General features: G+C 35.3%; 9 protein-coding genes and 1 long non-coding RNA gene across 12 annotated transcripts in view; 5 read left to right on the forward strand and 5 right to left on the reverse strand.

The window, feature by feature from the left end:
• Positions 1 to 3,502, reverse strand: part of LOC103971879 (uncharacterized protein At2g33490) — a 13,651-nt gene extending 10,149 nt beyond the window's left edge. Inside the window, exons 1-2 of the mRNA XM_009386024.3 lie at positions 3,196 to 3,502; positions 950 to 1,022 (exon numbers count right to left, since the gene is read on the reverse strand). Coding sequence (XP_009384299.2) covers positions 950 to 1,022; positions 3,196 to 3,309 — 187 coding nt within the window. The 5' untranslated portion in view covers positions 3,310 to 3,502. The remainder of the gene's footprint in view (positions 1 to 949; positions 1,023 to 3,195) is intronic.
• A 4,115-nt stretch (positions 3,503 to 7,617) lies between these two features.
• LOC103971881 (uncharacterized) lies at positions 7,618 to 10,313 on the forward strand. The gene is made up of 3 exons (XR_010502063.1): positions 7,618 to 7,934; positions 9,350 to 9,431; positions 10,015 to 10,313. It is a non-coding gene; the product is annotated as an uncharacterized LOC103971881 (long non-coding RNA).
• Positions 10,314 to 11,022: 709 nt separating this feature from the next.
• On the forward strand, positions 11,023 to 15,847 carry LOC135584301 (O-fucosyltransferase 13-like). 3 transcript variants are annotated; one of them, XM_065174734.1, is made up of 6 exons: positions 11,023 to 11,279; positions 11,354 to 11,445; positions 11,608 to 11,678; positions 11,794 to 11,882; positions 11,956 to 12,177; positions 14,976 to 15,847. In XM_065174734.1, exons 1-6 carry the CDS (start codon positions 11,137 to 11,139, stop codon positions 15,706 to 15,708), a joined length of 1,350 nt encoding a protein of 449 aa, XP_065030806.1. In that variant the 5' UTR covers positions 11,023 to 11,136; the 3' UTR covers positions 15,709 to 15,847. The 3 variants fall into 3 exon arrangements, with proteins under 3 accessions (XP_065030806.1, XP_065030807.1, XP_065030808.1); XM_065174735.1 differs by having other exon boundaries at positions 11,230 to 11,279; positions 11,572 to 11,678; XM_065174736.1 differs by lacking the exon at positions 11,023 to 11,279 and having other exon boundaries at positions 11,367 to 11,480; positions 11,572 to 11,678.
• Positions 15,840 to 19,656, reverse strand: LOC103971883 (uncharacterized). The gene is made up of 6 exons (XM_009386031.3): positions 19,400 to 19,656; positions 17,843 to 18,101; positions 17,684 to 17,720; positions 17,309 to 17,414; positions 16,528 to 16,638; positions 15,840 to 16,323 (listed from the first exon to the last, which is right to left on the reverse strand). Exons 1-6 carry the CDS (start codon positions 19,502 to 19,504, stop codon positions 16,201 to 16,203), a joined length of 741 nt encoding a protein of 246 aa, XP_009384306.2. The 5' UTR covers positions 19,505 to 19,656; the 3' UTR covers positions 15,840 to 16,200.
• Positions 19,657 to 24,679: 5,023 nt separating this feature from the next.
• On the reverse strand, positions 24,680 to 27,106 carry LOC135653043 (uncharacterized protein At4g14100-like). Its single transcript, XM_065174464.1, has 2 exons — positions 26,620 to 27,106; positions 24,680 to 25,020 (listed from the first exon to the last, which is right to left on the reverse strand). The coding sequence occupies exons 1-2, from the start codon at positions 27,080 to 27,082 to the stop codon at positions 24,836 to 24,838; spliced, it is 648 nt and encodes a 215-aa protein (XP_065030536.1). The 5' UTR covers positions 27,083 to 27,106; the 3' UTR covers positions 24,680 to 24,835.
• Positions 27,107 to 27,375: 269 nt separating this feature from the next.
• On the forward strand, positions 27,376 to 28,286 carry LOC135653044 (small ribosomal subunit protein eS27y). The gene is made up of 4 exons (XM_065174465.1): positions 27,376 to 27,495; positions 27,586 to 27,687; positions 27,787 to 27,815; positions 27,920 to 28,286. The coding sequence occupies exons 1-4, from the start codon at positions 27,493 to 27,495 to the stop codon at positions 28,044 to 28,046; spliced, it is 261 nt and encodes an 86-aa protein (XP_065030537.1). The 5' UTR covers positions 27,376 to 27,492; the 3' UTR covers positions 28,047 to 28,286.
• A 366-nt stretch (positions 28,287 to 28,652) lies between these two features.
• LOC135653042 (protein TONNEAU 1a-like) lies at positions 28,653 to 35,911 on the reverse strand. Its single transcript, XM_065174463.1, has 8 exons — positions 35,744 to 35,911; positions 34,715 to 34,847; positions 32,450 to 32,538; positions 32,219 to 32,341; positions 29,774 to 29,910; positions 29,656 to 29,681; positions 29,425 to 29,581; positions 28,653 to 28,832 (listed from the first exon to the last, which is right to left on the reverse strand). The coding sequence occupies exons 1-8, from the start codon at positions 35,828 to 35,830 to the stop codon at positions 28,781 to 28,783; spliced, it is 804 nt and encodes a 267-aa protein (XP_065030535.1). The 5' UTR covers positions 35,831 to 35,911; the 3' UTR covers positions 28,653 to 28,780.
• A 693-nt stretch (positions 35,912 to 36,604) lies between these two features.
• Positions 36,605 to 40,593, reverse strand: LOC135652744 (mitochondrial import inner membrane translocase subunit TIM14-3-like). The gene is made up of 3 exons (XM_065173948.1): positions 40,415 to 40,593; positions 38,277 to 38,455; positions 36,605 to 37,033 (listed from the first exon to the last, which is right to left on the reverse strand). The coding sequence occupies exons 1-3, from the start codon at positions 40,415 to 40,417 to the stop codon at positions 36,877 to 36,879; spliced, it is 339 nt and encodes a 112-aa protein (XP_065030020.1). The 5' UTR covers positions 40,418 to 40,593; the 3' UTR covers positions 36,605 to 36,876.
• Positions 40,594 to 41,078: 485 nt separating this feature from the next.
• Positions 41,079 to 44,730, forward strand: LOC135652626 (ran-binding protein 1 homolog a-like). Its single transcript, XM_065173711.1, has 4 exons — positions 41,079 to 41,300; positions 41,378 to 41,529; positions 41,611 to 41,736; positions 44,248 to 44,730. The coding sequence occupies exons 1-4, from the start codon at positions 41,146 to 41,148 to the stop codon at positions 44,454 to 44,456; spliced, it is 642 nt and encodes a 213-aa protein (XP_065029783.1). The 5' UTR covers positions 41,079 to 41,145; the 3' UTR covers positions 44,457 to 44,730.
• A 9,363-nt stretch (positions 44,731 to 54,093) lies between these two features.
• LOC103972585 (protein G1-like7) lies at positions 54,094 to 55,601 on the forward strand. The gene has a single exon (XM_009386939.3). It carries the CDS (start codon positions 54,280 to 54,282, stop codon positions 54,865 to 54,867), a length of 588 nt encoding a protein of 195 aa, XP_009385214.1. The 5' UTR covers positions 54,094 to 54,279; the 3' UTR covers positions 54,868 to 55,601.
• Positions 55,602 to 64,650: the final 9,049 nt, after the last annotated feature.

Consider the following 64,650-nt stretch of genomic DNA (forward strand, 5'->3'; position numbering starts at 1 on the left):
CATCAATACCAGTTCCGTGGATTGTTGGGAGCATACAAAACCATCACGTTAGTCTTGAATTGTATCTCTCTCAAGTTCTTGAGAGAACATAATCTTGAATTGTACCTTCTCCCTTTTGCAGAAGACCAAAGAGTAGTGAGTGCATTGTCCCAATAAAGCTTAGAAAGAGGAATCAATTAGTGGAGAGGGTAAGCTCATGCTGCAATTCTTTTTCCTCGAGCGGATGTGATCAGTGATGGATGATCGTGGTAGTATGCTTGCTAATCTTGTTTAGTTTTGCTATTTTTGTTATTGAATATAGATAATGTAATTTGATACCGTACATAAATATAATTTGATGGGTCATTTTTATTTTAATGATCATATTTATCGATCATGATATATATTTTTAAAATTTTAATATTTGGGAATGCCTCGTTTCACTCGGGCAAGTGCCTAGCACCTTTGGCGTTTTGATGCCTTGGCATCTTTTAGCGCCTAGTGCTTTTAACTACACTGCATAAAGATTAGTTTAGAAGTGTAGCAAATGCATTAGGTTAATAGCTCGAAGAAAACCTAATGTATATATAGAAAAAAAGAGAGAGAGAACAATCAATAGTTCTCTCTATCTATACTGAGGCACAATCTGGACTTAAACATGAACCATTGCACCCATTCGGACTGCTGAAGCTGATCAACATTAAGCTAAATGTTTCTACATCACATGAAGTCTTTGCCAAACTCAAAAATTTACTCTAATAACTAGGCAGTATTCATTTGAGAAAAAATAATATGAAGAAACTAAATTCTGTTGACCACTTATGCAATAAGACAGTAAAAAGTTAACATCAAGTAGCTTTTTTGACTGAAACCACTTGTAGGCAATCAAACAAGCTATGAGTGAAAATCCAAGATATTTACTAAACTTTCTCATAGCAAAATGATTAACATATGAAAACATATATACTACCATATGCACTATTTGCGGTAGCAGCAGCTGCAGAAAGTAAGCTGTCATAGAAGTTCCTAATGTCATGGATGTCCTGCAAAAACGTGAAGCAGCACATATTGGTAAGCACACTTCCCATGTACATAACTAGCATAATGCGACTGTAGAAAGTCATTACATTCTGAACAAACAAGCCAGTATTATCATGATATCAGTTGCTTTGAAACAAAAAAAAGGTTATCCAATCTTTGTCTGCCATAGAAAACTATTTCAACCAACTAAACAATGAACACTGCATAATATTTTTAGTGGTCTTCTTTAGCTGATTACAGCATTTGTTGTGTTTAGATTAAATCTTAAATTTGTATATATATCTTCCATAAAAGGAAAGTAAATAGTATGGATATTTATAAATCCTTTCCTCGATAAATTATTTGCCATATTATTTTATTCACTGAAAAATCTGCACCAAGTTGCTTGCTATATGAGGATTAGGTTCAATTTAATGTGATTTTAGCCTCTCTAGCTTTCCATACAAGAGCATTTGGATAATTTATGTTACAACTCCCACAAATGCTTGAAAATAAAAATGATTTCTCCCTCATTGTAGAGCTAGCCATTCAAACTTAATTAAGAAAACTATCCTCTTAAAACTCGTGTGAAGAACAGATAGGAAAAAAATGATTTAAACAATTATTTAATATTTAAATGTAATGGAATAAAAGGAAAAATTGGCCCGACGCATAAGGTTCCCAACAATATTTAATTTGAGGCTCAATATGCACATTCCTACCTCTTCAAGTAGAGAGGTGATTTTCATACTTGAACTAATGGTCACCCAAAACACAAAAGAACAACCACAGCATTTAGGCTTGCCCTCTCTGAACTTTGATGAACATAGTTTTAAATTCCAATGAAAAATTTACTTCAAGGTAATTAAGAATCTCAAATTGCTCAGAGGCAAAGTGATTGTTCCTTCTAAAATCTTAAAGGACATTGTTTAGGCAATAGGCATGGTTTATGTTCATATCCAAATCTGATGATCTGATATGAGTTTCCTTGACAAACCAAACAGTTAAGTAGCATAGCTCATGAATTGTACTGATGAAAAATAAAGAGGCAAGGAGAGTGATGTTTAACTTGACTAGGTAATGCAAGTATATGCACTCTTCCAGCACCTCAGAATGGTCAAGTCTAATGGAAAATGGTCCAACCAAGGCATGGGTCTATGTTTCTAGCCTTTAGGAAATGTTGCAATGCAGTGTATGATAAAGGATACAATACATGTATATCAGTAATTACAAAATGAACTGCCTAACAGATCAATTTAGGTGATACAAATTTCCCAAATCAGAATAGGTTTTTCATTAAGCAGCCAATTTGTACTTACTATGAGTACAACTTGTAAAGAGCAAGTCAAATACACTCTCATGTATCAACACATAATATTACAGTACAGTGGCCAATGGCAATGCAGATTATTCGGTATAGAGCTTTCAGGAGCCCTCATATGAGTAAAAAAAATGGGCAGAGTAGAAAACGATATAGGCCCTACCTGAGATGTAATAGGAAATTTGATAACTCTAGAATACCATAAAGAAATGATTCTTGTTTATCCAACACTGGCTGCCACCAGTCTATCACTTTCTCATTTGGACTTAAGCTGTAAGATTAGCAACTCAACAGGTTCAATTGATCACAAAACCCCTATATAACTTGATAGGCAAGCCCCCACTTGTCAGATAAACAAACGTTAACTAAGGTATCTAATGCAAAAATCACTAGCATTTAGTGAAAGACAAACAAATTCTTTTGTACCACAGAGCAGCACATAAAATCTCTGATTTGCAGCACAGTGAAAACCTAGATCTATCAAATAACACTTCAATATAAACAGGGAAAAATCGGAGCCAAAGGAAGCTGCATTCGTAAGCTCAGCATAACCGTTCATCTATCGTAGTGCCTGAAATTTGGTCAGCAAAGAACTTGATGATCGCAAGCATCTTTAATTATCAAAATAAAACCATCATTCAGGCGCAATTCAATATTTCAAGCCAAAATTTTCACGAAAAAAAATTAAGCAAGTATGTTTGTAATATCATTTCAGAAAAAGAAAAGCGAGAACTTTTCGAGAGCTAAAGGCACGTAATTATGATCACCGTCCCTTCTTTTATCCAGGAACAACGAGATCTTCTCATAAACTCCGCAGAAAACCCCCCAGAGAGCAATTAAAATAGGAGGAACAGAGAGAAGCGTTTGAACGGAACCTGGGTCGCCTGGAGCAGCTCGTCCTGGTACGCCACCAAGCCTTTCTCCCTCCTCTGTTTGTGCTCGTGTTTGTGGAGCGCAAACCCTCGCAATCTCCTCAACGAAGACTTCATCGTTACCCACGATTCCCAACCCTGACGCCAAGATTAATCGCCCCAAGCCCAAATCCCTAGCCGAATTATGCAATAACAGAAGCAAAGAAGAAACAAGACACCAAAAGGGGGAATCCAAGGAAACCCAGCGATATCCGTACGAAGGCCAAATTGGTCGATTTCGCTATCAATATACAATTTTTCCCTCTCCGGTGGGCAGTCAAAGAAATACACCCATATATATATATATATATATATATATATATATATATATATATATATATATATACACACACAACGAAGGTAAAGAAGACGACGTTGCGGCCAAGAGCAGGGAGGAGAAGCGGTCTGGTGGAACCGGTTCACGAAAAGCGAGTGCGAACCGGCCCGAGTGAACCGCCGCAATAATGATCCCGTGTTCGATTCCGGCCCGCGACGAGAAAATCTACCAGGCGTGGCAATTTTATATTGGTGGAAATGACCGGCCGGGTGTCAGCGCAAGAGAGGAGAAGTCTTCTCCAGCCCCGCTCATCTCAGTCTTGCACGCGATCCGGTTTGGGTTGACGAGGGGGATCGGTGAGTCTTGGGACCCACCTGTCAATCCCGGATGACGCGGGAGGACATGTTTTGCGACGGGCCCCTCCTGCGCCAAATAATGCAGGTTGGATACACCAGACACGATGACGTGGTTAGTATACGTTGACCAACCAATCGAAAGTTTCGACCCAGGTAGGGCCCGCATCGGACTTGTGCGTCTCGCTTTACAAACCGTGCTTGGAAATGATGAACATTAAGATCAACTCCGGGGTCTCAGATTAGACCATCCAAGAGTTCCATGTTGCTAATAAAAGTGAGTCTTGACATCATTCTTGAATCATGTCGCCATGGACGAATTAAATATCTGATAGTGTAATTAGATATGAACATGACATTTTATGGAATATATAAAATGTCATATATACTACTAATAAAGTTTTAAATATTATAACTTATTTAAAAAAATATTATAAATAAAAATACTATGACTCTATTTAAGAAATTATATTTTATATAAAAATACTATAATATTGAACCATTTAGCTCAAATTGAATTTTGACAGGGAATCATTTTATGGGTATTTTGATCTTTTTTATATAATAAAGAAGATTTCTTTGGAAAATATAGAATTCCCAACAAATTACGCATTTAATTTTTAATTTATGGAAATAATCTTTAAAACAAAATGAGAAATAATTTTTAAAATACTAAAAAAATAGTGAATTGATGGTATAGTAAAGATGGGTAGATTAATAATTTTAGTAAATAAGAGTCTTAGTTATAAAAGAAGTTTTATGTAATCATCAAGTGTTCCTTATATTAAAAAATTATTAGGGCATGCCCTAAGTCAGTTATATTTTTTGATCTAAGTAAATAAATAATATTTTAAGATGAGAATGTGAAGGTAAATATGTGATATTATTATATAGGATTAAATATATTTTTATTTATAAAAATATTGTGCATAGCTCTGATAGATGATAAAATAATTGAGAATTATTTAAAATGGTATAATTCTGCAGAAGCAGAAGTCATGATTGTCCTTCATTTTACTTTCTGCCCAACCCACTAATCACAAGTCAAGACCAGTACTCACTGCATTGATGAAAGGTAGAAGGTTGCCAACAAGTAAAAATGATAGGATCTATCTAGAAATGCTATATACATTAAAAAAACAAAAAAGGAAAAGCATCCTTGTCTGAGAATAAATGCACTGATTCATTAAATTAGGGGATGACATGAAGGCAGTCATTGACCATATGATCCATTAGAGAGGGGGTTTTCAAGAAAACCTAAAAGGAGTTTTTTTTTTATATGTACTTTGTGTTTTTTGTTTTAGTTAAATAATCTAATGACAAATGGTATTTTTTTAACTTTTATTATTGAATTTTACATATATTCATATTTTAAATCCCACATTGTGGTAATGAGATCAATATACATGGTTTTACCCCTAAACACCCACATCACAATGGCTAACTTGCTAAGTTTTTTAATTGATGATTGTTGGATCATGAGGGAATATGACATACTTAAAATAGTTGTGTCAATGAATGAACAGTATCCATTATTGTAGTAATTTGACTAAGGATTCATGATCATTTGAATTGTTAGTGTTGCATGAATTGTCAAGATATATATGTATAGAATTATATCTGGAACATAGAACTTCAGTTAGTCAGCTCAGCAAATATTTTAATGCATGATTTAAGATAATATAATGCAAAACCTTTTGGTCTGGTATTTTTTATTATTATTATCATTCCATCTAAAGGATCTATTCTATTGGCTTGTAGACTTGCCCCTAAAATATAAAATATCTGAATAGTGTAAGCACTATGAAACTTGTGATGTTATGATAATATATTATCTTAAATCATGAATCCTGAAACATGGTCTAGTGAAAATATGATCTGACATATTTTGAGCTTCATTGCTTCCTCTGATTCATTACAACTATATATGCAACTTTAGTGGCATGCTAACCTTCTTTTTTCCAGTTTAAAGTCTCAAGCTTTTACAGGATGTTCTCTCACTTTTCTTCTCTGACAAGGCATATGTCTGTGGTAGGTCCATTTGTTATCTATATCCAAATTGTACACCAGCAGTAGTTTTCCATTCTGCTTTTAGACTTTGACTTCCAACCGATGCAGAATGCAGATTCTGAGATGTACACGAAAGTTAAATCAGAAACTCAAGTCTCTCACACAAAGGCATCTTATTGGTCTTTTGGAGTAGTAAGCTCAACTATTATGTCACCTTTATATTGATCTCTCTCTTTCTATCTTCTGTTCATCTTAACAGCACCTATAATTAATGAGCTCAACAAGAACGAGCATGAAATGCACATTTGCATCATGTTTTCTTACGCTGATGACTTTCAGTTTTCTTTTATTTTGCAGGTTATCTTATTTGTAACAAAAAAACATCTTTAGGATTCTGAAGAGAATTGTCTCCTTAACACTGGGGTGAAATATGCTACATGTACTATGATGCATATCTCTCCATTTGCCTATGAAGTTGGTGATTACAAATGTCTTATATTAGATAATTATCCATATATTTTACTGTATCATACTCAGGCTGAGACTTCACTCAACTATTTTCAGGAAACCTCTTGTATTCTATCTACAGCAAGGAAAACTGAATTCCAGGCTTGTAATTTTTCTTAACAGAGTTACACAAGTGAAAGTGAGAGAAGAGACCAGACTAGGTTTCTCAGTTCCATTAAAATATATATGAATGCCCACCATGTAGTCTCATGATGGTTTCTGAGCATATATGCATTAGAAATCCCATCTGTAATTAAAGTTGCATAGTAATATAAACTCTTTTTTCTCCCTATGATTGGTTAAGTGGAATGAGGAGGCTATGGTTTGGTCAGTGGCAGTTTAATTCAGAGTTGGTTGGTGGGAAAGCACTTCAAACTTTAATTTTCTTTTCAATAATTAATTCTATTTTCTTCTTGACAGGAATGCACTTAAATGTGATCAGATGAGTTAATTATTTTATCACACTTGTTTTTGACAACTGAAGTAAAACTAATGCTTCTCATACCCATTTTGTTAATCATCTATAAGATCAAAAAATTGATGAATACAGTAGAAATTATTGGAAGAATATTAGGAAGGACATCATTGAGTAAGTGCCTTTTTTTTCCAAACAAAAACCAATGTATTACTTCAAAAAAAAAAGAATACTGTGCCCTGGAGATCAGCATACAAAAAAGATGCAAAATCTGAAAGCCAATCTTGCCTCCAAATAAAACTAGTATAGTTTATCTTAGCAAAATTTGTCAGATTAATTGGCATACACATGATTGAATTTAATATAAGAGAAGGAGTTCAACAAAAATTTTGTCTTTGACGAGGTGAAGGACATTTTATGACATGGATTTTAAAGTATACTTTTCACCAAAAAAGAAATGGTTAATTTAGATCTGCTAGTAGCAGCAGCAGCTGGAAAAAGGAGATTCCAGTAGCTCAATTCTAGGCTAGGTGGGAAGCACCCATCACATCTAATAAACCACACAGATTGTTGGTGAGAAGCGCAAGTTAGAGCATTGACTGTGGTGTAGCACTGAAATCATCGAAATGACATATTATAATCGATCATAACAATATGGAATAATTCTCCTAGAAATCCAAAGGTCCTAATAATGATTTAGAATGTATGAGAGGAGAATCATATGTCAAAAATGAGTGGAATCCAACTGTAAGTAGGATAACATTTACCGCAAGATTGGGTCAAACATGCTATAACAGAGCTAAGTGCACAAGCAAGCAAACAATGCAGGGTCAACTGATGCAGCTCAGGAGCCTTGCAAGACTTCCCAAAGTCTTATTCTGTGTGAGGCAAGGAAAGCTCCAAGGCAGCTTTGCCCGTTTCTGCACCGCTTATACATAAAAGCATCCAACCTGGACTGCTTGTTTCAAGTTTCTGCAACTAAGATCTGGCTGCAGGCAAGAAGCAAGAAGAAGTCCAATGAAGAGGAGCACCAGATGAGGGAAGCTGCAGAAGCTGTGGAGATGAGAGCAACAGGAGGAAGTCTATGGAAGCAGCAACCACACGCTCCTTGATGTCTGCAGAAAATCTAAGTCTTCCCCAGGTACATCAGCTAGCCTCCTCAAACACACTCACATGCTTCTTTTCTAGTTGAGACCTCCTCAACTCTTTGTTTTCCTACTGTTCCATATCATTTTAGCCTTTTCTGAATGATAAGAAGCTACTCAAGGTTTGTGGATTGTATAAGTTTCTGATGTTTGAACCTGAGTTTATGTGTTACAAATTTAGAGATTGGTTTCTTTGGTTTTTAGACATGCAGTGGTGTCAAATTGTCATCTCTTTTGTCTGCTGTGAAGATTTTGGGCCAAATGGCTTTCTTCATGACTCTGCTTTTTCTGAAAAAGAGTGTAAGAAAGATGTAGTGCTCAATTTGGAGATATTTTGCAACTAGTGGTGAATCTCTGACTGGGCTTTGATGATTAAAAGCTTTCCACAACTTTTGAACTTTGGTTTCTTGGTGTTTAGATTTGGCATATATTAATAAGACCAACTGCACAGGTTACTTGATTTTTTATTTCATGTTAACTCATATATTTCTTGGAGCATTGGATTATTATGTCTATGGAGATTGTACTTTTTGCATGGTATTGAAAATTCTGTAAGAAAGATCTGCAACTTGCATCAGTCAAATGATATAATTAACCTTTCAAAGATTCATATGAGGAACTGAGTTTAACTTCCATCATTAGGACAGGGCAGGTGAGTGATTGAGAATAAAGGGGGATTGATTGCGAAAATCCAACCAACTTTTTATAGTATCTTTGCAGAGATGCTCCAAAAAATATATATATATCAAAAGAGAAGATAATGCATGCATCACACAAGCAGCAATGGAGCAAGAAAATATAGTTTGCATTATTGCACCTCATGCTTTGTGCTGCAAGATTGAGATTGGTAGTGTTTAAGATTGTTTTTTGCACTCATTATTGGTGGCTTAACTTTATTAGCAAATTTGCCAACATTTTGGATCACTACGGCTGTTTGGAGGCCATTTCAGATGTGACAAGCTTTTACAACACTGATCTGAATCAGATACTATGGGACCATAATACCAGATTCATCCAAATGTCATAAATATCTTGCAATAATAGAGAAAAAGAAATCTTAATGAAAGAGATTCACATGTATTTGGTTCAAGTCAAGAGGTATGATCTTACAAATTTGCACATGATAAAATGATCCACCTAAATGGTGGGTTAAAATAAGTTTTCTTTATTGATAAAGATAATTAATTGTTTGTCTAGCCAAATTAAAAGAATTTAATTTGCTTGTTTGTACCTTTAATTAAACACACCTAATGGACTACAGGTAAAGAAAATATTCATATGTGATTGTTCTTTTGTGTTTCATTTTGAGTGTGACAATTACAATTGGTTTATACTTTGATATCCAACTGCCCAATGTGCAGTGCAATTAAGCTAATTATGTGATTTTGCTGCAAATATTGTCATTTGTTAGGTGCAGGTGATTGTGATGAGTGCCAATATGGGTTGCAGCCACTGCAGGCAAAGGGTCTCAAAGGTGGTCTCCAAAATGAATAGTAAGAATTAACCTGTGAATTCAGTGAACCAACACTACCTGTATAAAGAGGCATTCTTGTGTTAGTTGCTTGATCATACTGGTAATTGCAACCCTATTTCTTAATTTTATTTCAATAAAAAATAAAATGAAGGTTTCATTGGCATTGCAGTATCCACTAAAATGAACTTAAAACAACGCAAAATGGCTTATTTTTCTTGATATTAATTTAACCATAAGTTGATGTGTGTGTGTGTGTGTGTGTGTTTTATTAAGCTCCTTTGTGTATACTCATCTCCTTAATATCCATATAGAAGACTCAGGTTAACTACTTTTATCTGTGATTAGTCTTTGCCTAATCAATATAACATGTGAAAGGACTGTAAAGGATATTAATTTCAACTGAAGTTTCAATTAGTAATCAAATATTATGCAGCTGAGAGAGTTTAACTAAATTATATATATATATATATATGCATTCCATTTTGTATTGATATATTAAAAAGATTTGAACAAATTAGGTCGGATTAAGATAGAGAATTAATTATAAATTTAGGAAGGTTTTCTATATGAAATTGACAATTATTGTCACTGGTTTATTTTAGCAGGCTTGCTGGATTACATGGTGGACTTGCGGAAGAAGGAGATCACAATGAGAGGGGTTGTGGAAAGCAAGAAGAGAAAAGTAGACGAAGAACGAAGAAGTTACAAGAAGAAATCACCGAGATCGTTGGGATTCCTTAGGATGAATTGTTTCAGCTGTGGTTGATGGTTTCAGATTTCTAGAGACCATATACTTTGTCATTTAATTTGGAGATTGTGTGTGTTCATGGACAAAAAATTTGGAATCAAACTTGAAATCCATTTTAATCGAACTACTCAAATGAACGATCCATTTGGTTTACAGATTCATACTCTGAATATATATATATATATATATATATATATATATATATATATATATATATATATATATTCTCAGCCTCATCAAAATTCAGCACCGACATATGTGAATAAGTTGTGGGTATATTCAATTATGATCGAAAATTGATATAGAGATAAAAACGTGGTCGATACCTTAATGTCATATGATTGACATGTCGTGTGTATGGTACGTGGTCGATATCTCGACGTGAGGTCGAATTGATTGGATGTTATCGTATCTTAGATTCAACAAATGACATAATTGAGTCTGGGATACACGTGTAATCATCCTTTCATAAATAAGCACTGTCAATTACCTCTTATTCACTTAAGTATTCTTATAAAGATTTGATTGATATTTACTAAGAATGCTTTCTACATAATCTTGAAATTGAATGAACATGTTTTCGATAAAGATTGAACTGAGACATAAACAAAATGAGACATCAAATAGTCAAAAAAATATTAAATTTTGACTTAACAAAGTTAATAAGAGAAATTATTGTATGAGTTGGAAAAAAATGAAAAATGGAGTCTTGCGATACATTTAATTAACTAATTAGATCATTTCAATTTTGATCGAAGTGCATATAAATTTTATTTATTAGGAAAAAAAAAGAAAAATTCTATATCATATGTTAATTTTTAATATAATATGATGATCCCATTCTTTAGCAAATAAGAAACTGGCGTTCTTATTTTTTACTACCGAGTAGGATTGATGGAGAGAAGGCGAAGGAGAATAGAGGATTTGAGAGAGGGCAGCAGATCTCGAGTTCCAGTCTGCGGGTGTGGCCGCCTCCATGTCGTTGGGCTCGTGGCACCACCGAATGCGGCGTCCCCTGCTCCGCCGCCTCCTCCCCACCTTCCTCCTCCTCCCACTCCTACTCCTCGCCGCCGTTCTCTTCTCTCCCTCCACCCCTAATCCTTTCATCTCTTTCTTCGGGTGCGGATCACATTTCTCTCTCTCTATATGTATGTATTTCGTGTTCCGTCATGTCTTATCTCGCTTCCCAACAGGTCTTTCTCGCTGGAGGAACCCGACATCTGGAGCGCGCGACGGGTCGTGGAGTGGAAGGCGTGCAATTGGTGGAAGAATTCTTCTTTACCTGGTCTGGCTCACTTCCCGATCTTGATCCATCATTAGGTTGGGGTTAGGGTTAGAATTGATGTTGATGGGATCTGCGGTCTGTTATATTTTCGCCTGAATCCACCTTGAACTGGATTTTTTATTGCAGCTGGTTCCCATTTGGTTTTTTGTTGAAATGCTGCAGCTCTGCCCACGAAGACCAACGGCTACATCCGGGTGGATTGCTATGGTGGCCTTAACCAAATGCGACGAGATGTGGGTTGATCCGATTCTGCTTTACTGTATTTTCTTTGCTCGTCTTTAATGATACGAGGCATGAATCGTGCATTCTTTATGAGTGAAAAGTCGTTCCTTTTTTGGCCAACTGTAGTTCTGTGATGGCATCGGGATAGCTCGGATCCTAAATGCGACTCTGGTCTTGCCCAAATTTGAGGTGGCTGCTTACTGGAATGAATCGAGGTATGGCTGAGTGCTGAAAGAGAAAACGATGCTCGGTGAATTAGTACTGACGGGAAGTTTTGATTTTGATCAGTGGCTTCGCAGATGTGTTTGATGTAGACTACTTTATTCAGCAAACAAAAGGTTTCGTGGAACTTGTGAAAGAGTTGCCAGAGGAAATTGCTTCAAGAGAGCCTTATAGGGTGGACTGCAGCAAACGCAAAGGTCAATTTGATTATGTTGAAGCAGTGCTTCCTGCTCTACTAGAACATCGCTATATATCATTGACACCAGCTATTAGCCAAAGGAGAGATAGGTACTTTCTACCATGATCTCTTAAGATTCTTTGAATATCTGCTTCTGCAGTCGTTTAAGGCAAAAGGTTGTTTTGGTAGCGTGTATTCAATATTTAAAAGCTTCTTTTTGTTATGATGCTTTATTTACGTAAATTGATTCTTATTGAAGTTCATGACAGCAGGTATGTTGGTCTGGCTAATCTTTTTTTGGAAATATTATAGGTTTCTTGTGAAGTTTGGGAAAAAAATGTGTTCTTTTTCTTTTAATCAACTTGGGTATGAGCATATACAAAAAATTTTGGGGTACCCCTTTGCATTCATTTCTATCAAAATTGTTGCTTCCCATCTGTTCAACAATATTTGGAGAATATATTGATTCTAGCATCTAAATAGTTAAGTTGATCTGTTGTTCCTTTGCCAAAGTCCATCATTAACAAAATTTCAGATGTAAAACTGTGTCAGATTTTGCCCTTTTTTTGAAGGGATTTGTACATACACATGACACCCTTTGGCTTAGTAATAGATATAGGCCTTTTACATAGCATGCCAATACTAATTGTAGCCTTTTCCATGTATATAGTCTTGCCTCTTGTTCCAGCTTTGGAATTAATGTCAGACAAACACGTTAAACATTACAAAGGAATTTAGAGACTCCACTCATCTCTATATAACTCCCGCATAGTGAACTCTAACTAAGTTGAGAAACTAATATCTTAAGTGTCAAAATAACTATGGTGACTCCAGGAATTGTGAGAAAACTTCGTAATTCGGATAATTGATTAATTTTTCCCACCATATCTTTTCTTGCATACAAGCCCTCATAATATGGTGTCGTATAGGTATTTGAAACCATGGGTGTTTGTAACCTCAGGATGCTTAAGTTTTTAGAGGCAGAATGAGATCAGATCTGGGCACTCATCTGATTGCTATTCTTATTATTTGCTGTAAACAATTGTATCTATGACAGCATATGAAAGGGATGAGAAGTAAAGACTTACTAGAAGATAATTCAACAAAAATAAAGTTGGTCCTATCTGTTCTAGATATTGTTGGTGTTAAGCATTCATGTTGGATTGGACCACAGATTCAGTTTGTGGTTTGAAAGGACTTTCTTGATTCATACAAAAGAGATTGTACTAATTACATGAAAGTAGAACCATGTCATAGTTTAAAAGAGAAAGATAAATGGAGAATCAAGAAGCATATTTTGACCTTTGGTTTGGAAAGTAAGATGTAGTCACTATAGATTGATTGTGACAAACAAGCATAATGTCAAGGTAAAAAGAACAAAACTGAACTTAGGTTGGAAAGGAAAATAATCACTGTAGGAAGCTTTTCATGCAACATGCTTAAGATAAGAGTATCACTTCCAGTATCATCATCTTAACATTTGACCAAGGATTGTAGACCAGGATGCTGGTTCCATGGTCTCTCACATGGTCAGCATCCCTATACTATTACATGATACAAGTCAGGGTTGGGATGGGGTGGCCCATATACTTTCCTTGGATGCCTTTGGGTGGTTTTTGGGCCTTTAAAGAGGTATATAGAGCTCTAATTCATAATAAAAATATGAAATTGGTTACGTAGTAATGATTCAATACAATAAAGTGGTTTACACAAAAGCTGTTGATAATTACATTTAAATAGAATTATCCTTAATGCAACTTTTGTTAACACCTTTTTTATCAGAATCTACTAAGTCCAATCCCCATGACCTTGTTACCATTTATGTGTCCAAAATAATAGCAATACCTAGTGTGCCTAATGGGCCAAAGGACCTGTCAACACTTAGTGCCTACAAAGGGTGCCATACAAAAATAGCCCTTCTCCACCTGATGATCTCTGATTGCTTTGAAATCTTCTTGTTGAAGACAGAACAAACATTTTATTGGTAAACACCAACTAATATCCTTCCCATAATGTAAAGTGTAATATTATGATATTATGCTTGGTCATGAATTATAAAATTCTAAGGTTTGTTTTTGGTGAAGCTATATAGTTGATCTTTCATGATCTCATTGGAAGGGTTATTGTCTATTTATGATTTACATGGGCAGTCTGGAATGTTTGAGTTACTGCTTAAGGACCCCTTGTAGGTGACTTGAGTGATCAGATCCACCCTCCAAATTATCAGTTTTATTCTGGACAACACTTTATATGTTTCAAACTAATACACCCTCACACAGATCAAGGTTACTGAATATATATGTGTGTGTGTGCAAATGTCTTACCATCTAAATGCTTATTTTATTTTGGAAATATGAACATCAATGGTTGTATTTTTACATGTGAAATTCGCTGGTCTGTATATATGCAGCAATAACTCTTTTAACTCTATGAAAGTAGAAGTTGTAGGTATTTTCATGAAAAACTAAAGTTGTTTTGAATCTGAATTGGCAACAGTTGCAGCTTCCTGCTTAATTTGATTGCAGATATGATCCTATAGTACAACTGACATTACTCCTATAGATAATAGAATCCACTGTAGTAAACAAATATTTAATGTGTTTTAAAAAGTATTCTGTGACTTGCAGTGGAACTTTTGTTTTTGGAATATGTTTTTAATTGGTCTTTGCCCATATCTGACTTGAGGTGTCTGTTAGAAGCAGCCAAATGCTTAAAAAGTGGTTAGCATAGTAATCCTTGAGACACTACAGATGTACAACAATTTGTTCTATTAATTTCCTGTTGAGCCGAAAGATGTCCTGCATCTTGAAAATTGAAATTGCTCCTTTTTCATTATAATTCCCATTGAAAAGGAAGTTATGCACTCAGTAATAATATGTTTCTCTCACTTATATTGTTTTTGCTTCAGGTATCCACTATATGCTAAGGCTGCGCTTTGTCAAGGGTGTTACAATGCACTGCGCCTGAACAAGGCCTTGGAGGCTAAAGGCTCTGAGCTGTTCAAATTGATACCAAAACCCTTCCTCTCACTACACCTAAGATTCGAACCTGACATGGTGGCCTATAGTCAATGTGAATACCAAGGACTCTCTTCCACATCCTTAAATGCTATTGAAGCTTCACGTGGGGATAGAAAACCATGGACTGGTGATGCTGCTCACATTTGGAGGAACCGTGGGAAATGCCCACTCACACCAAAGGAAACAGCATTTGTCCTCCATTCTCTTAAAATCCCCACCGATACAACAATCTATTTGGCAGCCGGGGATGGTCTCATGGAGATGGAAGATTTCACAGCTGTTTACACCAATGTCTATACTAAATCTTCTCTTCTAAATAGTGAAGATATTTTTCGTATGCACGGCAACACAAAAGCTGCTCTGGATTATTTTGTTTCGATCAACAGTGACGCATATATTACAACTTACTTTGGAAATATGGACAAGATGGTGTCAGCAATGAGAGCAGTGAACCGGCATTACAAAACATTGGCTTTGAGCAGGAGGGCTTTTGCAAATTTTACTGCAATTGGGCTGAAAGGGGTGGAGTTGGCTGATGCTTTATGGAAGTCTCATAGAGAAGATTTTGTGATGGGAAGAGGCACTGCTTTGCCTGATTGTTTCTGTGAATTTACTTTATGAATGGTCCTTCAATTTTTCTTCCTCGTACATAGTACAAACGTCGCTATGTTTGGATTATGCTCTCTAAGGTTGTAAAGTAGGAACCTTATCATTGTACAAGGCTTATTCTCAAAAAGCAAAGGCAATGAAGATTAATGAATTGTGATGTGTGGTTGATTGTATTGCCATGAATAATTGGTGAATATTCCAATATACTGATTGTTTGTTTTCATTCAAGCATTTGATTTTGCCAAGTAACACATGAAAAATGAAAACAACGCAAAGCTTTGTGCTCAGAAGCAAATTTGTGTCAACAGAAGCAAACAACACAGCTTTGTGATCAGCAGTTCTCAGTTGTCCTTTAAATTGCCAAAGATATCCTCAGCTTGGTAAGTCAGGCAGCAGCAATGCTTTCTACGTTGATGATAAGCTATGAAAGCATATGAGCTTATGTTTGCACTCGTATATATTTCTATCAACAGCTTTGGTATCTCCAATGCTGGAAACAATGGATTAGACTGTGGATTCTTCAACTGGAACCAATGGCAACTTTCCTCCATATATCTCGGGGAGTTGACTCTCATCAATTTCTTCTAGTAGTGTAGCTTTCAGATCCTTATTCTCGATGAAGATAAACTATACAAGGACAAGGCAAGAACTATAGATCAGTTATGAGAGATGAGAATAAATATGCATGTGCTGCTTAAATTGTCAGTATTGTGTTTGTGGCTGAACACATTGTTTTCCTAAGCGATGACATAAATGATCACAAAAAGAGCAATCTTTGGGACATAACAAAGAGTTCCAGTAAAATTTGAGTAAGAAGGTGAGAGCAATTACCTTTTCCTTGGTATTCTTATCGAGAAATTGATATAAGATCTTCCAAACCTTCATGAAAATATACGGTACATGGATTAGATATGCTTTGCCTAGCCTTTCCGGGTAGCGATTCTGCACTTATGCAATGATGAAATCAGTAACATATAATTGCAAACTTGTGCTTCAAAATAGAAACAAGGACACCTTTCTAGGAAGATCACAATGCACATATCATGAAGAAGTGTCTTCTCTAAAGAACAATAGAGTACAACAGCCACAGAACTGGAATCTATAGGCATTTTAGTGAATCACTTCTGCTATCACTCTACATATTGGGCTGTCAAAAAGTTGCATTGCTGTTGACATGAATATTATTTATAGAGGAATTCAACATCTATTTCACCAAATAATAGCAACCTTGATCAGTTAAATAACAACCCTTGTATGATATTATTCTAAATATATTTTCCTGTGTTTTAAATATTTAATTGCTTTAAGCCAGTTATATTTACTGTTTGTCTCATCAACATAAAAATGATTTCTCTCTTCCCATTCAGTTGAGAAATTTTGGTGGTTGCTTATAGTGTTTTTCGGTTCAAACACAAATATAACATCACAGTGTAATTTCCTTGGCCATAGACTGAAACGATGTGCGCGTGACAAGGAAAATTATTTTTAGACTGTTTAAACGAGTCTTATAAATGCGCCTGCATTTAACAAAACTGCTAAATAAGGAGTACTGTTTTCAGGAAAATCTACTCATTCTAAGCAATCATATAAAGCAAGACTTCATGAAATAAACCTGTAAGATGTCTAGAGATGCAAGGTAACCCCGGATATCGCAGTTTGAGTAGCCCCAACCATTAAGATCTGCAATACATGTGAACTTCTCCTGACCTGTAGGCATTCTGCAAGTATGGTAAGGGTCAGATGGAAATAAGGTATGGAGATCAAGAGATTATGTTCATATATATGCTGTGCTTGTTCCTACAACACAAACTTCTTTTTCTTTTTTCCCGAATAGGATTCTACAAAATTTTCTGACAATGCATTTGAAATAAAACATCATATCCATCTGATATCAGTACAAATTATTCCAGTCAATTCATTAATTAACTAGATATACACACTGTCTTTGGGGTTTTACGTCTACATTAGAAAACAATAGATGAATCACCTGGCACATAGTTTATCAAGAATATACACAACAAAACCTGAAATTCCAAGGAAAAACACGACGTAAGTGAGAGTATTGTTATATAAAGCAGTAAAATCTAATTCAAGGAGATACACTTTCATTCTTTAGCACTTTATTTGTTGTATACTGACAACTTACGCTTCAACTCATCCATCTCTCGGTTGGAGCAGAAATGTTTAGCAGGATGATAAACAACTATGGGGCGCCCCAACTTATCGAATCCCTGTGTGAATACTTCCTTGTGAGAAAGCTCATTCTTGATTTCAGTCTCAGAGATGAAACCATTTGGTACTGCTGTACATCTCCATTCGAGGTATTTTAGGAATAGGGCCGAGGCTTTCTCGACATCCAGATTACGTGCACGCAGAAACCTTCTTAGCATTAGATCATCTACTTCCTGCATTTGGCATGACAAAGTAATAATCTTCTTATCAGAAACAGCACAAGGATGTAGACTGGTTTTTGGAAAGAAATTTTCGGGAATTATGAGAAAATTGATTGTAGAGATACACGCTCTCTTCAGAAAAGAAAATCTGATTTCCACAAGAACAAAACCATATGCTAACAGAAAATACAAGCAATTATTAGCTTTAAAACTTGTATGTTCACTATGTTTCTACAGTTTAGAACAGACTTAAGACATGTGAAGTACCATAATTCAGAAGGATGAACCATGTGGTTGTGTCAACATAATGAAGTATCAACTTCAGAATTTTTACCCATACCAGATATAAAAATCAAATCATGATCAGTAGTAAATTTATATGACCAAATTTCTAAAGTACCTTCAAGTGAAAAATAAAGGAGTCACTTGTGCAAGAGGATCGGTATACCATCAGTTAAAATTTGAGCATTTGAACATAATCATAAGCACCCCTGACAGAGTCTTCTAATAAATATGGTCAAAATTACATTTAATTGTAATTGAGTAGATTCATAGGTATGGGTACAAAAATCTAGACTCCTGAAGGTGAAAGTAAAAAAAAATTAAAAGGGTTTACATGCCATATTGAAAATTATGGAGGCATATGGTCAGGAACCCAAAATTCTGTATGTTATAAAAGTAAAAAAAATAAAAATAAAAGTTTGGAAAAGAAGTTTCATAATTGAAAAGGCTAAGTTATTGAGATAGCATAATTATGATTCATATTAAGTGACCTATGGAAAACAGGGGCTAAGGTAATGGCACCATAGAAGAACCTGCAGGAAAAGGATTTCAAAAGCTTATAGTGAGGCAAAAACCTGCATATAGGGAAGAAATTACTGGGGAAGAAAGGATCCAAATACAAAAAAATATGCATTTAGCTGATCATGATATTTATCCTATAGGCATAACTTTATGTATCACCATCCATAATAACATAAACCAGTGGATTTTATACAGCAAAAAAGAAGGATAAATATGATCAAATCAAACACCCAATTGGAGCTGAAGACTGATAGGACTAAAAGATGTGAAGAATTCCAAGATGAGAAAACTAATATCCCAAGAAACAACAAAGCCAGTGAGCACACAACAAGCAAGAACATAAGCTTGGCGATCTCCAAGAAGATCAACAAGATATGATGTTCCACAGGGGAGAATCTGATAAAGATGAACGGATTTATATAGCTAAGACAATCGAGTGGATTCAAAATACCACAAAGCAAAAGCTGAGATTGGGATGCAGAAAGATTGGGGGTGGGGGGCGGCACCTTGGCAGCTGGAACTTGGCCCTCCACCAAGGCCCTCAGCGAGGCAACCTTCTTCTTCTCCACATCATCACTGCCCGGCAGCTGCTGGTTGTCTTCGAGCTCCATTGCTGCCTCCGAAACTCTATCTACAGTGATGGTGGAACCTGTGTGGCTGGGCACGCTTCCCAGACTGCCCACCCACCACCACCCATCAAGATATAAGAGGACAGCGAAGAGATGCGAAGAGATGAGTGAGAGAGAGAGAGAGAGAGAGAGAGAGAGAGAGAGAGAGGGATGCAAGGAGGACTCTTTGGCAGTGGCAGATTTGGATCGCCATCTCATTAATAAGTCACTGACACCGACGACTTCCTCATGAAGATTCCAAGTTTGTAGTCAACAATACATTGTTCTACACGTATAAACATCTCAGCATTTGTAATGTGTAGTTGATTGGTCCAAAGTTCTGTATCTCTAAACAAATCTTAAACAGTTCAGCAATTGCATGTGTGGTTGAGTGGTCCAAAGTTTTGGATCTTCTAACAAATCTTACGTACTCAACAATTTGTGATGTGATGATAAGAATAATCAGTCATGAAAAAAATGTATCCGTGTATTGAAAAATATAATCCTATCAAATGTAGTATTGACGAGTGCCTCGTTCATTGTTTATTTTACGTGTGCGAATTCTACTCCGACTCTCTTGATTGAGTCTCAAATACGACACGATTAATTATGATTATTTATTTTTTTATTCGATGATTTTATGAAAGAAAAAATAATTTTTAAGTTTTTTTCGAAAGGTGTCATATTTTTATTTTATTTTAAGATGGTGCTTCTATTTTTATAATCACATAAATGCTCTCATCCTCGTTGACTATCTATTATCTTTGTGCTACCGTGATTACGAGGCTTTTGTCTATCGTCCTGATGCTTTCACTCTTTGTGCATATCTTTCTCTTTCATAAAAAAAAAAGAATATTTCTATAGTAATAATAAAGGTATGACTACTAGTTCAATGGAAAGCTAATGGATAAGTTGAATCAGGAGGAAGTAGAGGGAGAAGAAGCACGGAGGAAACAGAAATCTCATGATATAGAAAATGTGTCATAGAGGTGACATGCAAAAAATGACGATGATGGACATTTACAATATTACAGGAGATAGGAGAGAAAAATAAAAAATAAAAACACATTTCAAAAAAAGTTATATATATATATATATATATATATATATATATATATATATATATATATATATATATATATATATATATAGAGAGAGAGAGAGAGAGAGAGAGATCAATTTGAAAGCTTAAATGTCAAAATACATAATAAAATAATAGATCATTCAAGTCCATTAGAAGAATTTCAAAACTTCAACTATTTGACAATTGACTCTCACCTAGATTTGATATTTCACCTAATATCTATATATCAATATAATCAAGAATTAAAAATACTTCATTAGGAATAGGATCTTATTGATAATATAGCAGTAGAATGAGTTATAACACGTTGATTTCCATGAAAGTACAGCATGAGAAAACCCTTGATACATGTAATGTTCTTTGATAAACTCCCACATTTACCAATAAACATCAAACAAGAGAAGATGATTTGATTAAAACTGCACAACCAGATGGTTTACCAACAATCCATGAATCATTATAACAGTCAAATGGGTTATAAGAACATTGGTTTCTATCAGAGTGCAACATGAAAACCCTTATACATGTAATATTCTTTGATAAGCTCTTAGATTTACAAATAAACTTCTTGAAGATCCTATATTTATTTTATCCTATCAAAATAAGTATTAAATGATCGAACGGCAACAAAGACAGCAATATACTTCAATTATGTTTTGCTATCTTCTTGATTCAAGAAAAAAGAAAGGAGAAGAGAAAGAAAAAGAAAAAGAAAAAAGGGATGAATAAAGGAAAAGTGACAAAGGAGAAGCAAAAGATAAGGTCTTCATCGAGATCACCATCACTACTATGACAATAACTTATCAAATAATGTAGCAGTCAATTTGCCTGTTCCTTGAACAAACAAAATCAACAAGGTCTTACTGAACTAACGATCCAAAAGCCACTATTGGATTTTTAGGACGAAAAGGGTGAAGGAACGAGATTGGATTAGGAGGTTGATTCTCGGAACTCCAATGTACCCTCATAGTCGACCCGAGGTGGAGTTTGATCGGCTTCATCTACGCTACGGCCTTGCATGACATATTGATGTCAGGAGAAGATTTTCAACTTCATCCCTTCGATGTTTAAGTTAATGAGTGGATTTTGTGATGTAAAGAGTTCGGTTTCTTCCTTAAACCAAGAGATCGGTATTTATACATGCGGTGATAACTCGATCGTACGTGGGTCGGTAATGACCACTGATCGATCGGTCCGTAGGCTCCCGATAGTGTGAGTCGGCTCGTTTGGTCTCTCACTGTGCATCGCTGACCCGTACGATTCCAGCCGACGCGGAGGGGGAGGGTTCCTGAAAACTTGGTTGACTTTTCATCGAATCCACCCGAAAACGTGGGGGAGATTATGCAGCAGTCGACACGACACAACTGCAGGCGGCGGTGAAAAAAGTCTTCCCAAGAAGTGACTGCAGCAACCATGAAGGTTCGGTGGGATATCCAACCCTGGCGACGGAGACTGCTGGGAGAGAAGCTGATATCCAACCAAAAGTCTAGTTTTGATCTATTACATTACTGTTGCTGTTGTTTGAAGTTTTTGAAATTTTCTAAAAATATTATTCGAGAGTGAATATAAAGAGTTATTATTATATATAGAGAGAGACGGAGAGAGCAGATAATAACTACTTATTGCATCGTATACGAATTCTCCAAATGATTTGCGCCACCATAGAACACACAGATCAGCGGGCAAACTGCTGGCAGAGAAAGAAGGAGAAGCTGATGACCATCTAAAGGTCTAATTTAGATCTATTATTATTATTATTATTATTATTACTTTTTTTATGTTAATTGCTCTTATATATATATATATATATATATATATATATATATATATATATATATATATATATATATATATATATAACTCATACTTATGATCATGTATCACTATTTTGATAAAAAAAAAAAATAATACTATCAATTTGGACATAAATGGATGCACATGCTACTTTCGAATAGGGCTCACATTGACAAGCTTTCCTCGCATATTTTACCTCTAGTTATAGCCTATTATCGCCTATCGTATGTGGCTCATGATGCACCACCAATTGGTACACTTCCTCATTGTTCTTCTTCCTCGTCGCTTCATCTCATTCTTTCTCTTTTTTCTTTTTCTTCCTCTAATGTCTTCGTTTTCTCTCTTCTCCTCATTTCTTTCCCTATGCTTTTTATAAAGACATTATCCGATACCCGAACCACTCAACTACTCTTCCTTCCTCCACTTCTCTTTGCTTTCGATAAATATCAATCAAAAAGAAGTAATCTTTTTAAATGTTTAACATATGATTGATCCTCCTTTTATTCCAGTCCATAATCAGAAGGATCATCCATCATAAACAGGAGAGAGAATCAGATGGGGACTTAAATCTTTTGTGTATTTTACAGTATGATGCTACTTTGATTCAACTTCATACTCCATAAAATGACAATGCAAGAACAGACTATCTAAAAGAATCATATGATACAAAAGTCACCCCTCATATCAAAGATAAAAAGAGGATCACTCTTCTCTCCAAAAGACAAAGGTGCAATACATGCTTACATCATTTGCTACCCAATTGATAACTTGATTGATTGCCTTCACATCTGCAGCAACCCCTCAATTCGTTACCATATCATTGGCATTTAGCATGTTGGGTTCTAACGAATCTTGTCAGGGAATTGGCTTTCTTTCTTTTCAGCTATATGTGGACAGTCTCTCAAAATGTCATTTATAAGCCAATGCACATCTATTGAAATTTGTTAATAAACAATTTGCTTGAGAGGCAAATTGGACTATTTTTAAATATATTTTACAAGATTATTGGTGAGACCTTTTTTAATTGGATCGTTATTAGTGAAAATTATTTTTAATAATTATAAAAAATATATATCCAATATATGAGGCTCCTATTAATGTAAAATCTGAGAAGGATCAATCTGCCTTTGATATTTTTGTGACTTAGACTTTGATATTTTCTATCGTAAAAGAACAATCTTATCATTGTACCGAGATCCAACCTTAAATATTTTTAATGATTATACAAACCTCAATCATTGAGTCGTTGCTCAGTGAATTCTCTACAAGCAAACACTGCATTCAAGCGACCAAAGAAGTTACCGAATTATCATCAATGTTTAGACCCAGTTCAAAGGATGAGGTGACAGAAAACATATGAAGACAGATAGCTTGGAAACCATTAATAATCTGATGAAAAAAGAGTTGAGATTAGAAGCTTGACAACTATGCTATATTGTCATTGTGGACATTTGGAAGTAGCACTTTGCTTAGGAATTCTCAGTCCTCATTTGTGAGTGATGACATCAAAGAGAAGTCATTAAATTGAACCTTTTTGATCTCATGAGATTTGCCCAACACTAGTTTTGGATTTAGTATTATGTGATGGAAAAACATCAAGTATTATGAGATATGATTCGTTGAACCATAATTTAGAAAACAGAGCATTTTCCTAAATTGTACACTTCATGAAGGATACAGAAAATACATTAAGTGATACATTTCAGCTTCTCTTTATCTATGATGTAAATATAATGGTCATTTTAATGTAGCAATAGCAATAAGTTGAAATCCTTGCCAAATTCATCCATTAATCCACTCACCTCTTTATTAGTTGGAATGGTGTTTGAAAACATGATTGATATTAACAATGGTAAAACATTAAAAGAAAACAAAGATGTGAGATAACAAGTCACAAAACATCTTGCAAATGTAGAAGGGATAGATTGAGTACTGCTGAATATAGAGAATCAATCTGCAGTAGGCAACCTACTCCAAATTAATTTTCAAAGAGAAAAAACTCACTTGTGGAACCACATTTAGATTCCAAATCATCTTCCAGCCAGCCCATCTGACATTTCTCTTAGTATTTTCCTCATTAAGAAATTGACAAGCAATTTGAGCCCTAGCAGTTCTTACTGAATGAGGTGACCAAATCAATTTATCATCATTGGGTTATTTATATATACATTCTACAACATAGAAAGTATATATAAGGATCTCAACATTATGTGTTTAAGGTAAATCTGAATGCAAAAGCTTGATTTACAAATAGTTTGAGCTGAGCAATTGCAACAGAAGACTAAGAAGAAACCACGTCGTGACAACAAAAGCAGGCGCCTAGATAGAGAGATAAGTTTCTCCCTGCATCATCAACATATGACAAGCAAAATCCCTAAATGACAAAATAGTTTTATCTAAATTAATTCAACCCCATGGAACCACACACCGGTAACAGCATCATCATAACATAGAATTCAAAGTCCATGTAGAACTCCCAAAGACATCTTCTGGTCTACAATCTGATGAACGGCATCGTAATTGATATGTTGATGTTCTAGGCTCTCTTCCTTCCCCTTCTGAAAGCAATACACAGGGGCCTGCCATTTAGCATCCTCGAGAACTGCTCCCTCCTCATATATCATTACATGAGCAGCTCTTCCTGAAAACAATATCAAATGTATCAGCCGTCCTATATTATATAAAAGAGAATAAGCACAGAAAGGTGCAGATATGCGTAAACTTTCAGAGGATGAGTAATAGATAACTGAAGGGAACTAGATGAGCGCCGATAGTGGAACAAAAATTTTTAGTCCTCATGATCATTAACCTAGTGCAAGAAAAGGACATTATGAAGGTTAAAGATGAAGCAAAATTCAAGAGTAGGACAACATTTTGCCAAGGACAAAATATATATACATTGATCGGGATAAAAAGGGAAAAAGAAAGAATAAAATAAAATATGATATTTAAAAGTGATGACATTAGGACTTAATAAGATTGATGATGAGGTAAGATTTGAGAAAACCATGAGTAAATTTTGCAATGAAACATAAGCAAATTAAGAAGTAACATGGTATTATTCAAACCTAGTACCAGGCAAAATGTAAAAGAAGAAAATTGGCACATTGATTCTTTCCCTCCATGCATTGACATGAAAACATAGGAGATAATGAAAATACAGAACTTTACTAGGAAAACGAATAAGCAGAGACCTTAGACGCTGAAAGAAGAAGAATTGGAGAAACTATGACTAATACTTTGCTTATAGCAGTTCCGAACAATCCCTCAAAGTACAAAGCAGCAACACAATCTGATAAAGAAGCTTCTGATTATGGATTGTTGATCCATAATCCTGAGATTTTAATCTGCTACAAGAGAAGGGCCAGGCTATGAAATTATAAAACAAGATTGCCAGCAAGAAGCTAAATCCAAAAACAAGAGATAAGAGGGAAAAAAAAGAAATTATAAATGAAGCCCACAGCAAGAACAAGCTTATCATATGTTATATTCTTATTACTCCCAATTTCCATAAGTGGATTTGTCCAAGACAAAAGATAATAACAGAATAAATTTATCTTAAAAAGAATACAAATATTATGCTTCTCACTGTCCAGATTGATCAATCTCTTACACTATAAAGCACAAGTACAGTTTGAAAAAACAACTTCTAGTAAATGATTTATTCTGCTAAGAATTAATATGCTATCAAAAAAGGGTTTGAGAATTAAATTCATGAAATGTGACCCAAAGCAAGAAGTTTCTGAATCTGAAAGCAAGAAATTAGAGAATTAAACACAGGTATGGACGAACGAAGCCCAGGACAAGAATATATAAGCTTATAGGCAACACTAGGAATTGGAGTGAAGCTAGAATCCCCCCAAAAGGTTTGAGGCTTCAATCTTATATCCCCAAATTAATCATTTAAGCTCAAATAGAAGATCGGTTCTTTTGAAACATGATCTCCAACATTTGCGTGAATGTTAGTTTGATCAAAATCCAAAAAAGAGCAAAATCATTTGAATCGTGGTTATAGGGGTTTTAAACACTGCAGCACATGTTTAATATCTTCGCTTTGGAATCACAATTATTGATTGATTGAAGTCTCAGTCAACTTCATAGGATTCCAGCACAATTATTAGAAAAACACATAATTTTGTATAGACTATTGCAAATCCCAACTTTTCTAGGGCTGAGGTCTATCAAATAGGGATCAATAACAGAATAGATTACGATAGCATCTTCAGGATGAATGTAGCACCTGTGTAGAAGACCCAGTGGACGGGGCGCTTGGTGACGACGTCCTCGTAGTACCAGATGAAGTCAGCCTTGGTCCACACGTTGCAGAGGAAGCCGTCGACGGTCTGTTGACCGAGGTAGGTGGCGCCGTCGAGCCAGTTGGGGCGGAGGATGCCGACCCCGACCTGGACGGAGCGGCAGGAGCGCGGGGAGTCGAGGGTGTAAAAGAACGAGGTGCCATTGTTCCACTCGAGGTCGTAAAAGGGCGGGCCGTCGAGCTGGTCGCGAATGATGTTGAAGTTGCGTCCGCCGGGCCAGTCGTACCAGAGGTCGATCAGAGACAGCGCACCGCTGTAGTTCATGAAGAGGACGGCGTGGAACTGGTGCGGCCATGGCGCGGGCGTCGGGTCGCCGACGGCCGCGGAGGCCGAACAGAGGAATGAGAGGTGGAGGAACAGGAGTACTCGGATGAGATCTTGAGCCATGACAAGGACGTGTGTGCTCTTGGTCCTTGTGGGGGTGGCTTATAGAGTTGGGTTAGGTCGGGTCGAACCAGGACCAAACGGACCGATAAATATGCGAGTCCAAACCCAATCTTGCCCGAGTTAAATGGATATCCGAAAAATATAATTAAATATTAAAAGCAAAATGACATATATGCCCGTCCATCAGATTAACTCTAGTTAACTGTTATTAATCGTACTTACCTGCGGTTTTTACAAGGCATGCGTGATCTACAATTCGATCCAACGGTCGATATTTACCTAACTGTCCTATATAAATTCGTTCGATCTAGGGTTTCCCCTCTCCTTTCGCTGCCGCTGTTACGCCTCCGTCTCTTGCCTGAACCGCCGTTTCTAGGATTTTCTTGAGCTCCCGTCGTGCTTCCACCGAGATGGTAAGCCCTTTTAGAGATCCTTCACGTTGCTTCTCGATCGTTTTTCTTTTTCTTCTTTGGAGCGATCCTTCACGCTTACTGTTTTATCAGGTTCTCCCGAACGACATCGATCTGCTGAACCCCCCGGCCGAGCTCGAGAAGAGGAAGCACAAGCTCAAGCGCCTCGTGCAGTCACCCAATTCCTTTTTCATGGTAGTTCCGCTCTCTCGTATCCATGAAAGCTCTGAACTTTTTGTTTCTTTCGTCCTCTCCGGAAATCTAATCATGTCTCTGCTGGCTTTGAAATCATAGGACGTAAAGTGTCAGGGTTGCTTCAACATGTAAGATCTTGTTCCTCGGATTAGGTTGCTTCAGGCTTCGATCTGTACTTCATCCTGTATGATTTGCGTGCCCTGTAACGTTCTCCCATTGCTGTGTCTTACAGAACTACGGTGTTCAGCCACTCGCAGACCGTCGTGGTGTGCGGCAATTGCCAGACCGTTCTCTGTCAGCCCACCGGGGGGAAGGCCAAGCTCACCGAGGGATGCTCCTTCAGGCGAAAGGGGGATTGATCATGCTGTGATCCTTACCCTGTTCTGCATAGTACATGAGGTTGAACTTAGGGTTTAGGTGGTGCTGAGTTTTTGATTTTATATGATGCTTGTAGATTAGTGATTTTGATTAAGACTCCATGTTCTATAATGACGCGTTGGTAAATCTTCTGCTTGGAAGGGATTTTACCAGAATCATCTTTATTCAACCATTTATAAATGGTTTAAACGAATCAGCTTTGATGATTCATTAATGATTCAGATCATCTTTATCTGACCATTCGTTAATGGTGTCTCATTTTACAAGATATCCAAAAGTAAAATGCTTTTTAACTCGTTTCTGCAAGGATGATTTGATAGAAATTTGCTCGTTTCAAATCCTCACAGTTAAAAAGATTTAGTTTCACCAATATCTATCTGTTGAAAGGCCACATTATATGATCCAACAGATCAATAGAACAAATTTAATACGGCACGTCCCCACGTCTAAAGCAGACTGCTTATACCAAATGAAACCCACACACAATACCGACATTTGAAACACAAGCGTAGCAGGTCCTACATGATACAGCAAAACATAGATGCCACTACAAGGTGCAGGGAAGGGATACCAACGACAACCATTCGAAGATTCCAAGCCAGGAAAAGGAGAACAAAATTAAATCACGGTCTACAACTTCCATACATTTAACGTAAGTGGTGCGCAAATGGGAATGAAACAAGCTACAAAGATACAAATACTTCAGTAGATCATACTAGTGATGATCGACCATGCCATCGTCCTCCATTGTCCCATCACTTGCATGCCTGCATGAACAACAAGGGCATGTCTTAATAATAGCTACTGGAAGATCCAAAAAATGTTCGACCCAAATGTATGACACTGACAAATAAAATCTACAGTTACAAGGAAATCTTGGAGATGGTCTTCGAAATGATAATGATGGGCGTAACCAAGGACTTAAATCTCAGTCCAATACCAGTTTCAGCAATTTACTGCTGCTATTGTAACGTTATACACCATGAGGTCCTTTTCCAATTAGTCGAATCAGAAATGGAATGAAGCTAAACAAGAAAGGCTGTTCTTTCTTTGTTGTCAAACTGACTAGGCATTTCAATTTAACTAATCGAGGAGAAACAAGTGACACCAATATGTTGGAATACTCACTAAGAAGGTTGCAGTGAATGCACAAATATGAACTCAAAGCAACTAAAGAAAATACTTAGCGGGCAGTTGACTGCATACTGCTGCAAAGAGAGTTCCATGCCATGGGACATTAATAATTTTGAAAACAGAATAAATCCAAGAAATTTATGACATCAAGTTGGAAATGTTCAACAAGGCTACAATCTGGATTCTTACAAATGTTATGAGAAAGGAAATGTTAAGAGCACAAACCTCCAAGATGATGTCAAATTTCGTGCTTTTCTGTCAAGCTGAATGTTTTCTAATGCATTCGCAGCTCGAATTACATCCTCTGAGACCTCATCAACATCATATTTCCACATATAATCATCCTTCCTATTCATGGGAACCGAGGAACTTGACTTTCGTTCTGGAAAGGTAAAATGCAAGACAAAAGTAAGCAGCAAAATGACAGCATAAAGATAAGAAAAATATTTTAGCCACCTGATGTCTGGATACGAGGGACCGGCCTAGCATCAACCATGATGAAATATGCATTAGGAAGGTTCCAAAATAGAAATTAACTGAAAATATAAAAAATAAAGCAGATGACAAAAGTAACCTGCCCAATGATGGTAAGCCTCCAGGAGCAGCAGATGATGACGATGGCCTTCTGACATTTCTGGCCTCTACACTAGATACTGAAATTGTATCTGAATCAATTAGTCTCCCTCCGGCCACCCTATTTTGAGTCAAATTCTGTGCAACAACAAGACACAGAGCTAAGCAAGAAAACATTCAGATAAACTCTAAATAAAATACTCATTTCCAGTATTAATGATAAAACCCAGTAGAAAGGAGACTTTATCCACTGAACCAGAGTTTATTCAGAAACCTGTAGTTGCATCTCTATTCTCACACTTTGACATTCAAACACTAAAAACACATTAACAAAAGAGAAGGGCATGGAGAACATGCAATGACCATGATAAGATAATAGCAAGATTGATATTCCAGTAGGGTACCAAATTCAGAAACATGTTGGATTACAGTTGGTATTCACCAAAAAACTAATTGCATGTTATTTATTTGTCCAAATAAATAATGTTGGTACAGCAGTAAGATACTTTATACTATTTGCTAATACAGCATCTCAGGACATACAGAACTGGGCTTGATTCAACTTCAAGATCCTAAAATTTCAAAATTTTCAATTTGCAGCCTTGCAGATGGCCAAATCGGACATTGTTTTTTCCCTCAATAGATTTTTATATTTTGAGGGATGCAGGTTATCAACTCATTATCGGATATCAACCAGCAAGCTGCAGATGGATGGGGAAATTTTTCTTGAAGTATACAACATAAGTTCATGTAGGAAATCTAAGATCTCCATCTTATTCCAATATAGAACTAGATATGAAACTTCAATTCTAGTTCTTGCCTGGATCCAAAGTTACGGCAGGTTAAATTGATTAAGATGCCTGAGCAAAAAATAAACAAAACAAAACAAAACAAAACAAAAAATGAAAAGAAATCAACCTGAACAAGCTAAAAAATTAAACGTGTACTGTTTTTAACACATTATGTTTTGATGGTTACTTTAAGGCTAAAACACAGAGAAGAATAAAAACAATCAGAAGAAAATGTTCATAGTTATGTCAAAATCTCAAGAATTATAAGTTCATGTGTAAAATTAATTTTCTTTTCTGCTTTTGCATATTAATCTTTAGAATACAAATACCAATTCAGTTGTTTTCAGTCAAAGTCTTATATTACAAGGTGTTTTAGTTCGCCAAAATAACTCTGTTCGAGTTCAACAACTAAAATGAAACATGGTAAACAGGAATCAGAAGAGGAACTCAGTGTGAACAGCAGATTGGAAAATGGCTATAAAATCAGTTATAATACAACGGGAGCATATTGCACATCAAAGGTTTAGAGAAGCACTGATCCTATAAAACCAACTGCAAAGAAGCTGCGGGAACCAAAAGGCAAAAAATAAAGATATTTAAATAAATGATCAATAAACATTTGCAAGGACCAAAGACATATTTACTTAAATTTTTAATTGTTGTTTTTTCAAAAACAAAGAACAGTTATAGTGCCTCAGAGAACTGCTTGAGGTAACTAGGTCAAAAGAGCAGCCTCTCCAACTTAAGATTAACCTACGCCAGAAAATGCCACTTAAAACTAAATTCTACCAGTTTGATAATAATGACTCGATGTTGGTAATTATTTGATTTTCAAATGCAAAGGTGAGTCTCCTTTTCATAAAAGTTTGCTGAATCTACTAAGCACAAATTCATGTAGTACAACATTTCTTAAAACAGAACATTGGATGTAAGAAATTTGGTACAAATCAAGATTTTGATCCATCAAGTCTAATGCCACCTCACAACAAGAACAATAATTAGCCTCAACGTCCTGACTATTTGAGGTTGACTACATCGACTTTTTACAACATCTTTAATTAAATTAAGAAAATTTAAAATTTTATTTATAGTTTTAAGTAAAATATCTTCCTTTATCCCTCCTCACACCACTAATACTAACCGTTTTACTTCTGATTATTGCATTTATAGGTCAGTTTAGCATATGTTCATATAGGCTATAACAAAATTAATGTCATTTCAGCTACTACATATTCTCTTTAAAAAATTAAAAATATATTTAACATACAACTCCTATAAGGTTTCCGCAACAATGAAGCCAGAAATAACACTTGATAGATGACCAAAACAACTGAGTTCAATCAAGGCATATTGAAACGTGCTGATCAATTGAATTTATTATATCATGATGAAAGGACAACACAACATAGTACATACAGATATTCCATCTGATAAATGTAACAAAATTTCTCTTTGAGAATAAGCAAAAAATAAAAATAAAAAGAAAGAAAAGAGTCAGAACTTAATAAACATATCATTGTTTTTGAAAAAGAATACGAGTAATATCAAGTACATCATGATTCCAACAGATCTGCAATTACCATCTTTCTATATATCTCATTGAGTATATTCTTCACAGTGAAACAAGAAAAGAAAGCCACGTAAGGGAACCAAACCTCATATTTCAAATATCCTTCAAGAACGTCCAAAAGTAATGGGCCACATTCACCGTTCCTGTTTGAATCATACCGATTTGTGGAACTGAAATCCTTCAATTCATCTCTCCAGAAGTCCTTTGGCTGCAAAACAGGAATATAATAGAAAAACAGTAAATCTACCATTTCAGTATAGGATGTTTCTTGAGACAGAAAAACAGCAACATATGAAAGGAAAGTTCACATGATTACCAAATTACACTCTGGCAAATAAACTTTAAGTGTGTGGCCTAACTGGGCCCATTCCAAGTATTCACCAATTAGTGCTGTCAGTAACCTTCCTGCAAGCAACAAGAATTTCATGATGATATCATCCATCTCATCACCATGTATTCAATTTCTTCATCATGATTATTAACAGGCGATAACAGGATTAAGATACAAGAAAAACCTGTCAGATGAATATATTACAATTAAGGACACCCTCAGGTTTCTGTGAGTTACTATTTCATCCATTAAAGAAATTATCTTTAAATAAGTTATAAGAAACCATAAGGGTTCTTTGAATCATGACATCAGATTGAGGACCAGGTTTTGTGGTGAAAAACAATATAATAATTACAATGTAACAATAAGAGAAAACCACATGTGACCGCATTTCATGTTTATTCGGAGAGCAACAATACATGTGGCTACAGATTCACTTGCATTCTCATACTTGCAATGACTGCAAATGCGACTGACTGCATGTGTAATGGCAGCATAGGCTTATGCAATGTAATATGACACATAAATGCAACCTCACCATATTATTTTTTGAAACACTGCTTAAGATTCTGTTAAGCAAGAAAATGAATGCAACATATGTTATTAAACACATTAATTGGATTAAGAAGAAAATTTTTATAAACATAAATCTTAAATAATTTAATTGTTAGTGAATCCAAATTGTCTTTGTAAGCATTTTTTAAAGGTATTACAAATAAGTCAGATCAATTAAGACAGAAAAGGAGAAATTTAAGTACCTAACCTGCTAAGAAAATTAAACCAATGTAAAAAAAATAAATATGTCGAGACAATGATTGGCTACAGTACGTTCTCATTTTGTAGAAATACTATTCAACAAGGTGCACAAGAACACACTAAAGATACTTCAATATTTATTCCCTCGAGAACAGAATGAGAAGGACAACAACAACAACAACAACAAAAAATAATTCTGAAACACCTCAAGGAAACTGGAAACCAATGGTAGACATTAATCAATGTATAGGGGCAGAAAAAAAGAAAGACAGATACCAGCATAGAAAGTTGACACAGTCCACATACACATCCACACCTCACTAGCGAACATGCAACTACATGCATGTATATACACATGTATATGTGGGTCATGTTATATTTATACATACATAATAAACACATATGCGTGTACCTGAAAATTATTTTTTTTCTGCCCCTATACCTTGATTAATGTCTACTATTGGTTTCCAATTTCCTTGAGGTGTTTCAGAACTATTTGTTTTTGGTTTAGTTGTCCTTCTCATTCTGTTATTATTGTTGTTGTTGCTGTCCTTCTCATTCTGTTCTCAAAGGGGTAAATATTAAAGTATCTCTAGTGTGTTCTTGTGCACCTTGTTGAATAGTGTTTCTACAAAATGAGGGTGTACTGTAGCCAATCATTGTCTCGACATATTTATGTTTTTATATTGAGGTATGGTCTCAACCTTGACAAAAACATTATCTCTGGTACGACTCAAGAACAAAAGCAGGTTCACTTAGCTTTATTTAGTTTTAGCCAAACAAGTTCATCTCATACTGCAAACCTCAACTTAAGCTCCTCTAGGCTCACCTCAGAATTAAGATCATTCATGCTGGTTCAGTTGTGTAACGACCTGAGTTTGATAAAATAGTCTTAATCAGAAACTAACCCCAGAGTTTGAATAGGAGAAGGCTTGATCTAGATTGTGTCAATAATGTACCCGATGGACTGAAATATATGAAAATTAACCAACATTGCACATGAACTTTAGTTTTGCCAATATACTTATGCACCAAAAGTTAATCATATTTATTTAGATATTTATTTAGACCATACAAAAGAAACAATTCCAAATAGACATAGAAACCATTTCCAAACAACAAAGATAATTTAAGACTTTCCGGGTTGCACTTCAGGTCATCAGTCAAACATGACCTGGAGATGGAAAATGAAGTGATTACTGAATAACTAGAGTAGAAGAAAAACTAGAAATAAAATATTTATTCACCCTTAAGAATGACACTTGCTTGCAATTGCATGATACAAAATTAATCTGGATGAATGCTTTTCCATACTCTTTTTCCAATGACCCACATAAGCTGTTACCACTATAGTCTTTTACAAAAAGCTTCAAGAGGCAGTCTAATTCATATTACCAAACACAAAGTGAAAAAAGAATTCAAGAAAATACATGATTAAGAATTTGAAGCACACCAAAAAATTATAGACAGAGTGATTCAGTCAGTAAATGAAACCTGAAGGAGAAGTATGCAGTTGCTTTGCACGGTCATTGCAGCTTCCTAATAATGCAGGAGGAACATTGTCATCATTTTGAATAGCGCGATCCTCTTCTTCTATTGCTTCAAATACACTTGCTCTAAGCTCAGCCTGAAATAAAATTTAACAAGAACCATAAAAACATCAAGCTAGACACACAAAAAAAACTGTATATCTGAACTGACTAACTAACTTGAGAAAATAGACTACAGCAGAGAAATGAGATATCTGTTAAAAAAAACATGACAGGGCCCAAAAAAATTCAATTAGTAATATTAGAAATTTGAAATTGGTAATGCACACATCAGTTTTCCTTTTAACTATCCGAATTCACAATGAAACACTAATTCTAACTATACTAGTAACAGATTTATGTTTGCAGTAGGAAACATCTTTTTTTTTATTCGAAATTTTCATGAGAATATAAAAAAAAATCCTACCGAGTATAAAACAAAAGTAAATGAGCTGTGAAATAAAAAAAAACAATAAACACAAGTAAATGAGCTGAAAACCAAAGTATAAAACACATATCCTAATCTTACCGAACGGCTTGCAAAATTCCTCGACTACACAAAAGAGATCCCACAAGTTCACTGCATGAAAATTCTACAGAAATATATTCCCTTGAAAAAACCCCTAATGCAAGACAGAGGTACCAGCTCAAAATGTCCAACAATGTATCAGATGATAAATGCGCTCTACCGGTACCCACGGATCCGATGCGAATCTGCAACCAGATCTTCTCACAACCGCTGGAGACCTTACCGCCGTGATCTCATTCCGCAAAGGGAAAACGGATGAGTCGATCAAACCCCACAGCCGCACACAAAAAGAACAAAGCAAAGGAAGAAATCCACTCAACGCCGGCCAAATTTAGAAGAAAAACAAAGAAATAAACGCTCATTCTCACGCGAAACAACCGAAATCGGCCTAAACCCTATCATACTGGGAAGATCTGAAACGATCGCAAGAAAAATAGAAGATGGAGATGGAGGGTAACATTTTACCCTAATCTTGGCGAGAACGCCTTTCTTCTCGAGCGTGCGAGTGACGAGAGTCTTGAGGTCCATCATCTCCCTCGCGTAATCGTCCATCTTGTCGCCCTCACCCACCTCCTCCTCCCTCCACAGAGCTGAGAAGTAAACCCTCCTTTGCTCTTCAGAAACACACGACACAGCTTCTCGTCCTATTGAACGGGCTTGAGAGTCTTATTGTGGCCCACGTATACGTGTTCGGTGGTGAAAGCCCGTTTGCAAGGCCGTATCGTCGTTGGAGCCTTGACAGCGCGAATACGATCTTGTTGGCTAATAACGACAATTATAGTTACAGGCGAGTTAGTCCTTAATAGCATCCCAATGTGTGCCTAACTTATCCAGTAAAGATCTTAATATTAATATCAAATTAGCAACCAGTATCTGCCGGTTCGCTTCGACCGCTGAACCCATTCATCACAAGAAACTAAATGAATAAAAGAAGCACCAAACCTAATAAAAAAAAAATACAGAATTGGGATGAACGGATCTTTTCCCTTTTTTTTCTATTTATCACAATTTAATCTATTTTTATATTTTGAAAAATAAAAATGATTGATATAGCAATGTTGATGTCAACTTTGGAAACAATGGATTGCGTCATAAGCAGCAATAATAGAGCATTGAAGAATCCATCAAACATGACAAGCTCAAGAAACAGAGTCCACATGAATGAGCATTGAAGACAAACATACGAACTAAAGTTTTATGAATTCAGCAAAGCAATCTATCACTTAAATCATTGGGTAAGTAATCAAATATAAAATCTAAAGCAGTAGCTGATTCATGAGCAGCCAGAGGTGCATTCATTTAATTGCTGAATATTGCAATGCACTCTAAGCTACTAACACTCGTACGCCATGCCAAGGCATGTATATTTATGTTGCAGAATGTGCAAAAGAATTCCTTAGACATCACGCCACTTACAACCAAAATTTAACAAAAATTTTAAAGATATATTAATGTGAATAGTCATATGTTAGGGGGGCTATTGATATCATTATCCAAAAAATTAGACACGACTTGTCATGATAATTGCCATGTCATTGATAAGTTCCATAAATGAAGGCTTCCTCACCCTAGGTCTTCCACCACCCTTCAGCAGGTAATCAAAATGCAGATCCACCACCCTTGGTCTTCCCGAGTAGCACATCTTTTGCTTCATTAATCTTTGAAGCAAGATAATGGCTTCCTCCTGCATCTGGATGGTTGGCAACCATCACTTTCCTGTGTGCTTCTTTAACTTTGTCTGGTGGAGCACTTTCTCTGTTTCAGAAAGGAAGAAGGAAAAGAAACCTTCAGATATTGGAAGACATAAGAAGAAAACCACAATTAGACCATAAGTTTTCGGTCAAATCAAAAGCACAACAGACAAACAGATAAAGTAACCTGTCTGAGTCAATTATCTCATACTTTGTTTTCACAAATTGAATACCTTAAGCTGAACTTGGACGCAAGTTGAAATAATTTGCTCAATAAAAGTCTAATCACTTGCCTCCAAGTTGAATATTTCAAAATGGAGCCAAACCTTCAAATTGAATATTTAAGTCTAATCACTTGTTGAGCACAAACATCCGAAAAGTTATAAATTTTTTACATCCAAAATTGTAATTGTTCATACTGAAATATTCCATCTCCTGGCATATTAGGCTAACAAAACATTGATTGATCATACACACTTTTCAGAAGAAAGCAAGAAATTCAGGAACAATTTTATATGATTCCACATTCTAGAATTTTATATGATTTTGTTGATTGATCATCCAAACTCAACAATCAGGCCAGATTAAATAAAACTTGCATATCCCATATTCCTACATATTTGGCCTCTTCGGTTCAAACCTGCCTTCCATCAACCAAGACCCAGAAAAATGATCATCACCAAGATTTGCACAGTTTGTGTTACAAGTCCCATGACCACCAACTTATGCTGAAATGATCTCTATCATGACCTCATGCAACATATCATGGTGCTCTAAGGTGTGACCAACAAATATCCTTTAACTCCTAGTAGACTAAATTGTAGCAGGCTCAAGCAACTGAACACATTACCTTCATAATTGCAGGAATGTGCCTGCATAAGATCTTTATAATCGCAATATGTCTAATATTTAAAAATCACCGAAGTTCTTTCCTAGCAATTGCAACAAGTAAAATCTTTCAAGTACATTTACATCTTATTTCAAGTTAAGGCTTTCGATGGTACTTTTTGTTGGATAAAATCACAAGAGAATAGATAGAAACCCAGGAGACATCCAAGACTCTAATAAGATAATAATCCAAAAACTATAAGTGCTCTAGCAACTTAGCAGATCAAAGAAAATTTTATTGTCAGCACTCAACTTTAGCATTATACAAATAACTGCAGCAGTAGATACAGACCATATATAGTGCATGGTATCAATATCATATATCTCTATTCAAAGAGAAAATCTTTGAAGTTCGAACAGAGTAAATAACAGAAAATATGGGGCCGAATCACTATTGATCTCTTAGTAATGATGCATACCTAACCCCCAGAATAAGAGAAGCTTCCCTCCTGGTCATAATACCCTGGAACCCACCTTCATAAAACTTGCGCATCCGAGGAACAACCGGGCGTGCCTTGTATGCATGCCAAGCCTGGATACTGTACCTACCAGCAAGTGCAGCTGCAGCGACTGCAAGTCCTGCTAGCAAAGGTGTAGCCTGCATATAGCCAACAAAAAGAAACACAAATAAAATGAAATTGCAAAACACAGCATTACAATTTGAGTTAAATTAATATTGCATTAGCCTTATCTGGCAAGTCGTCACCATGATTGATTAAAAAAAGCCCACAAAATATTTCATCTGATATTAAAATTTGGGGCATTATTCACAGAACAATGAACAAATTATCCAATTCTCATCCACGGAAGTCTAATCTCATTATTGATAATCCTTCCAATGTCAAACTCCTTAATCAGCATCTTAAATGGACCTCCTACAAAGTTGCTGTTTCAAATCTTCAAAATTGAATCCAAACCTATCTTTTCGGCTAAAAAAAGGTTAGATGAAGATGTTGCTTAAAAAAGATGAATGTCAAGCAAGTACATTTTCAACGTTCATCATGACACTAGCCATACACCTCTGTCTAAGTCAATCACTACACATCATCATGTACAGAATTAGCATGGCTTCAATAATAATCATCATAAAATCCTTAGAAATCCATGCGCCTGTATACTTGGCAATAGCCAGAAATGTTTGAAATAAAGAAAGAGAAACAGTCAGAACCATTATCAACAACATCTCAACTTTCTCCCACAGATTATTTCCTTTAGTCCATCCCAATAGTCAACCGTTATCTGCAAATATGAAGTAATAATGCCCACCATAACCAAGATAGTCTCTCTCTCTTCTTGAGGGCATCAATGACTAATACATTTGCCATAGATGGATAGCTGTAGACTTGAAAAGAGAAACATACTACAAGTCTGATGTGCCCGAAGTCCTTTGCTATGACATTTTTCTCCACATAATCTATAATATGAAAGATTCAAGTAATTGTATAATAGACAACAATTTGACATTTAATTATCGACCAAGCATTATCATCCCTCTAATCTCACGGTGTTCTTAATCAATTAAACCACACAAATAGCTCCCTTTCATATAATTGGCTACCCAAAAGCATGATCAGAAGAACTGTTGAGAAATACCATTTGGAATAAGTTCAGTTGAAAAAAGAACAATATCACAACGTCTCTGTTGTGGGGACAGAACTATCATGACGGAGTTGGATGACTGCACGAGGCGCTTGAGATTGTGCCTCCTCTTCTCGAGCTCGGCCAGCGGGTTTAGCAGATCAATGTAAGTATCAAAGAGGAGATTGGGCATTGAAGAGGAGAAACAATCGCTCCAAGAAGAATAACAACATCGATTGAGAAACAACTCAAGGATCTCTAAAAGGGCTTAGCATTTCCACCCGAGTCATCAAGGAAACCCTAGAAACGGCGGTTCAATCAAGAGATCCAGGACGCAACAGCGGCAGCGGTTGAGAAGCAACAGCGGCTGCAGCTCAAATTTTCCATGAATCCATCAGATGATAAATGCGCTCTACCAGTACCCCGAGATCCGACCAGAATCTACAATCAGATATTCTCACAACCGCTGGAGACCTTGGTATCGTGATCTCATCCCTCAAAAGATAAACGGACGACTCGATCAAACCCCACGCGCACAAAAAGAACAAAGCAAAGAAAGAAATCCATTACGCCATTGATCAAAACCAAAGAGAAATTAGATGAAAAACAAACAAATAAACCCTCATTCTCACACGAAACAACAAAAACCAACCAAAACCCTATCATACTAAGAAGACCCGAAACGATCGGGAGGAAAATAGAAGAGGGAAATGGGGGTTACTCCACGAACATCTTTGTCCACGCGGAATATGGAACATCTTTGTCCGCAAGGCTCCAATAACACAAAGGAGGTTCCTTTCCATGGGTTATTCCGTGAGGTACCTCAAACAAGCATGAACTATTCGATCAAACGAGCAACGATTATTAATGCCATCCACTCTCACAAGCTCCACATATTAGCAGAGAAGAAGAACGACCCGATGACAACTACCAACAGAGTAGTATGACCGACAAAAATCTAAAACGACGCGGAACTTACCATCTTCACGTACGATCTCTCAAGAAGCTAGAGTTAAGCATTCGCAAACAATCTAAGCTACCGGAGCCGCACCTCAACTTCTTCGCGATCGGTACCGTCTAGGGTTTTCCTCCGATGCGGGGTTTCACCTTTGAATCTTCCTGCTTCAGATGAACAAGCGATTGAAGGTATTCACGGCTAGGATCATTTGGGCTACTGTTGGTCTGCTCTTGACATCTGGGCTTGTTTTGGGCTTCTTTTATTTGGAATTCTTTTGATTTCTCGATTCCAATAAAATATATATTTGTAATTTACGCGATATTATTTGATTTTTCCTTGATAAAAACAGATCAAACGGTCAACAAAAAGATTGGTTTAAAAACAAATTGATTTAAAAAACAGATGTTGTCGGTAATCTGTTCAAGTGTTATCTCACGTGTAACGCACGTGACAAAGGAGGCGAGACCTATTGCTTTCCATTTAACTCGTGATGTTTCTTAGTGCGTAAATCTTGACCGTCCATTTTTCGAAAAGACGCCAAAATCGAACGTCTGTCATAGCACACTAACGGCATATACTAGATTACTCATAAAACTATTATGCGCTCAAATGGTAACTTTCTTCCGTCTTCCCCCACCGACTCCGCCCCACTCATCCCCGAGCGGCTATATAAGTATAAACCCTAATGTCCCTCCCTCTTCTCGGTTCATTCTGTTTGCACGTGCAGTCATCCCGTTCCCGATCTGAATTCTATGGCGAGCAACGACCCCGACCGCGAGGAGGACGCTGCGGAGGCTACTGCCGCCGGCGAGGATGAGGACACCGGCGCCCAGATTGCCCCTATCGTCACCCTCTCGGAGGTCGCCGTCACCACCGGCGAGGAGGAAGAGCACGTCCTCCTCGATTTGTGAGCATTTGATTGTATCGGAGCCCCTTCTTCTGCTTATCTTCGAGATTCCGTGTGTTGATTCCTCTTGCTATCAGAAAGGCGAAGCTGTACCGGTTCGACAAGGAAGGGAACCAGTGGAAGGAGAGGGGCACGGGGAATGTGAAGCTTCTGAAGCACATCGAGACGGGCAAGGTGCGGCTGGTGATGCGCCAGGCTAAGACCCTCAAGATATGCGCCAACCATCTAGGTGAATCACTTGCTCCTTCTTGACTTCTGGTTCTTTGCTCTTGTTGGATTGGGTCTGGAATTTTCGCTTTCGCTATTTCAGTTCTTCCATCGATCAAGATTCAGGAGCACGCTGGGAATGATAAGTCGTGCGTGTGGCATGCGGCTGATTTCGCTGATGGGGAATTGAAGGAGGAGATGTTCTGCATTCGATTTGGTTCTGTAGAAAGTGAGCATTTTTTATCTTGTTTGGATTGCAAATGGTTTTGTAGTTGTTTACAAGCTTGATTAGGTTTATTTTACTACTGAATGATGACAGTTCTAATCTATGCTCCTGTTTTGTGCTGAGCCACCGATATTTCGTCCTTAGGTTTACTGGTACAATGATGACTTAGATTTGAGGTAGTTTGATTTTTTTTTAGATTGCTATTTACAACTCCTTTTTGGTTGTTGACAACTCCATGTTAATAATTTTTAATGCTTCTAAGTTACTCCATAAATAGACATGTATGCCCTCAATTTTCAATCTAAAGATGGAAGAGGAGACAGGGAGAATCGATGGCGGCAGCATGCTCAGGCGGAAAAGAAAAAAGAGAAGAAGAGAAGGGTAAAAATGAAATTAGAGGGGTTATAAATAATAAAATATTATTTTATTAATTTTTAAGGGATTATGAATAATAGAGGGTTGTGAATAGTAAGAAGGGGGTTCTAAATAGTAAGCTCCTTTTTTTCCTTTGTTTTGTTTGTGATCTTCATGGGAAGTTAACTCAGTTATCTTAAGAGTAAGCTCTTCAAATATCTATTGTAAGCCTAGAAGATGAATCTTATAGCACTTTAAATATCTTTCTATGAAAATATGAGGTTTCTTGATAAAGACTCCAAAAATAGATGGATCTTCTGATGTAGGCCATTAGATTGGGTGGTGATAGAATGTATCCTTTGTTAATATGCAACTTGTACGGTCATCATCGAAAAATCATTTCTTTTAGAATAGTGTTTCTTCTTGTTGTACCACTGAATTTCCAGTGGGAGATATTGATCTTAAAAAGCAGATCCTATCATGGTCTGCAGTACTGAACTGTATCGCCCGGTACGGGCGGTACGTATCGGTCCGACAGGTTACCAATACACGGACCGACTGTTACCGATCCGAGTGCACTGTAGCATTGTAGCAGTGCTACAGTACTCGGCACACCTGAGTATACCGCTCGGTATACCGTACCGTACCGATACCGAGCCCAGATCGAAACACCGGTATAGTACGGTATTGCGAACCTTGGATCCTATATTAAATATTATCTCAGAAGAAAATTTGCTACATGAATTCAGAGTTGACTTCTGTGCCTTCTTTGGAATTTGTTTCAGATTTCATTGTGATGAAACTCATTAATTATCTTCCAAATAATCAATATCTATTTGTAAAGGATATGATGTTGGTGACTTAACTTTTATGTTTAAGGATATTTGTTAAGATAGTTTTCATTTGAAAGGTATATTTTAGATTGATGGTTGAAGTCAGAGCTGAATGATATGGGAGGATTTCCTGTATAAATATTTGGAATGCCAATTTGATTTTTTTTATTAGTACAATGATTGAGATCCTATTGCTTGCTGCCCTGTGACACTGAGGAAGGATAATTTGAGAGTCAGTATCTTTCCAAACAAAAATGGATTTTGAAACAAATGAAGCTACAATTTTTTTCATGCTCCACTGACATTTATCTGTGGTATGCATTTTGTGCAATTTGAATGAATGAAGGCTGCTTAAGATAGTTTATCTCTGAGTTCTATTGAGGATAGTGACTCTGTCTGACTTTTTTTTATTTTAGGTTAAGTATTTTGATAGATTATTGGGTTTTAGATGGGTGCAACTGAGGGATTTGATTCAGTTGATTTTTCTTTGGCATGTTATCCACAGTCTTTCGTGCTAGCTAAATCTTATGGTGTAGGACTGCCTATTTTCTAGTGTGTGAAAATGTTAGAAGCTCTCTTATGAAGTTCTCCAGCTACTTCTTGTGCATGTTTCTGTCATTCTCAAAGGATCAAATTTTTATGTAGCAATGCGATCAATGTTCTCTTTAGGCTACGAAACACAAGTACTGCCTGATGTTTATGCATAAAATGTATAATACGCTACTAATGTTTCATAATTAACAAAATGTTTATCAATTTCATTAATTATTCTGGCTGCAAGTATGTCTGATGCTTAATACAGCATATTATCTAGTTATAAATTAATATAATCTACAGTAGGAAGACAATTGAAAAAGTATGAACAAAGTATTCCCCAGGAATTGTGCACAAGCAGTTATTTTTTAAAAAATATTTATGAAATAATATGTTTTGAGGAAGCATCAGGTGTGCAAGAGATGTCCCCTTGGTATCGTAGACTGATGAAATTATGTGAAGACAATTTATCTCGGTTCTGTGACCACAACTTCAAGAAGTTTCATACCTTAGAGCAAGGTTTTCAATCTTTCCCAAGATTCAAAAGGAGAAATTTTGGGAGGTTAAACTGGAGGAGCATGTAGCACTCTTTTCAAGTTATGGTCATTAAAAGGAGGATTGAGCGTTTAATCTTTGCTTGATTGTCAGCTCAAGCATCCCTCAATCTTTGTTTGATTATCAGTCCTTGTCTTTGTTTCTTTACTGGGTGTTGCCTTTTGGGCATGTGTTTTGAGATAATTCAAATGATGTATTTGACACTGTTTTGACTTGTGACTTGATCTTAACGTTACAGACTGCAAGAAATTCATTGAGACGGTGGAAGACATCACGGAGTCTGACGGAAAGCATGTTGAGAAAGAGAGCAAGGATGCCTCAGATGCTGCTGGACTCTTGGGCAAATTGAGTGTAGACGAGAAAAAAACGGATGAGGCTGCAGTTCCCCCTGCTGCTGCTTATGTCAAGGCAGAAGATGAGAAGTCAGAGGCAGAAACCAAAGCTTAGGAACTTACAAAAGCCAAGGACTGAAGGGTGTCCATTTATCAAAAATATGATGGTTATACTGGGTTAAATTATAAATTTTGCATGTTAACCAAAAATTTACTTCAATATCTCAAGGGACCGAGCTAGATTTGCATAGATCAAACTGAGATAAACCGTGGTCAGTGTCTTCCACATGGCTTTGTGACATGCCTGTTGAGTGATTCATTGGTTGTTTTAATCGTCGTGTCAGTGCACATTGTTTGAATATTGATGTCATCGCATTGATTGTTTGTCATACTACTGATACCACATCGACATTGTATATATGCACAGTGGCAATGGTGGTGGAAGGTCTCCGGCAATTTCTGGGTGCTGCTTTGCGTTATGCATCACTATTATTGGCTCAAGCTATCTAAGTTGACTTTGCCACGGCAAAATTGAACTAAGATTTTGGGCTAACTATATATTATCTTTGATCTTTTCAGTATCTCTATCCTAAAAAAATTTATATTAAAATCTAATATATTAAAATTAAATTTAATATTAAAAATTAAATTTATATTAAATTTTGTAAAGATTAAAAATAAAAATATTTTATTTTTTTATCTTAGTATTATTGGTTTTATTGATAGGCATAGAAATGGTATAAAAATGATAGATAAAAAAGGTAGTTTTAATGTTTCGATTATATTTTCTTTTGTTATGTCATAATTAAAATTTTTTAGTCGACTATTAAGATGATGATAGATAGTGGAGTCATTGCGTCACAAGCGATGTAGCCCGCTCTCGATGATAGTAAGAGCTTAAGTGTGTGGTGTGCCTCAGTGAGTTCAAGGACGACAATGAGCTTCATCTCCTTCCTCGTTGCAATCACGCTTTTCATTTGGACGATACTGATGTCTTGCTCTTCTCCCACATAACTTGGCCCATCTATTGTGTCAACCTCGTCGAGCAAGCCACCATCGATAATCTCGATCTACTACCTGGAGCCACCTCTACTATAGACCCGATAGGTCTTCAGCCAGAAACCACTGCCCTACCATTGGATCATGTCACCATTATTGTGGACCCATAGCAATGACAACAAAAGAGGAGGAGCGGAAGGAGGCAGTCATGGAATTGGTGCATATTGCAAACTAAAGGTGCGCGACGGGCAACAACCAGCAAAGCTCTTGCGGGCTCATTCAACTAGACATTCCAAGGTTTGATCGGTGGTGGACGTCAATCGAGACACCCTCAACGTCTCGCTCTCCCTCCTCTTTCTTTTCCAGCAATGCTCTGTATCTGCGTCGGTGAGACGTAAGGCCTTTGCCTCATCTCTTGCCGACATAGTTGCAGGACAATGCAGAGCGACCATCGTCTTTATCCTATTCCTCCTCTTCCTTTAACTCACATTCTACCATGACTCCCCTTTTTCTTCCTTCTCCTTCCCTACAAAAAAACTATATGAGTCTCTCGAGCTCCACCACTACCATAGTTGTCACCCCCACCTCGGTTATCGATGCTCAACTCAATATTGACAAGGTCAACCGCATAGTTATTCTCATCAATCACCACCACAATAGCCACTTGCAGCTCTAAGTATTATCACGTGTTATATCTAAGTATTATCACGTGTTATATCTTCCATTGATAAAGTCGATGACATTAGGGTATATGGGGTTAAATATTTTACTTTTATAATTATAGAGATTTTAATATATATTTTTTAAGTTTAAGGATCATGATGAAAAGACACCTAACTACAAGGGGTAATCTATAATTAGCCCCAAGATTCAAGACCTAGTCACTAAACCTGGTATTTTATAAGTCGAAACTCTATCCAATATGTATACTTTTTAATATGACATAATTTAATGAAATTATGAGTAAATTACAATATGATAGTTTTTATCATACAATTTCAATAGGTCATAGCATATTACAATTTGTTAGTTTCTAATAATTTTACACATATTATATTCTTAAGAGATAAATAGGATTGTAATCTACTTATAATTTGCTAATTTCTTCACATGGTTCATTAATTTCCTTTACTATGGAATGACCAAACTCCAATAGGAGCTGAGATTGGAATTTTTGTACGGATACCAATGCAATTCAAAATTTAAATTGTTAAATTAATTCTTAGTAATATGGATTATTCTTCTTTTTTTTTTTTACTTTTCTTCTCATAATGAATATACCCTCTTTCAGGCAAATAATAACTTGTAGGGAGAAAAAATATTAAAAAATAAAATAAGAGAGAGAGAGAGAGAGAGAGAGAGAGAGATGAGCCCTTTCTATTATTCGATCTCTCAGTTCGAAGAGTTCACAAGCAAACAACTGGCAATTCTTCATCATGGAGTGGGGCAGCCTACGACGGACGGACTTGGAAGTGTCATCTTGTCGACATGTGAACTACAGCAGTGAATGTGGTGTCTGAGTTGTGTCCTCAATCCGTAAGCTCCAATCTCAAGTCACTTACTATTGTCTGAAATAAAGTCACAGTGCCCCATGCATAAACTGGAGAGACGTGACATGGAGAAAGCTACCGAGTCTTCCTTCTACGAAGCTTGGCACCTTCTGCATTATTGTGGTCCTTCTGAATTGCCATGTCCGTGCATCTGGTTTAAAGTTCAGCTCCATCGTAACACTGAGCAATCGGGTAAAGAGAAGGAAGTGGGATTTAAGATCGGCGAAGGGAGAGGAGGAAGATCTGGATGCCTCATGGCCAGAGTCTCCGAGCTGCCTCCCATTCAGCTGGGGTTCAGAGTGAGTTTGACAGATGACAGAAGCTACATGCTCGAGGGAGTGATCATGTTGCTGGTTCTGGTGATCCTCTTTACTCTCTGCCTCTCTTCCGTCTTCCTCCCTTGCCTGCACACCAGACGTATCCGACGGGGCCCAGGTGGAGCCAGCTAACACTGTCATGCAGATGGTTCTATGTTAGAAGCAGCACATCTTTCGAGTCAAAGGGAATCGGTAGGTTCTGCAATACTATGTTCTCGTGTGGATTCAGCTCAGGACAGTGTCAATGAAATAAGAAATGAGCTTGTAAGATGACAAAGAGGTTGTCATCGATGGACTCGGTGCGAGCTTTGATCTGCTTTCTTTTGTCTTCAGAAAATGTGAAGATGTTCTCCACTTCCATGGATGGATGGACGGACCGACTAATTTATGCTGCCTTCTCTCTCTCTCTCTCTCTCTCTCAAGGATAAATCATAATAGGAACAAGACAACACCAAACTCTCTGGTTCTCACAATCCAACAAGCAATTCAAATAGGACTCGACAGATTGGAAACTCAAATGTATTGTCCATTACGAAAGGATCTCAAGGAGAGTTGCGGTTCTTCAACTTCCAACTTCACAAGAGCTCCACCCGAGAGCTGAGCTCACTCATGGAGTCCCCCACTGGACTAACAATTTAAATACATAAGGCCATATCAAAACCCAACTAAACGATACCAAATGGGCCTAAAATGGCACACAACATGTAGTGTGGGCCTCAAATGTAAGCCCACAGAAACCATTGCATGCACCTCTTTATACCTCTAAATGGTATCAAATTAGAAATAATGGGAGCATATATGATCATATTATCTTACTCTTCCAAATGGTAGCATTACAAATAAATATTGTCAAGCAACAAACGAATCGAATCCATTTCATGATGGAGTCTCGATTCTTAACCATTTATATTTACTGTTCTTCTACTTCTTCGATGCTTGTATTTTGTGGTATGTATTTTTATTTTCTTCCCCTATGTATTGTAGAAATATGTTATCCAGAAAAATAAAGAAGAAGACTAAATTGATTGAAACAATATACAATACTCCATATTTATACATGTTTGGAAGGGAGAATTACTTTCCTCAATAGATTTACGATATCTCATCATGTAGTTAAGAAGATCTTGACTGTTGTCGAGGTTGTTATCACAGGAGATCTTGATTGTTATCAGGCTTCATTATTTGTGTACTCATTAGATGAGTATGGAGTGACATCTTGTTGACATCAAGAATCAAAATGGGTCTTTCAAGTTTCAAACAAATTAATTTACTTTTTTTCTCACTCAAACAGATAAAAAGGATGAATTCCTAAAAAAAAAAAAAATCCTCTTTTGGGTTTTCTTGGGAATTATCATTCATTTTCAAAATTCTATAATTATCTCTGTCGTCTCTTCTTTTTCCTATCGACCAATCTATAGGTTAATCTATCCATACATTATGTTATAGTATTTTCAGTAATATTAAAAAATTATAATATAATACAAAAATATTATATTATATATTTTTTAATTAAAACTACTATGGCATAGTGTAAAAATACTAAAATTGGATCGATTCCTCCTATGGACTGTCCGATAGGAAATAAGAGAAAAAAAAAATTCAGATATTGGGTAAAAAAATGATATGGTGAGAAAATTCTAAATATGAGAAACATTTTCAAAGAAAAACCCAAAAGGATGGATTTTTTTTACGATAATTCGCAAAAGAAAAATAAGATGCATCTCTCTCTCTCTCTCTCTGTGTTTGCGTGGTCTGTGTTCTTGGCACTGGAGACATCTCGAGTACAAGTCTACTGACTCATGACAAGGATGGATCCTATTGCTTGTACCTCCTCACAGCAACTCCACGCCTTGGCTCCTTCACTGCATCAATGCATGCATCGGTCTCAGCTTTGAAAGCATGGGCAGAGCTGGAAGCAGCAGCTCTTGTTATCGTTTCATGACCCTCCTCGACGTGGCTCAGCTTATTATCACCAGAAACCTGACATGAGTAACAGTTCCCATGGATGGCATGGCCCTCGTTCATGTCTTCCATTATTTGTTCTTTAACAGGGACATGCAGCGCCAGCATCTTCATCACTGTTCCATGTCCCTAAAATATCGAGTATATAAAAATTAATGTTCATCAATTTTTTTTTCGTTTCTTTTTCTTTGAGGAGATTCATCTATGACCTATAACGCTTGATATATTCAAAAAGAAACATAGTGAATACCCCAAGATGATTGAGAATTATTTAATCGTCTTTCTCCGAGGAACAAACAAAACATAAGCAACTTAAATTTAGGATAGTTATATAAAATCTTAGGAAAATACTTTTTCTTAGGATGCACAAAAGGCTTGTCAAGTAGTTTTTTCTAATTAGGTTTGATCAAGTCTTGCAAGTGATTAAAAATCAATATTCATCACTTTTCTTTTCTTTTCAGGAGTTTCATCTATGACCTATAATGCTTGATATATTCAAAAAGAAAAATAGTGAATATTTGAAGATGATTGAGAATTATTTAATAGTTTTTCTCCAAGAAAAAAGCAAAACATAAACAACTTAAATTTAGGATAACTTTTCAAAATCTTCATATATATATATATATATATATATATATATATATATATATATATATATATATATATATATATATATATATATATATATATATATATATATATATATATATATATATATATATATATATATATATATATATATATATATATATATATATATATAGGGCACACAAGGCTTGGCAAGTAGTTTTTTCTAATTAGATTTGATCGAATCTTGCAATTAGTATTATGTTCTTGGCCACAAAATCTGATGAGTAAACATAGTAAACGTTACAAAAATTGTGATTTTTTTGACAAATTATAGGACATCAATTGATTAGCAATAGCTAAGGCATTAACTTTGGAGAAACGTGGTTGAAATCAATCATATGTTGAGCTTAGGGGAGATGCTGTTCTTGGATCTCACCTCATTCATTCATTCCTTCCTTTTTGTGTTTTTGGTTGTCATGTATGGTTGCGATCGAGTGTGCAAGGATGATTTGTTGTCCTCCTCGTCCTCGTCCTCGTCCTCGGCCACAAGATACCGTGCATTCACCTCGGGTGGAAGATGGACGGACACAGGCGCTCAAGATTCCTTTCACGTACATGGCAAAGATTTAGGCATCAGGACACGGACGGGACGTGTCGGAGGGAACTAAGACAACACAATATGTTTACGAGATCATACTTGTAATGTGCCATTAATATTGCCTCCTCGTATTCGTTTGACATGGATTCCTTACCATCATCTAAACTAAATGTTGTAGGCAAGTGCTTCTTTTATCTTTTGGAGTGAGAAATCTAAAACCAAAAGAATACAAGAGATCACCAATTGAAATAATATATTAGACAATCAAATCAAGATAGTAACTTATTTCAGTAACTTCATGTCTATGTCCATAAAGAAAACTAATTTTAATTTTTTTTACTATATAAAAAATTAATATAATTAACTATTCTTCCTTAAATTAGCTCAAACTCAGACTTAAAACCCCTTATATATCATCTTATATAAATCCGAATAACTTTTCAATCAATTCTCTCTAGTCTCACATCAAAACACCTTGAGACCCAAAATATATTTATAGAAACAAGTCCTAATTCTCCGAGAACTACTTTTCCTAATTAAATTTTTAATTTAAATTTTAATCTTAATCTTAATCAACCAAAGAGTTTAAATTTAGTTATGACTGCTTCAAGTAGTTTAAATATAATTAAGACTCTTAAAAATACTTATCAACCTAACATAATGTAATAAAAAAATAAATTGAGAAAAAAAAGGATCTCTAAACCTTGGAGCTCTTTCATGGTTGTAAGTTTTTTTTTATATATTTATGATTAACATGGATTTTGCATGATTCCTATTTGTCTGATTATTAGATAATATTTATGTGTAGGAGATAAAAATAAGAAAATATTAGTAAGTATTGAAAAAATCAAATCACATATATTGACCATGATGTTGTGCTTAAATGTGAAAATTAAAATTTTCTAATATGGTAGTATATTATGGTGATAAGGATCAAAGTGAGATTCATATTAAAAAGAAAATATATTTATTAATCAAAATGAGTTAAGTTAATTAAAATGAAGTTAAGTGACATTTACTCTCCATAATCTATATAAAAAATAAATGGACTAATAAGTCTCATCAAATGAACGATGCATTTATCTTATAAGAGGTTGATATTATTCTTAAAAATACTAATAACATATCGATGCATACTTGATTGGAATAATATCAAAAAATACTAATAGCTTGTCATTAATGATACTTAGGTATCGAATGTGCAATATCCCGATTAATCCTAAATTGGGTAAGACTAATATTGACTTATAAAAATTTGATTAGTATATTATTATTAATTTTAGCCTAAATATTTCAATGATTTAATCCAAATGAAATTGATAGATCAATTAACCTATCGGATTCTAACTCATTAAATTATTTAAGTGAATGGAGATTGGAAAGACTAAGAGGGATTTGTAAGTATATAAACATGGCTTCATAGAAGAGATAACAAAAGATAAACATAAGAAGTACTAAAATCCTTAATATTTATTTATCACCACTACATGCTAATCAAATTCCTAACTCCACTCAAATCTTGAATTAACATTTCAACAAAGCATAGGAATTATTATTGGAAATAAAAAAAGGTAAAAAAAAGAGAGTTAAAGATTATAAAGACTATCAAGAGCACAAGTACTATCTTTGTGTACAATAGCGAGTGATATCGCCCCATACTATGTTGGACGAAGTAGGCAATAGGTCTCTCCCAAAGTCCTCTCACTCCATCAAAGTTTGTCCCTTTGGAATCTAACTTTGGAGTGCCACATAACTTGAGGTGCAAGATTTAGAACATAAAAGTATATTTTAGTAATTAAACTTCAGTTTTGTTAATTAGTTGTCTTAGTTTTACATCACATTTTAATCATGTCATAACATTAGTTTCTATCGATAAGCATAGAATGTGATGAAGTTGATGATACGACTCGATTAAAATATTAATTGGAATTTAGAAAGTCAATAAGCAAAACCAAAGATCAAAATTTGGAACATAATTGAGCTTTGCTTTTTGTTCATTACGTTCAACCCATTTCTTCTCCCTCACAATGGAATACATTGAAAGATAATTAGAGAATAATATCATACTGTGAGCATGGGATGAGTCGGATGATATAGCTCGTTCATCCAGTGTTATATCATATGTTGTATACCATTTAAGTTTGTCGTGCATAATCGACACAAACATTCACTTATCCTACCTACGTAAATTATTGTGTCATTGCTAATCTTCTTGAATGTTGATGTATTCTCTTTGGAAAGAAGGAACAAAACATCACTGTTGATCGGTCCTTTTTCACGTACCATAGATTTGTACTACTATGAGTAAACAGTAACCTCATTTTACTACGCCACAAAAGCATGGTAGGAGTGGTAGAGAGAGATGGAAGGAAAGAGCTTCTTTGGTGGGCACAATTATGCTTATGTTTCTTCGTGACAAAACTTAATTTGAGAGATATTTTGTTCCTTAAATTAATGTAATGTTATCATTTTATATCATTAAAATTGAAGATAATTGTCACTGGCATATAGGTAAAACATATTTAGTATCTCGGTCTTTATACTTAAAAAATTTATATTGAAATCTCTATGATCCTGAAAGCGAAGCATTTAACCTCATTTATTCTAATGTCATCGGCCTTATTGACGAAAGATATAGTACGTGACAATATATAGATGAATGACATAAAAATAATAGGTAAAACAATAATTTTAACGATAGTGACGGGTGATAACACCGTACTATTATGATGGTGGTCGACGAGAATAACGTGATGGTCGACCTTATCAATATCACGAACTCGATCTATATCTTCCGTCGTTAAAACCGATGATGTTATGGTAAATTGGGTTAAATATTTTAATTTCATAACTATAGAAAGTTTAATATAAATTTTTTAAGCCTATAGAATGTGATGTTAAAAAAGTTTGACTATAAAAATTTTAATATAAATTTGTTAAGCGTAAGGATCCATATGCTAAAGAGATCTAAATTATAAGAAATAATTTATAATTAGTCCGCATGAAATAAAAATTTTAACTCGTTATAATTACCACATCTCATCATAAAAATGCAAAGAATTGCACACCAACACAACACAACAGAACATGTAAAAGGAAGATTTTTACAATCATATTCAAGAATATATATTTTGTCTGAGAAATAAATGGAGGAAAAAACCCTATCCCTCGTACAAAGTTTATGAGACATCATATTCATTCACGACGTACATACAGGACCGGCAACTGATAAGTCCGAAGCACTGCATCACGAGGCTACGGATTTGCCACATGATTGATTGTACATCTTCGAGTCATTGGACAGCAACATATCAGTCACACTTCCCTCTGCAACTATTGTGGATGCCACACCTGATGACCTCATGAACAGTTCTTGCATCAACTTTAGCTTTGCACTGTGAAAGATAAAAGACTACTTCTTACCCAAGTCAAAAGCATACTTATCCTGATTCCAGTTGCTCACAACAAATAGATCCAATTCAAGGTAAGTTTGGGAACATATTTATGAATATGTAATATCCTTTTCATATTTTTAGTATTTATTTAAGAATAAATACATATTTTTTTATTTAAATTAATAGATAATTAAATAAAATAAAGAAATAAATGAAGGTATGCAATTTTATATATATATATATAAATTTATATGATTCAGATATATAATAAATAAAAACTATAAAAAACTATAATTAGCGTGAGGCACATATATATTTTGGCCTGAAAGATTTGCCACGGCCAACTTTCCAGTGTGACCGGACTCCACCAACATCTCCTCCTTTCTTCCCACAGTAGGCTACCGACTCCAGCCGCAGGGCCACCGTGTGTCGGTTCTCTTTCTAATGCCTTCTTTTCTTAACCGTGATTAGAGAGAGAAGAGAAGAAGCGACGTGAAAGGGGTAGAACAGTGCCAGTGGGCGAAGAGAAGGCAGGGGGAGGCGGTGCATGGAGTCGGCGGAGCCGTGGAGGGGTGAGGCAAGACCGCCTCAGGCGGAACCGAGTCGGTACGAGTCGCAGAAGCGGCGAGACTGGAATACCTTCGTGCAATACCTGCGGAACCATAAGCCGCCGCTGGTGCTGTCGCGGTGCAGCGGTGCCCACGTGATCGAGTTCCTGCGGTACCTGGACCAGTTCGGGAAGACCAAGGTGCACGTCCCCAGGTGCGCCTTCTACGGTCACCCGAGCCCGCCGGGGCCCTGCGCCTGCCCCCTGCGCCAGGCCTGGGGCTCCCTCGACGCCCTCGTCGGCCGTCTCCGCGCCGCCTACGAGGAGTCCGGCGGCTCCCCCGACACCAACCCCTTCGCCGCCCGCGCCATCCGCATCTTCCTCCACGACGTCCGCGAGAGCCAGGCCAAGTCCCGCGGCATCCCTTACGATAAGAAGAAGCGGAAGCGCGCCGCCGCCGCGGCCGGCCAAGGCCACGCTGGAGGTAAGCCTTCCTCCTCCTCCTCCACTGCCCTCAGTGGCGACAGTTCTGATTCCGGCACCGGCGAGGGTCCCGGTGCCTCCCTATTAGGCTCCTTTACTTCCTGATCACTTCTCCAGACTCTCTCTCTCCTCTTCTCCGTTGTTTGTGGCTAAGGAACGATAAAGGAAAGAAGGCCCGAGAGATTGCAAATCGTTTCCTCTCTCAAAGTTCTTTGAATTGAACGCGATGACTGTGTTTGTCTACTTCAATTTATCTTTCAATGACATTCCATTTGATCCGACAAAAAGAATGTTCTCAGTACATTCAATGTGCTTCTATTCCTCTACACCCTATTCTTCCAACATCTTCGTACCACGTGTTGTAGCGATGAAGAGAAAATTACCGGTCTTCCAAAGAATCTACAAAGCAATGCAGACCTTTTGACACCCCAGTCGTCTTCCTGTGTTGGGCAAAAAGAGGTCTTGCTGCAACTAGGTCGAACTCGAGAGGTCTTCAATGGTCCTCTTCTGGTTCAAGCCCCAGGCCTTCCCACACCTGCGTCTCCTATTTCTCTCTTCAGTTTGCCGGTGATAACAGTTTGGTCTTCTCTAGCAGTAGTCTTCGCGCTCTCTCTCTCTCTCTCTAGATTTCAGCAACAACTATTTCTCTTTTGGAGTTCTCACTGTATCTTCTTTGACCTTTTCTACGTTTCTAACATATTATATTTGCAAGTTACTATGGCATTATTAGTGGTATCTGTTATGATTAAGGTTTTGGTACGTTTGGTGTGTTGATAATACATGGAATGTAATATGGTATTTTATAAAATAATTATATTGGTTGAGTTGTTATGAGATAATGGATGAAAATAAAGGATTATTCTGTAAGAATAAATCTCCATGCAAGCATTATTTTCTTCCTTTTCTCCCTCTATAATTCAATATACATAAAATCCATAAAACAAAACTTTCATCATAAGCCATCTCTCTCTTGATTATTTTTGGTAATTCAAGTTGCAAGAAAAAGATGTTTTTGAAGTAAACATTGCAATAAATAATTCAAATATAAATTACCATATGAAAACTATAGTTTTGAATTTATGAAGATTAAAATTGTTTGAAAATGATAATGAAAAATATGAGAATCAAACATGATAGCATATCAAAAACAATAGATGTGATGAATCTTGGGGTTAATTACAGACTATCACTTAATTATTTATATTTAATATTATAATTTTTATATTTTTAAAAATTATATTATGATTTCTATATTTATGAAAGTGAAACATCGAGCGGTATAAAAAGATAATTTTATAAGTTTAAAAATTAAGAGAGAAAGGGTTTTGTCGGCGCAACGGTTCAAATATTTTACCTTCGTAAATATAGAGATCTCAATATAATTTTTGAAAGTAAAAGAACCGAAATACTAAAAGTAATTAATTACAAAAAATACTTAATTAGTTTTAAATCTTGAAAAATATTAAATAAAGAGTCTCAATATAATATTTTCAAAATGATGAGCAGCATAAAAATATGAAATTAGAGGAGAGTGAATAATTTCCATACAACACTTATGCTTCCAAAGTTGGTCAACCAAACTATGGATGATGATCAACTTGTATATAAAGTTGATTCTAATGTGATGATCATTGAAGAAGACCGAAAACTTCTCTTATTTTGAAAAATTATGATGAAGATCGATCGATCTTCAAATTAAAATATGGAAATGCTTTTCAACCTGATCTTATTATTAGCTTCAAGAACATTAAATAATAGAAATTAAACCAGAAATCATAAAGAACGGAGGAACCATACACTACCGCATTTGCATTATTCAGCCCCTTATGACTTCGTCCACTGCTCACCACCGTGTACACGAGTCTCTCTTTTCGGTGCTGATTTTGATGTAACAGCGATGCTTCTCGCTCCTTCCGGTGATGGGTCGTCGGTGGAGCAGACCTTGTCGAAAGGGCAACAGCTCTCTCTCTCTCTCTCTCTCTCTCTCTAGTGGGACAAATCTTTCAGAATAGTATGTCGTGCATGCAAGCCACTGCTCTCTCTCTCTCTCTCTGCAGTGGAACATATCTTTTAGAATAGTATTGTCTTGCAAATGGTGTCTTCTAAAGCTGAATAAACCTCTCCTTCTACTACCTATTCTTATTCTTCAATGATAAAGTGGAGTGAGAAAGCAAAGCAACTTCTCGTCCAGTCATTGTCCGGACTCAGAGCATGGGCTCGAAAGGAATATATAGCTTAAATATTACTGATCCATTTGCTTCTACGTTTGTGACATCACTCTTGCTAAAGATATTTGAGTAAAAATATTACAGATGGAATTAATAACTAAAAAAATAGTATTAGGGTTTACTTCCATGGATTTCTTTCTTTCTTTTAGCACACTGCAATGAATGCTCTTTACAGTTAGGGTTTACTTCCATGGTGATTGTTATCAGGATGGTTCAGAAAGCTGATAGTTAGTATATATGGCAGATATCTTGGAGTAGAATGTACCATTAACTTTGTGGGACATGATCTATGAGTAAGCTACTTGGAAGAACTGTTGCAGGAGCAGCTGTTATGTTTGCTAGCCCTGCAATACCATGTTCTGATGCTTCTGAAATATATATTAATAGATCAAAGATGTCTGTTGTTGCTGAGACAAGAAGATTTATGACTACATTTTGTATTAGCAAATTAATTTCCTTTGGATAAATAACAGGTTTTAGCTTCTTTTCTAATTTCCAAGGTATACCATATGCTTCATTCTCTTCTTTCCAAGGTTTATAATATTGATATGGCTCTTATATATATATATATATATATATATATATATATATATATATATATATATATATATATATATATAAAAGAAAATGTTGCTGTCCTTTTTCTCCTCTTTTATGTGAACTTCCATGAAATCAAAAGCATAGATTAAAAAAAATCATAGTAATCATGTAAAATAATTTGAACGTGATTGAACACAATACACATAGTTTAAAAGTCAGTCTTTTATACGAGCAACTTGTTTTTGATACCACTGTTGAGAAATCTGAGGTGATATCGCATGTATAGTAGAAGAATAGAAAACACAATTCCAGAATTCCCACAGAAAAATGTTTCTTATCGTCATGCAAAAGTCGGCGCGCAAAAACCCGCGAAACCGAAAAACTATGCATAAGAGAATTACCTACATAGATCGTATATTATTAAATTCCTACAGATCTATGAGATTAGATAAAGAAGTTCAAATGCCCTCATCTCTGATGGTGATCCACATGATAGGGGCTGCGAAGATGCTTCTCAAATCACTGTCCAAAACTCTTTCTTGTGCGCACCACATAATCAAGAGGGGCTACCCCTTCTTGCTGTCTATACGCCCCAAATATGGGCTGCAATATAAGGAGGAGAGGGAGAGAGGAAAATAGGAGGTGGTAGTAAAAAAGAACTTAGATCATGACCCTTTAGTTCCTTCCTATTTATAGAGGACCCTTATTAACTTAACTCGAATGAATGTTGCCATACTGGGTACTAGATCTCCATTCAACTACTAAGCCTATTAGATTAGTGGGTCTTTACCCGATAATCTCTTATTGACTCTTATTGGATCTCATTTATAGGATCCAATAATTCAGAGGGTTATTGAATATCCAATAAGATAGGGGTTCCAACGGATATCTCACATCCGAACCTTTACTCGTCGTAACACATACCATATATGTGTGACCCTCTAGGCCCAATATCAAGCTGGCTATGAGTTATACATATCAGAACTCTTTCTAACTTAGTGAATTATTATCTTTATAATAATTCACTCGATTCATCGACTACCGACGTCTAGGCCACTACACCGCAATCCTCATACGATACAGGGGAATCCAGTCCATTGGACTTATCTATTCTCAATTACTGTATATCTATAGTCTCTCATCAATATAATATCCTAGAGACCATGTACTGAACATGGTGCTATTGGGCTCATTCTACTCGAGTCTCGCTCTAATCGGATTCTCCCGGAGAACTCTTTCTCTCTCAATCTAAATGATCCTGGCTAGGGAGTTGTTTGAGCAAGAACACATGTGATATTTCTCTCATTACTCCTGATGACTAACTATGCTGGATCTAAGACTTTCAGGCCTATAAGTCTAGTATTAAAGAGTGGAATACTCATACAAGACATTCTTGGTGTCTCAAGTCTAAGGACTAGATACACCACTGGGACTATGGAATCGTTGTCTGATAATAAGGTATCATCAATCATCCAATATTCTATGAGTGAATCAATCAGTGAACTCATTCTCTAATGAGCACTTGCACTATATCCCTATTGTCCCCACACGAGCAGTTATGAGACAAGTTGCCTCTATCATATGGACGGGTATATAGTACATCAATTTGTCCAGTTATCTCGATGTCTCTCTCGAGTAACCTATGATCATGATTATTTAGGGTCTGTGTTTAAAGACGAATCAGGTTCATTATCGTGATCTTATCACGATCTGATTCTCATTACACATATTCATGGACATCATAATATATATTCATACAATAAGAAATATAAAGTGATAAAACATCAAATAATATAATAAATAAAAAGAGTGTATGTCATATCATATATATATGTTATCACTCATATGATTGATTTGTAGGACACGTATAAAAGTGATGACATATCAGTAACACTTCTTCTGACATTATTGTTTATCACTAATAAGGCACTAGAAGTTATATTGCACTACAGCAACATCCAGTAGAGTGGCAAATCCAGTTATAACCAAGACCTCTCTATGTGCATGGTAGGTAACAATCACTATTATTTGTGCACGGAGTCCCAATATCTACACATCTTGTAGCTTATTCTTTTACTGAATTCTCTGTAAGTGAATAAATTCACATAGTAATAGAAGCTAGAGAATCATCATCAGTTAAATAATGATGTGACACAAAATAAATTTAAATTGAAGATGATAATAGTATATACCAACTGATGTTATAAATATGATAAGACAAAGAACAAGGAGACCAATAGTATAGATAGAGAATTTGGAAGTCATTTCCTAATGAGTATGATGAAAAGGGTTTCTATGTTATAAGTTTAGCAAATAGAACACCACTATATATATTTGCAAAGAACACCGATCTACAAATTCTCAAAGTTTTCTACCAAGATTGATTATTTCAAACAAAAGATTCTTAAATATAATTCTCATGATCTTGTGAGATTTGCTTTACACAAGAGTTGGGTCTAGTATTATGCGATGGTATCTAAAAAATATTTATTGAACATATGTAAAAGATGAATTATAAGATATGATTCATGAAATTTTAATTAACAAAATAAGGTATATTTTTTAGATTTACCATTCATGAAGTATATCAAAGACAAATGAAACAGTATATCATATTTCCATTGAATGGTGAGTTGTTTCATTGGTCTAAATTATATAATATTAAGAGGTTTATTTCATAGTTCTTGAATTTATCTTACTATAGTGTATCAATTTTCCAATGAGTAGAGGTCAGTATATAATTTATGATTTAAAAAATACTTAACCAAAACTTCAAAACAAGGTCTCTATATCAAAAACAAATGGACTGATAAGTTTCATCCAATGGATCACACATTTATCTCAGAAGAAGTTGATATTGTTCGTAAAAATACTAATAGCATGTCATTACATACTTTATCAAAATAGTATCAAAATACATATCATACATTAAGGATTGGGTATCAGTAGAATAATAGTATTGAGATGTATTACATATAGATTATAATATATCATACCACCAATAACAAACTAAAATTTTTTCTAATTTATTTATTGGTCCTACTAGTTTTTGAGAAAAATAATTTTTTCGATATTCTATATTCAATTAGATGGTTAAAATATAAATATATATATATTTAAACTAGCTCTTTTATGTTTATAAACATATAGATTATTGATTTCCTGATAGCATCTTGAGCAAGTCACCCACTTGGATTTCAAAGTTTTTGGTTAAAATATAAATAGGTGATATATAATTAGTGGAGGTTGACCAACTTCTTATTTAACCTTATCCCCTTATGATGATTTCTAATAATCACAATATATTTATATAATCTTAATATTTCTTGAAATAGGAATTGCGTAAGGGATCTTGACATTGATTTATCTTCTAACTATCTAAGATTCATGCACTTGAGAGTCACAAATCTCAAGTGCTTGGATAATATATATTTTATAAATATTTTTTTTATATTTATGGAAAGCACTTTGGCTGAGCAACGTTATATTAGAAGATGGCCACCAATTTAGGAGGTTATGGAAATCTTTGCTATCTTATCATATACTACTGCATGATGATTTTTTTAATCATATATTAATAAAATATAATTATTTTCATTGCTGAACATGATCTTCTGGACATTGGTTATGTTTAAAAATTAAATAAAAGGTTTAAAAAAATAAAAATATACTCTAACTTGTTTGGAAGATATTGTATGTTTTTGGAATTTTTATTTTAATTATTAATTATAAACAATAATGAGCCAAGAAAAATTAAGACACACACAATAATAGAGATTATGTTGCATTATCAATAAAACCTTACACTATCAAAAGAAAAGATGTAATAGTAAAACTATATAACAATAACAATAATAAAATGGTATGTTCCAACTATTTGAGATTGGATCTTTTATTCATATTAATTTTTTTTTAAAACTAAATAAGTTAAGATCCATATTCATAAGATATGAGATCTGACATAATTTTACATTTGTTGTTAATCACATAAAACAGCCCTCCATGCTTTTTAATCAAACTTAGGACCAACATCGACGATATTAAGTAGTAGCGAAACTATCATATAAATAATTGTGTTTCAAATCTTTAGTTGAAAGACATGAATAGACCAATAGAACTATATGGTTGAAATAAAATAAAAAAATAATATTTTCAACAGCTTTCATATATAATAAGAACTCTTTTACTCATATAACATTATATTTTCTAAAGTTTTCACTCTGTCTATAGTCATATACCAACTTGCTCTATGCAGATATCTTTAATAAAAATATTATACTATTTGAATTTTTAAGAGAGTAACGTAAAGGCTATTGATGAAATAATCAAAGAATTTTTCTTAGGATAAAAATAATATGTAGATTTCAAGTAGATTCATTATTTTTATTTTTGTAATTTGAATTCATTTACTATAAATACTTGCTTCGACTCTCCAATGCACATTGGATCGATGACCACTAGTGTAGTTGATAATTAAAGTCCTAGTGGTCGTTTGCATCAAACATGAGATATTTCATCATGAGACATTGATAACCTTTTAAAAAAAATCAAATATCAAGCCGAACAATAGGTTAATATATCGGAGTCGATCGAGGAGATGAAAGATATGATCATGTTGCTAGATTGTTGCTACACCATTCGAGAGATTAATCAATGGCCCAAATGAGTGATCGATGAGGAGCCTTGGTTAAAATTAATTTAGTAACAACTCAATTATGGCGATATACTCCAATTATTATTAATGATTTTATTCACCAACCTATTTGTCTTGTGTCAATAGTTGATTTAGTGAGCACAACATTTAAGTATTTTTCTCTTGGGTGGTTACCATATCATGATTTATGGAGGATTATATATGATCAAGGTTGTGCTCAAACATTATACATGACTACAAAATGTTTTGAATAAATATTTTATCATTTAGAAAGCAATTATCTTGATCACAACATCATCTAAGATAGGGTTTGGTTTTTAATGATAATGATGTTCAAATCTTCTTAGTTATTTCCTTTAAAAATATTTATTAATAGAAGGCTATATCACCTTCAAATAGTTAGGGAATAACCCATTCCTAAGAACAAAAGAACATGTTAAGAAAAATATAAAGAAGAATTTTATTCGAGACTTGATCTCTTATTAATTTAACATGTCAAAGGAAACAAAGTGATGACATATTTGCAACACTTCTCCTGACATTATTGTTTACCATTAATAAGGCTCTAGAAGTTATATTGCACTGCAACAACATCCAGTAGAGCGGCAAATCCAGTTATAACCCAAACCTCTCTGCGTGCATGGCAGGTAACAATCACTATTATCAGCGCACTGAGTCCCAATATCTACACATCTTGCTACTTACTCTTTCACTGAATTCTCTGCAACTAAATAAATTCACATAGTAATAAGAAGCTAGAGAATCATCATCAATTAAATAATGATGTGACACAAAATAAATTTAGATCGAAGATGATAGTAGTATATACCAACTGATGTCGTAAATATGACGAGGCAGAGAACAAGTAGGCCAACCATGTGGATAGAGAATTTGGAAGCCATTTCCCAATGAATCTGATAAAAAGAGTTTGAGTTTAGCAAATAGAATACCACTATATATATTTGAAAAGAATATTGACCTACAAATTCTTTGATTGTTTTTGATAGAAATGAAATATAAAGAAGAAGATTGTATTGATTGAAACAATACACAATACTCCATAATTATACTTAAAGGGAGACAAAAGATTCTTAAATAAAATTCTCATGATCTTTTGAGATTTACTTTACACAAGTGGTAGGTCTAGTATTATGCGATGGAAACTAGAAAATATTTATTGAACATATTTGAAAGATGAATTTTAAGATATTATCCATGAAATCTTAATTTACAAAATAAGGCATATTTTTTAGATTTACCTTTCATGAAGTATATCGAAGATAAATGAAGCAATATATTATATTTCCACCAAACGATGAGTTGTTTCATTGGTGTAAATTATATAATATCAAGAAATTTATTTCATAGTTCTTGAATTTATCTTACTATAATATATCTATTTTCCAATGAGTAGAGGTCAGTATATAATTTATGATTGAAGAAATACTTAACCAAAACTTCCATAGATAATCTCTTATCTACATTTACTCTCCATAATCTATATAAAAAACAAATGGACTAATAAGTTTCATTGAATGGATCACACATTTATCTCAGAAAAAGTTGATATTGTTCCTAAAAATACTAATAGCATGTCACTACATACTTAATCAAAATAGTGTCAAAATACATATCATACATTAAGGATGGTATCAGAATAGTATTGAGATGTATTTCATATAGGTTATAATATATCATACCACCAATAATACTAATTTTTTTTCTAGTTTATTTCTTGGTCCTACTAGTTTATGAGAAAAATAATTTTTTTGAGAATCTATATTCAATTAGATGGTACAAATATAAATATATGTTCAAACTAGCTCCTTTAAGTTTATATTCATGCATAAGGAAGGACCAATAGATGATCAATGTTATAGCTAAAATACAAAGTTTGAAATTATTGATTTTCGATAGCATCTTGAGCAAGTCACCAACTTGGATTTCAAAATTTTTGGTTGAAATATAAAGAGGTGAGATATAATTAGTCGAGGTTGACCTACCTCTTATTCAATCTTATCGCCTTATGATGATTTCTAATAATCGCAAGATGTTTATATAATCGTAATATTTCTTCAAATAGGAATTGCCTAGGGGATCTTTAAAATGATTTGTCTTCAACCTATGTAACATTCATGTTCTTGAGAGTCTAAAATCTCAAGTGCATTGGATGAGGTAGATTTTATAAATATTTTTTATATTTATAGAAAGTACTTTGGCTTGTCATGAGCAACTTTATATTAGAAGATGACTACCTATTGAAGAGGTTATGGAAATCTTAGCTATCAACTTTCAATATAATGATTATATATATATATATATATATATACATACAACATGATTATTTTCATTGTTGAACATGATCTTATGGATACAGGTTATGTTTAAATATTACTTAAAAATTTTAAAAATAAAAATTATTCTCTAACTTGTTTGGAATATATTGTATGCTCTTGAAACTTCTAT

Source organism: Musa acuminata, chromosome BXJ3-11, assembly GCF_036884655.1.
Source record: "Musa acuminata AAA Group cultivar baxijiao chromosome BXJ3-11, Cavendish_Baxijiao_AAA, whole genome shotgun sequence".
Classification (NCBI taxonomy): domain Eukaryota; kingdom Viridiplantae; phylum Streptophyta; class Magnoliopsida; order Zingiberales; family Musaceae; genus Musa; species Musa acuminata.

Coding starts and splice junctions, on each gene's coding strand:
- LOC135584301 (XM_065174734.1), top strand. CDS start 11,137: ATGTCGTTGGGCTCGTGGCACCACCGAATGCGGCGTCCCCTGCTCCGC. Junction 11,446..11,607: donor GAAGAATTCTTCTTTACCTG/GTCTGGCTCACT, acceptor GAAATGCTGCAG/CTCTGCCCACGAAGACCAAC. Junction 11,883..11,955: donor GCTTACTGGAATGAATCGAG/GTATGGCTGAGT, acceptor GATTTTGATCAG/TGGCTTCGCAGATGTGTTTG.
- LOC103971883 (XM_009386031.3), bottom strand. CDS start 19,504: ATGGAGCTCGAAGACAACCAGCAGCTGCCGGGCAGTGATGATGTGGAG. Junction 17,415..17,683: donor CTTGATAAACTATGTGCCAG/GTGATTCATCTA, acceptor CCATACTTGCAG/AATGCCTACAGGTCAGGAGA. Junction 16,324..16,527: donor ATAAGAATACCAAGGAAAAG/GTAATTGCTCTC, acceptor GTCCTTGTATAG/TTTATCTTCATCGAGAATAA.
- LOC135653043 (XM_065174464.1), bottom strand. CDS start 27,082: ATGGCTCAAGATCTCATCCGAGTACTCCTGTTCCTCCACCTCTCATTC. Junction 25,021..26,619: donor CCACTGGGTCTTCTACACAG/GTGCTACATTCA, acceptor TATTGTTTTCAG/GAAGAGCTGCTCATGTAATG.
- LOC135653044 (XM_065174465.1), top strand. Junction 27,688..27,786: donor CACCCAATTCCTTTTTCATG/GTAGTTCCGCTC, acceptor TTGAAATCATAG/GACGTAAAGTGTCAGGGTTG. Junction 27,816..27,919: donor TGTCAGGGTTGCTTCAACAT/GTAAGATCTTGT, acceptor TGTGTCTTACAG/AACTACGGTGTTCAGCCACT.
- LOC135653042 (XM_065174463.1), bottom strand. CDS start 35,830: ATGGACGATTACGCGAGGGAGATGATGGACCTCAAGACTCTCGTCACT. Junction 34,848..35,743: donor GCGTTCTCGCCAAGATTAGG/GTAAAATGTTAC, acceptor ATTTTATTTCAG/GCTGAGCTTAGAGCAAGTGT. Junction 32,539..34,714: donor ACTGCATACTTCTCCTTCAG/GTTTCATTTACT, acceptor TGTTGCTTGCAG/GAAGGTTACTGACAGCACTA.
- LOC135652744 (XM_065173948.1), bottom strand. Junction 37,034..38,276: donor TCTCTTATTCTGGGGGTTAG/GTATGCATCATT, acceptor TTTCTGAAACAG/AGAAAGTGCTCCACCAGACA.
- LOC135652626 (XM_065173711.1), top strand. CDS start 41,146: ATGGCGAGCAACGACCCCGACCGCGAGGAGGACGCTGCGGAGGCTACT. Junction 41,301..41,377: donor GAGCACGTCCTCCTCGATTT/GTGAGCATTTGA, acceptor TCTTGCTATCAG/AAAGGCGAAGCTGTACCGGT. Junction 41,737..44,247: donor TCGATTTGGTTCTGTAGAAA/GTGAGCATTTTT, acceptor TTAACGTTACAG/ACTGCAAGAAATTCATTGAG.
- LOC103972585 (XM_009386939.3), top strand. CDS start 54,280: ATGGAGTCGGCGGAGCCGTGGAGGGGTGAGGCAAGACCGCCTCAGGCG.